Source organism: Chondrus crispus, genomic scaffold, assembly GCF_000350225.1.
Source record: "Chondrus crispus Stackhouse genomic scaffold, scaffold_94, whole genome shotgun sequence".
Lineage (NCBI taxonomy): Eukaryota > Rhodophyta > Florideophyceae > Gigartinales > Gigartinaceae > Chondrus > Chondrus crispus.
In genome coordinates, this window is record NW_005178845.1 from 114592 (window position 1) to 180868 (window position 66277).

Here is a 66277-nt window from a genome sequence, read left to right on the forward strand (position 1 = left end):
TCGTTGATGGTATTTTTTGTCTTAACCACGAAAATTGCAGATATCATTGAGATTGCGCGACGTGCATCACTTGATCTCACTAGAGGGGCAGTGTCTACAATGAAATCATCCAATCTGTAGCATAACCCCCTTGGGGGATCTGCTGGATTTACTTTAAATTAGATCAGAATTGATTTAGTTACTGTAGAGCCCGACGCTCTACAATACCACCGCGCGTGTCCACGTGTGCCCCACGGCACACGTGCACGCGTGCACCAGACGCGTACGAAGCGCGCACACACACGGGTACCACGTGTACTGTCAGCAGCGATGCTGACACCGTACAGTGCAGGCCGACCTGCACTACAGTAGACCACTGCAGTACCTCGGTACTATAGTGTTATTATAGAGGTTTGTATATTAAATATGAGGGGACCGACGGCGGAGGGAGACGACAAGCACGGGCTTGTCCAGAACCTACCACCTAGGTTCTGCAGGCTTATTCTAGACTACGCGAGCGACGTTTGCGTCAGCCTAGTACGGAGCCCCGCGGGTAGTGGTCGCGCGCGGCGAGTCAGATCCGCCTCTGCCCGTTGGTACTGGACTGTTACCCAGTACTGCGCCGGGGCGTCGAGGCGTCGATCCGCCTATACGCACGCGCGACCACCTCCGATCCCGCTCTACCACGCTACCCGGGCTCGCCCGGTTCCGATAGCCGGTGGTGCTTCCTTTCCCCGTCTTCCGCCGATCCGGAGTCTCCGTCGAGTTGTGAACAAACACCCTTCTCCGTGAGGGTGTTTATGCTACACAATATCAATAGCTCTTCTTCCGAATTACAGGTAATGCTTTGTATAACATCACCGGGAACCACTCTTACGACAGTTATCTTCTGCATGTCAGCCTTTCCGTATGTTACGACCCACCGTGCCTCTCTGCACTCGATAATCATGCACTCGTCTCTTTCAATATTCGACGTGGCGTTCGTATCAACATCTACGTATGTTTGCAGAAACTCCCTAGCGTGCTTGTGACAATCGATCGTATTTCAGCCTTTCTCGATACACTTCGACGGCTCCCAAGACTTACTTGAACATATTAAAGAGGACATCGCTTTCCTTCTAGTCCTTAAAACGTGTGAAACGGGTTCTGGGAATGCTGCTTGAACCTGATTTCTTAGGCTTTCATATATTGGGGAGCACCATTCCGAACGACCAAGTAGGCGGAGCACAGATCTTCAGGTTTCATTCGTCCAGTCGGAGCTACTCTTTTCGACGTCTTGCAATTCAATACGGAAGCGATTAGCCCGATCATTTGCAATCGCATGTTCCATTGCTTGGAGCTGTGACTTCTTGTAGTTGGAATTCAATATTCCGCGCTTCATGCCTTGATGAGCCTTTCCCAGCACAAGTTCTTGTATAAACTGTGCACTTCAAAATTCCGGTCACGTGAATGTGTAGAACTCCAACAAGTGATGGACATTACGCTTGTCCAACGCTTGTTTAGTTTAGTGCAATGTGCCTGGCAGGCCGCGAACACAGTCCGACGGTCAAACAAAAAGAAGAAAAACAGCAACAGAAACAACCACTGCCGATGGCACGCGCTACGGAGCGTTCGAGCCTCCCTTTCCCCTTGTGTGGGCTTGCGGCCCACAGTAGCTCAACTCCGACGGGGGGTAAGGAAAGATGCCCGGCCCCGGAGGATAATGGTGGTAGAGACTTGTGAAGACTTGAGTGCTCGGCGAGTGCGGGTTGGGCTTGTCTACGAGAATGTAACCGCGGTTCGCCGGGCTTTAAGGCCAATGCTCGACGAGCGTCTTTAGCACCTTGCGTATAACTCAAGGTCTTCGACGGGGGCTTGTTCAGAGCTATCCGACGGGATCTTAACCGTGTAGCAACGCTACTACCGACGTATTGCCCGATGGCTAAAAACACCGTCACCAGCGCGATCGCGATCGCGGTTGGTGGTACAAACTCTGTCTTATACAGTAAGACCTTCGACGGAGGCGTCGTTGCAACAGCCTTCCTACAGAACTTGAAACAGTAGCAGCGCCACACAACGTGTTGCCCGATGGCTAAAACACCTACACCGGATCGGTCGCAACCAATGCCGATGGCACCAACAGATAGAAAAGGATAGAGAATATAGATAGAAATAGGAATAGTAAAGGATAAGGAAAATGAATGGGACTCCGAGCAGTAGAGGATGCCGTCAGCAGCGTAGAAGTGAAGCGCGTCGCGTGAACGGAAGCGGTCTTCGACGAAGGCGAGATCTAACTCCGGCAACTCGGGTTACCTTACTGACTTGGTGGTCAGCGGGCTAAGGTATATATCGCCCAGCCGGAGCCGCTACAGTAGCTCGCGGCGCTAGATCCGAGATCTAATCTAATGTCAGCAAAATTAATACTGACTAATTAACTAAATAAAAGTAATAATTAAAATAAAAACTGTGCAAATATTCACACGTGTGTGCACCAATCCCGGACTACAGTATTCACATTCCAACTTAGTTTCTTTTCCCCTAACCCCCTTGTGCAACCCGTTATTGCACTACATTTAGCCTTCTGGGAGCTCCGACAAAGGGCTCCCAATTTCTCAACATACCCTATCGAACGTTTCTTGAGCGATTGAAGGATTTGCATTAGGCCTGATCCATTGTACTCATGCACAGCATTCTGTCCGTCGATGCATGCAACTGGATGAAACTGAGTTCGAGAGACAAATTCTTGGAAGTCCTGTAACAAATCGAGACATTGATTCACAACTTTGTCTTCAGGCTGTCCTGTCACATTGGTGGCACAGGACAACTTCCAGGCACTCTTGAATGCTTGAGGTGCGATGAAGAGGAAAGGGTACATCGCCGAGATGCTCATGCTGTGTACTTCCATTCTCTCGATATTCATGAGGCGGTTATGGTAAACTAGGCCTCCTGAAGCCAGGTCTTCCTCCGCAAACTTCTCTGCACCTATTCTCACTTGTACCGGTACGTGCCTCAATGTACAATTGATAATATCCTGAGCCAAGCCAAGAAATAAATGATCTGGAGCAATGATGCAGGACCGATAAGCATCAAATATGGAAGGAACTACAGGTATGCCTTCCGAAGAACGAGGGACTTGATTGCGTACTTCTTTAAGAGATACGCTCAGTTGATGTAACGCATTGTGGATAGCTTCAAAATCTTCCGAACTCTCCATACCCAAACCTCTTTGTTCCTCCTTAGATGTTTTCGTGTTACGGAGAACATGGAATCTCTCCTCATTGCGACAGAAGGCTGGATGATCACTAAGAACATCTGTCGTATATCCGTAGGAAGAACTGCCTCTGCCCGACTTGTCGTATCTTGCGAAGTAGCATAAGTGACATGGTACGTTCGACGTGTGGCCGAGAACGTCAGTTGTCTCCGATATCGCAGAATAGTCTGCAATGAACTCAACACAATCCAAGAACAAAACGATTTCTTTCCCATCTGAATCCTCAGTTACCAAACCTTCCACACTGCCTTTCACAATGTCTCCAATAAATGATGCCAGCACTGCATTCGTAGATACACCCGGTGGAGTCAGACCTAGCCTTCTTATAGCCCCAATCGTTGTTCATTCATCTGGGAATATACTCAGAGGCATCATATAGCAACCCCCCATACTTCCATTCTTCCCAACATGGGGAGTGAAGCCATCTGAGTACAGGAAGAACCTGTAAAAAAAGTACTTCCGGCCATCTGACAGACGACCTTCCGGAGGTGCTCGATTCCCATTCTGTTCTTCCTCGATCCCAACAAACAAGTGATCGGCTTCTGCAACCACTTCATGTACTAGCCCACGAATGAATTCTTTTCCGTGCGACCAGTTATCAGCTCTTTCCCCAGAACGGAGGAAGACTATACTAATACGGAAATCACAGTTCATTCCTAAGCTTTTTCTGTTCCATGCTCTGAACACCACGTATGGAATCTGCGATGAATCATTATCTCTTGTAAGCACGGAAACGGGTTCAACCCGAACTACAAGGTCTCCCACCCGAAAAGGGACGCTCTCCACATCACGAAGCATCTTCTTACTTCGTTTCTTCTTCTTCATCTTCAAACCTCTTGAGATCTCTTCAGGCCCATCTTCAGTGCTGTGTGCTTCAGAGTCCAAGTCCTTGTCTAGTAATGTTGCAACAAACATAGAATGGACTTTTCCACAAAACGAAATGACGCCTTCGTCTTCATCTGTTTCACCTTCAGGGCCATTTTGGCGAACACTTCTACGTATCGATGGGGAATTCTTTGCTTTCACTTTAAGCAAAAGTCCTTCCGCGATCGCCCATGAACCTCCCGATGTGTTGCGGATTCTGAAACGTTAGACAATAGCGCTCCTACACTTCACAATCGGTGCATCTTCTATAGTTCGGGAACATGGGAAGGGGCCGCCATCCAATTGGACGATTGCATCTCAGAGATGGAATTATCCAATTAGATGGCGGGAACCTAGGAGTCCTTGGTTCTCTTCGAATTCCGAGAAGCTTCTGCACAGAATGAGTAGCCAGATCCATCTTAGCGCAGTCGCCTGGCTTCACTATCATCACAGGAGCTCTTTCGTCGGACTGGAACTTTCCAATGCCCGACTTTCCACCACTCTTGCGAAAGTCTACTGGAAAAGTTCGAATCTACATCTTAACAAATGCATACGTGCGAGCAGAACGACGAATGTTTTTCTTAGTGGTGGACGTGCTGGATAGAGTTGAATCCTCAGACATCCAGTTCAAGAAAACGGAAAACGTGTCGTACGCTTCTTCCGAGAACGGCTCCGTTCTGGTCAGAGCTCGTAGAGATGTAACCGCAGTCCATTTCAGCGGGAGCAACCGTGCATCTCTCACTGCACTTTCGGACCCTTGCCCCGCCTCGGTGTCTTCGACGTCTTGCACAGCACTAATTATTTCTTCACCTGTCTCTTCGAAATTGACCAGAGCACTACCTCCTGAGGACCTAGAAGACATTACTACTGCACTATTCTCAACCCCATCGTGTAGCCCAGATGCATAAGGCTCGTGAAAGTGACCCTTGGTTCCAGCATCATGTGTTTCTGAAATGAGGGCTTCTTCCCTTTGCCCACTCGAACGAGGGGTTGGCATCTGGTAAAATGTGTCGTCGTTTCTAGGAGAACGAGCATCCTGCGTTGAACAAAGTTACTACTCCATCGTTTCCGCTTCATTTGAGCCCCTTTTCTTGCGACTTGAAAAAGCACCTGCTTGTAAAGAATACGTCTGTTCTGAGGCTTTCTTCGACCAGGACATACACAGGTGGTGGAGAACTACTCACATAAAACTATAAGAGGAAGCAAAAGGTTCCATAAAAGCGAAGACATGGTGTCTGTTTCTATTCGTCTGACAATAACGTTATATGGATGTGTACACGTGTCATTCCGACCGTTTCAGATGAATTTGATCATTTTTACGCACGGAAAGGATCTCAAATTTGAGATCCCTTTCGAACGAGATCTGAATGCCAGGGTGCGAGCAAAATTCCGCCCTGGAAAAATAACGTCAATTCATTATGAGCCGTTGAGGGCGAGGTTTAGCGCGGCTGGAGATACGAACATTTCGGATCAGATTCGGAACAAGATTGCGCGCGCAATGGAGTTTCAAAAGATCATGTCCAGCCCCATCTCATAAGCCCTTCGCCGTCTGTGCCAGTCCGCATGCAGATCCTCCACCAGATAAGTACGGGCGTTTCTCGCTCTCCTTCTCAGACTACCAGATTAATAACATCTTTGCCCTTCATTCCCCGTTTTGTTAATGAATAGGGAGCGCGCGTTGAATAAGTAGCCGAGTGCAGGTGAGCCATTCACAATAACTCCCAACGAGCGTGCTTGTGTAGCAACAAGTACTCTCCCAACCGCTATATCCTCACGCATATGACTGAGCTCTTCACCATACGGATCATGGCCGTGCTCTTCTCTAGAACGTCATCTGAAAGTAAGTTACTCACTGAGTCTGTCTACAGTCCAGAGAAAGGTATCTGCAACAACCAGTACTAACCAAATCGGCGTCCGTGTTCCTAAGTCCTTTCACTTCGTTCTACCGACTTTGCGATGATAGTCTGAAAGAAGGTGGTTAGTTGTAAGTGTCTTTAGCTGACGGAGGATATGTACAATGACTTCTTCGAGGAGCTCAAAGCAAATGACAACCTCACTGCAGGTGCAGTGGGCTGCAATGCAGCTCACTGCACTCGCACTGACAACGCCCACATTTCGTGCGATATGCCACCCTATGAGCACTGCCTATGGATACCCAGGTTCCGCCCACTGGCAGCATAGCCCTATACCGTTTTTCGCCCGTGGGCACTAATGTAGGCCCAATATCACTACCCAGTACTGCCATATCGGACAGGATCTTGTATTCTAATACAATGCCCAGACGGGACGCCATGGGAGCAAACAATAGGATGATATACCCGCACGCAGGCGAATTGTCATTGTACGTAAAAGCACCTATGGGCGCCACACATAGTACTCAAATTACAGCCCGTGGGCGTATTTTAGTCCAATCAAGTAATGCCTACGAGCGCAAAAAATAATTAACCAAAGATCGTCCAAAGGCAACTGTTTTGGGGCATATTTTGCGAGATAATCGCGAAATATGAAAAAATGACTAAAAATCACCCACAATCATTGTGGGTGATTTTTAGTCATTTCTTGAGCCCGTGGGCAGAAAAAATTGAACGGAAAAATTGCCTGAAATAGGCCATTTTGACCTTCCTGTGATGGTATTTTCAACAAGCGCCAGTGCCTATTGATAGAAATGTTTTGAGTCAACTCCCCCAATCTATTCTTGGGTGAAAATGACGGAACCTACTGGTAACTGATTTGCGTAGGTATCGATTACCTCTGCTCCATTAGTCTTAATCGAGCGGTACGGCAGCCGTTCTCGTTTGAACGCAAAACGTGGCGACGTAGTGTGCCCAGCTGCACTAACTTCAGGCATGATAGTCATGCGGTATTTGTTCGTGAATCGTCCAATGTTTGGTATCTACGGCCCCAGCTCTCGTCATATATACCTTGCTATGATCTCTTCTGTTAGCATCACAGCCCGGTGTAGCGCCCGTTTCGTCAAAATTTCAGATACGTTTGGCATCGATTTGATAATTGATTATCAGCTTTTCGATCGTGGCAAAATCAGCACTACTGCATTGCATGCCGGAACCGCTGTTGTTCTTGACCCAATGGTTTACCAGCCCGTAGGGATGATACGTGTCTCTTCGTAAATTTTCGAAGATAGCGAGGACCAAGAGTGTTGTTGGTAAAAGGCAAAAGAATTCGACGGCCAGGACTCATCCGCGAAATTACTAAAGATAATGTCTGCTGAAGGTGCTTGCAACGAAGAGGGATTCCTTGTTCCGCATACTGACAAAGCAGCGAAACTCGTGCCTATTCTTCAACTCTCGAATGCGCTGTTCTGCGGACAGAGCTGGTGGCCGACGTCCGAATTTTCGAGTTGTGAACGGTATTGCAGATGGCAGATTTAAGAACATGGAATTCCGGCGCAGCTGAACGATATGTCTGGCCTAAATGCACGGCATTGAAAGAAGTTTGATACAATGTCTTGTACGCATTTGACTTTTTCGATTTGTGCAGCCTTTGGCACGATGGTTCGAGGACCTTGTGACTATTTGGGACGAGATGGAAGGTTTTTGGACCGCTGGCCTTCGCGTGGAACAGCTTGGGATGCAAGCACTTGAGAATCTTTGACATGACGTCATAATGAAGTGGTTATGCCGGTTTGGCCGGACTGGGCTTCGATTTGAAAAATACGCGCTTTTTGCAAACAGGGCGGATTTTTTGAAGGGGCTACAGAGCAAAGTCCCTTTCCAGTGACAAAAGGGGTTCCATCAATTGGGGAGTTTTTGTCATTAGAGAGGGAATGTCACTGTATCGAGCACTCTCTGTAATGCTCATATAAGCAGTTCATGCACGCAGGACCTGATTTCGTCCCCAAACGTCAATTAATGTGGGCTCGTCGTAATAGGAAGAAAGGAGTTAGGTGGGAATCCATACCTCAGCGGCGTAGTGGCGGACAGAGCCGCTTCTTAGCGTTGAACGTGCCCAAATTGGACTGTACAAGAGCCGAAACTCACGCCAGAAAAAAATTCACCCAATACTTTTCGCGCAAAAAGTGTCAAAAATAAAGAAAAATCTAACACATGAACAGTTACAAGTCGAATATATTTGTCACTATATAGCGTTTGTCAGTGTAGGTGAGCGTGTCATGATTCTGGGTAAAGTCGGCCAAAGAGGGCCATTTGAGGAGGGGGTTCGCCTTGAAGCGACAAATCTGTCAAAACGACAGGGACTGTCACCGCTTGAGGCCGTCAGTCGAGAAAGAATTGATTCCGTATGGGCGGCATTCGCGCCAAAAATGTGAATGCGCAGATTTGTTTTTATATTTGTCCACGTGTTTGTCCATCACCATGTTTTGAAGTGCTGCAGTCTCTCATTCAGATTCATGTGGCCCAGCTCGCTGTAGTTTTTTAAAATTTATTGAAGTGTTCCTTCTTTTGGGGCACGTCCCAAACGATTGAGCACCCCCCTTTATGAACTGTTAAACTTTTCTTGGTGATGTCAGTGTAAGAATTATGAAGTGTAAGGCGTTTCCAGTGTAATCTAGAATTATCCGGAACTCTGGAGGACGTGTAAGCAACGGCGCTGTACTGCGCTGTACCTTGCTGTCAGCCCGCACGCGGGTTACAACCTTAATTCGCCAACGCATCCAGCGCACAGTATCCTTTCTGTAATGGTTACATTTAGTGTAACTACGGCCTAACACGTAGTTCTATTGGTAGTTGTGTATTTTGCTGAGGTGCATAGGTTTTCACCCCAGCTACTAAGCCACGGTTTCCTGTACCAGCTTAGATTTTAGAACTCTATAAAAGGCTGAGTTCGTGTGGGCTTGGAGGACTAGCCTCACCCATTACCAACCGAACATCAATGATTATCAACGAGAAGTATTTCCTCAGAACGAACTAGCCGATCTAGTGTTCACCTCGGACAGGCTGTCCCCCACGACCATCGGGGGGTGCCTTCGGACATCGGCAAGTAGGTGCCCAATCCGAGGTTCATTTTAAAGGGGTGCTCCCGACGAGCACCTATCAAGCTATCTAATCAGCTTTACATTGTAACAGCTGTGAGGCGGGGTTTTTGCCACATTGTGCAATCAAGCAAAATTCGATTAAGTTACTGTCTCTGTTGAAGTACCTGTGGGCTGGAGTGCCAGATACTAGTTGTCTGTTGAAGTACCTGTGGGCTAGAGTGCCAGGTACAATTTGCCTGTGTTCAATACCTGTGGGCTGGAGTGCCAGGTATCTGAACGTGCTTTGGCACTGAGGTATTACACTTCTACTGTGCGTTTCGTGTGTACCAAGATCTCTTGCTTGACTAGTCGCTCCCCCACCGATGGCTTTGAGGTGAATAACGGTGGTTCTCGAAAGAGTTGGTGGAGTGGCCAGGGCCTGAGGTGGACGGGAAGGGTGGCGAGCTAGGAGCACAAACGCACTTTCGCCTCACTGTTTTTCTGCTGATTGCTGTTGGCTTGGTAGCAAGTGGCGAACTGTCTTTAAGTCGCATTGTTTGGATCAGGGCCTTGCCAGTGGTAGTGAAGCTTTAAAACGGTGTCGTGCTTCGTTTCTGCGAGAGACCAGTATGATGTTAAAGGCTGTCGTGCACGTTTATGTATAGACTCTCTAAGGAAGTCTCGTAAGGATCAGAAACCGCTTTTCTCAGAGAACGCAGAGAAGGGTAGAACGCTGAAATCGTATCCTGACCCGGACGGTATCCGGGCGCCAGAGGTCGGACGTCAACCACCTGCAGGGGCTGCAGGCGTCGGGAGTCGGACTCCAAAGAACCTACCTGCAAGGGCTGCAGGCGCTAACGGTCGGACCGGAACAAGTAAACAAGGAAGTCGCAGATCGACTTCATACCACTGCTGATCTAACTTCATCGTCCAACCTGCTGTTCTCCGTCTATCACAGGATAGAAGCAAAATGGCTTCCCAGCCGCCGTCTTCTCCGTCGGATCGGGCCTTGACCTGCTACGCGGTGGACATGGCTTCTTTGACTTGAGCACAAGCGGGCTTTATCAACTCCGTCCGCATGCTCGACGATGAAATCAGATCTAGACCACTTTCTTCAGAGGAGCTTAAGGCTGCAGTGGCCGAGATGTTCCCTCCGGCCGTACTATTTGGTGATGAGATCAACGCTTTACCGTATGCTCACTGTGCTCTTCGAACCTGGCTTGACACCAATGGTGCCAACTTCACTCAGCACAGTAGCCGTCGGATTCCTCTCACCTTAGCAACAAGCCTCTATGACGAAGCTGAAGACCGGTACATCGCCGAAACATTTGCTCGTGAGCTTGTAGCAGCTGGAAATAAAAAGTGGACCAATGAGCCAGGAGTTGTCGCCCCCGTCTGCCGACGTCGTTCACACCACAAACGTCGATGCTGGTGTTGCTCATAAGATTGCAATGCGTTTCAAGGACGAGAGACAGAAGGTTTCAGGAGCAGTTGGAGAGTTCTTCAACGACTTTGTTGCGGATTACACACGTGCCGCTAGTGACTACGACCTATCTTGCACGGCGAAGCTTCAGTATATGCATAACCTATTCAATGGTGATGCAAAGCGCTTCTACAACAAGATCGAATCATACGCAGCGACGTTCCCGCAAGCAGTAGAGATGATTGAAAAAGAGTATAATTCTTGCGTCCACCAAGTTGGTGGACGCAAGAATTATCTCTCGTCTCTCCGTGTGACCAAGTTTGTCGCAGATGGACTTGAAACCTCTGCTGCCCTTGAGAAGACGTACAAGGTGATCACAAAGCTTGTTCCGCAGGTCCCGCAATCACATCGTGGCGAGGCTCACAAGGTGGAATTTCTTCGCGGAGCCGTTGTCGAATATGACTGGGCTACAGAACCACTTTCCCGTATCGCTAGACACAACACGTCTTTCCAAATATTATATGATGAGTTAGAATCTTCACGTCATCTCGCCAAGGAAGGACAGCTGGCGAGCGTTCGGGACTCAGTATTCGTCAAGACTGCGAAGAACGAAGACGACTTCTCTTGCAAAATGTACCAAAAGTCAAGGGTGATACCAGAACAGACACCAAGGTCTTAGGACTCGACCTTCTACGCAGGGTTATCACGCACAGCAACCAAAACAAACATTTGGCAGGAATGACCTACTTAAAGTTATGGGTTGTTTCAATTGCGGTGAACCTAATCACCGCAAAAGTGACCGTCCAAAAGCCATAAATGCTGCTGTTGCCGCAAAACGCCGACTAGAGTACTATGCTCAGAAGCGCCAGCAGACTCCTTCCGCTCACATGGTGCTCTATGAACTCTGCTCCCAGCTAGACTCCGGACACACGAATGATCCGGATGATCAGTACGACTTGGGGCAGGTCTTTGAGATTGACCAGAGCCACGGAAACGATGCTGGAGTGTTCGATCCTGAAGGTGAGGACGACACGGCTCGTGAGGAAACCGATATTGAACATTCGGATTTTCCTCTGAGGGACTGAGTAGTCGCCTTTCTCTCAATCAGAGACGATCCGATGACTCTAACACCACGGAATCAATCTATGCTTGCCATGCTCGTGAACTAGAAGAATTTTCAAGTTTACAAGCCGAAGAGTTTCATGGAGCCTGCATAGATACAGGAGCTCAAAAGAGTGTCATCGGAATGCCACAGCGAAAGGAATATTGTCGCTTCGTGAGTCAGGATCTGGTGCTTAGAGGTCAGGAAGGTGATCGAAATTTCATATCTGGCAAACAGTCGCATGTCAGTTTGGGTTTGTTCGAAATTCGTCGGTTATTTGCACGACCTAAAGCTCTCAGTTAACGTGGTCGGCATTAATGTCCCGTTACTGCTAGGGCTAGACATCATGTCGGAATATAGAATTGTCGTCGACGCTGCTGATGGATTGCTCTTCAGCAAAAGTTAAGGTTGGAAACTCCGCCTTGATCGGAAACTTGGGCATTTGTACCTAAACTGGAAGTCATCAGTTCTGTAGACGTCTTCGGAGTTGACGAAAATCCATCGTCATTTTTCCATGCCAATCCCGACAGATTTTTCGACTTAATGAAGGGAGCTGAGGACGCCGAAGCAACACCGCAGATTCACCGCGCTTTGAAAGACATCTCTCAGACTTGTGCTATATGTCAGGGGCTTGCTAAAGTACATAGCCGTTTCAGAGTTGCTCTACCAAATGAGGACGTGATATTCAACAGAACTGCGTACATGGACTTGATGAAACTTGATGGAAAATCGACTTTGCATATCATCGATAAAGAGACCCTCTTTAGTGCTTCCGCATTCCTCAGCGAAGGAGAAACAGCAGATGATGTCTGGAATGTCTACATGCGCTCCTGGGTCATTCCTTATGTCGGTTTTTCTGAAATTGTCCATTGTGATCAAGGTCCTCAGTTCACGTCAGAACGATGAAAGAGTTTGCTCTTTAAGGCTGGAAATACGTCAAGATGAATCCGGAGTCGAGAGCCATAATGCACTAGGCGCTGGAGAAAGGTATCACTCCTTCCACCTCCAAATCTATCGTTAGGTCCGTGCTGAGCATCCCAACCTAGCTCATGACTATGCTCTCTCTCTTTCGGTGAAGTCCATGAACGAAATAGCCGGGCCAAATGGAGTCTGCCCTATGCTCCTCGTTTTAGGCGTACTTCCGCGGATGCCTCTAGCAACAAAAAACTTACTGGAACAACTCGAACGCATGAATGCGATGAAGACCGCAAGGTCGGAAATGATTAAGCACGTTCCGAGAGCTCTTCTGTCTACGGCACGGGGAAGTAATGTACCTGGAGCAGCTAATTCGGAATTCGAAGCAGGATGTGATGTACTTGTAGATCGTGAACGTCCGGATGAATGGCGGGGACAGTTTCGGGTGTTGAGTTGCGACGGGAAACAAGTGGTACTCCATGTTAACGGTCGTCACAGCACTTTTTCTGTTGACAAGGTCAACCCGCACAGGATACCTTCTGTTAGTTCTGAACAACCGTCGCCACCGGATTCAACTCAGATCCAGGCTCCAAATGTGCCCGACTATGGTGCAAACATCGGTGGTGCTTCTATTAATGATCCAGCCGTGATTGCCGCGAATACGTTCTTTACGGGGATTCATGGTAACTTCCAGGATCTCAAGCATCATGGTGATATTTCTGAGCCGTGGAACGAAGTTCTGCCAACTTATCTGACTGAAGTCTTGAAGATAGGTGATCGAAGAGAAGATACCGAGCCATTCCTTCCTGGGAAACATAAGTAAGTGGATGGTCTGACGTCGAGAGGCACTTTCATGAAAGTAAAGCAGTGGGACGTTCCGAAAGATGCAAACATTCTCGGCGTGAGGTTTGTCTGCACTTTGAAAAACAAAGGAACTGACAAGGAAAAGGTCAAGGTCGCTACGTTACTCAAGGATACAGGGACAAAGAAAAGACCTTTATTGTCCATAATGTCACAACATTGGGCCAGAGCTCGGTCAAGATCCTAGTTTCCACTTGTGCAGCTCCAAACTTTCGCATTTTCTCTCATGACGTTACTCAGGCATATCTCCAGAGCGATGAGAAGTTGACAAGGGAGATTTACCTCAAGCCGAAGAAGCAGGATCAAAAGTTCTTTGGGGTCACTGACCAGGAACTGCTTCGGCTTGTGAGAGCTCTATATAGTATCACTGACGCAGGAGACTACTGGAGTGTCACTTTAGACACTCACGTCAAGTCCGATTTGCAGATGGTTCCGCTCGAGACTGATCCGTCGCTCTACATGAAGAACGGTACTAATTGCGTCGAAGGACTTTTCGGTGCATACATAGCTGACTGCTTACTTGGCGGAGATGAGCGTTTTCAAGACCCGACTAAGGACATGCTGTTGAAGTTTGACTCTAGACCCAGGGAATGGGACAGTGTCGAGTTCTTAGGCACTCAAATTCGGACTTCATGGATGCATGCTAACGGACGCAAAGCTCGAATGTTCTATGTAGGGCAGCCAGACCATCTCTCTAAGGTTTGCAAGATTCTGACAGACGTCAGCTTCGAAAAATTCATATCAGTTCGCGCATCTTTCGCCTGGCTAGCTCACAGCAGACTCGATGTCTGCTGCGCGATCAATCTATCAGGCCAAGTCACTGAAGAAACGTTCTCCAAGCGGCATGTTGAAGAGATGAACTGTGCTATACACCGAGTTAGATCATCGCTGGACCTGTTCCTAACCTACAGTCCGCTTGATCTTGGAACTCTTCACCTTACAGCATACACGGATGCCTCTTTCGCCACCAACGACGGCCATTCGTCGCAACTTGGATATGTTGTCTTGCTATGTGATGCCTCGGATAAGTGTCACGTCTTGGACTTCGCCAGTCGTAAATGCAAACGTGTCGTAAGGTCAATCATGGCAGGGGAGATCTACGCGTTCGCCGAAGGGTTCGATGATGTGTTTGCCATTCGACACACATTGGAGAAACTCTACAAGCGAAAGATCCCTATTAAGATGCTTACCGATTCCAAGCAGATGTTCGACGTGATAACTAAGGCCTCCCACACAGAAGAGAAGCGCTTGATGATCGATATAGCCGCATCTCGAGAAGCATACAACAAGCATGAGATATCGAACGTGGGATTGGTATTGTCAGAGCACAATATCGCTGCCGGATTAACAAAGGTCAATAGATGTAAGGCCTTGGAGGAAGTTGTGAAAACTGGCTTTGACAAGAATCCAGTTCAACAATGGATCTTCCGTCGTATTGAATGAGTATGAAGACTACGTATTTGGGTTTTAAGGGGTGGCAGTGTAAGAATTATGAACAACTCAGCAATTCGTTTCCATCTAGAATTATCCGGAACTCTGGAGGACGTGTAAGCAACGGCGCTGTACTGCGCTGTACCTTGCTGTCAGCCCGCACGCGGGTTACAACCTTAATTCGCCAACGCATCCAGCGCACAGTATCCTTTCTGTAATGGTTACATTTAGTGTAACTACGGCCTAACACGTAGTTCTATTGGTAGTTGTGTATTTTGCTGAGGTGCATAGGTTTTCACCCCAGCTACTAAGCCACGGTTTCCTGTACCAGCTTAGATTTTAGAACTCTATAAAAGGCTGAGTTCGTGTGGGCTTGGAGGACTAGCCTCACCCATTACCAACCGAACATCAATGATTATCAACGAGAAGTATTTCCTCAGAACGAACTAGCCGATCTAGTGTTCACCTCGGACAGGCTGTCCCCCACGACCATCGGGGGGTGCCTTCGGACATCGGCAAGTAGGTGCCCAATCCGAGGTTCATTTTAAAGGGGTGCTCCCGACGAGCACCTATCAAGCTATCTAATCAGCTTTACATTGTAACCGCTGTGAGGCGGAGTTTTTGCCACAATCAGAGCATCACCACCGGTAGAATCAAATAACCAAATAACCAAAATTTGATGATTTGATGTGGATTGACATCCCCACCGGTCCGACGAAATCATGAAATTTTTGGTTCCGAACCAATATCAAGAATTTCCCTTCCCAGGCAGGGTAATAAGGAACAAACTATGATTTTTATTGGACAACGTTAAGAAATATTTGTCTCTTTTGGCAACAAAACCCACCGTTGCAGAGGCTGAGATCAGCTTTACACGAGTGTCACAAAAATATCTGAACGTGTTTGACATCACGGGTGAAAAGTCCAATTTGTTATGGCCGGACCCAGAACACTGATCGAGGCCCGAAACGGGTAATTTGGAACAAATGCCGTTCCAAAATGAGTCATGTACTACATCTCCTTGGCGTGTAACCCAATCATTGCCAGTGCCGCTTGCCGACTGGCATGTAGGTCGGGCTTTTCCGATTTTTTGCCTGTAGTTTTGCGATTCTTTGTGCACCTCAATGCATTCGCCGCCTGTCGTTCACGCTTCTTGGAGGCAACTGCCTCAGCTGTCGCAGCTTTGGCTTTTATGGCGTCTTTGGCTTTCTGTTTTCTCTGAACAGTCTTTTGAGCCTTTTCTCTGGCCTTAGCTGCAAGTGTCTCCTGCCGTAAACGTTCTTTTTCTCTCTTTTCTAATTCCTTTCTTAATTTCTTCGTAGCAGCCATGTTCTGTTTTTCGCGTCTCTGCGCTATAATATCGTTATGCGTGAGGTAAATGGCAGGAGTACCACACTGCAAGGATGTATTTGTCTTTCCTATTTGCACACGACTCCTCCCAAGCTTGGTCATGGCTACAGGACGAGCCACGGAGAGCAAAATGCTGTTAACAATTTGGTTCTATTTCAGAATGCAGGACATTTTAGCAATTGCTTTTGATGGCTGCTCTACGGACTCGATTACGTTCTCTAATTTCTTGAGAGTGCCGGCACCAGTTCTTCGTTGAATAACAGACGGTAGCCGAGCACCAGGCCCGGCCCTCTCGCACTTTACCGAATTATTTTTATCCTCGTCTCTGTGAACCTTGCCTGTCTCAAAACGTTTTAGAAAACGATAGTCCATTGGCCGAAGACCGGTGGACACAAATAAGGACGGCACCACATCACGTGACAGCTCCCAGTACCCTGCAACGCCAACCATCAGCTTGACACGTATTGATCTCGTGTCAATCAGAGCCTTTTTGCACAAATGGTCTCGTGTTTTTCGTACATGAGATTTAAAGCACTTGTTAATATTTGCATCGCAAGGCTGCAAGAAGTGAGAGGTGTCGGCAGGACTTTGTATTAACTTGCAGCCCTTGCTCAAGCACAGTTCTAGCCACTCGTACCCATTTCTCGACGCATGCCGGTCAAGACAAAGTGCAAACGTTTTGCCTGGAGGCACAAATTTCCGCACATTCCTATCGATATGTTCCATTAAAAAAGGCATCAGGCCCATCTCCAAGGACCCATTTTGGGATATAAAAATAGCAGCATCCCTTAGAAACCATCTGTTTGGAGCCAACCAGTGCGGATGTCCTTGAGAATCTTTAAATATTTCGTGGGGAGCTGGTCAAACCAGGAAGACATAATGTTTTTTCCGGCAAAAACAAAGAAAAGTGGAAAACATTTTCCACTCGCAGAAGTCACGACCACAGCTGTCAAATGTTTACCAGTCCCAATACTGGGGGAGGAGGACCGGAAACCACCATGAGGTGTGTCGGAGGAGCCGAATGCTATAACACGCTGCCCAAATTCGGCATCTACGGCGGTCTCGTCCATATTCCACAGCCTGTCTCCATCTGTGAAAATGCCTGAGTTGGCTGCTTCAACCTGCTACAGTGCCGTGGCATACGTTTCACGTGATAGTAGTTCTCTCCCCTGAGCTTTGCTCGCTCCTTGTTCTCAGCATTTCTGAAAGTAATATCCCGGTTGCGTGCTCTGAAAGCTCTGACGACTTCAGCAGAAGGCAGAACATTTTCAAATCCTCTTCAGCCGTCCGTGGCTATTTCTGCAATGACACTGCGAAGTTTTCTGGCATCCATGACGAAGCCTCGTGAGGCAATGAATTTCATGCGATCTTTGATTAGTTGCTCTTCTTCTATACTGAGAACCAGCTGTCTACCTGCTCTATATGCTCTTGGATCCAGAAAATTTCCAGCACTGCCGTGTATTCTGACGCAACAGCTTTCTTAATGCGTATGGCTGTTACAGCCGATAGAGAGCAGGCAGACATAACCTCTCTGAGCTTGTGTTGTTTTCGCAGTAGCTCAACCGCCTTGAGGCGATTCTCCCGTACCTTCGCGTCTCGTGCAGTCCTTATCTGTGCCTCTCGAGTTTGCTTACGCATCGAGAGAGTCACCATTGTGGCATATGGCTGAAAAAACGCTCGGAGAAGTCTCAGTGAGGAACAGGGGTGTCCAAATACGACTATCAGTGTTATGTCGGTACCCAACACGTACGTTACCCTTCCTGCCATGTTTGCGATTTGAAATGCGCGCAAACCGTATCCTCATACGATCGTCCGATGATTATCGGACACTTGTACACAAGGGAATTGTTTATCTGTCTTTCAGTGTACTGATTGTCGGTCTGCTAGAATGTTTTCGAGCTTCTTCCAAATTACCTTTTTTTCCAAATTACCCTGCCGGGGAGGGGTAGGTTCTGTTTCTTCGTAATTTGATACCCTGGACAATCTAGTTGTTCAAGGCTCATTGGTCACACGAAAGGGCTTCCCTCCAAACCCCCAGGACGAAGCGTACTATACAGTATTTGGTTCTCACTGGTGGCACTGTTCTTTTTGAGATATCAAATTACCAAATAGCCAAACCACCAAATTCCCACCAGTGAGTTCTAGAAAAAACGTGCCAAGTGTTGTTGTTTGGTCATTTGATCACCTACCGGTGGTGATGCTCTCACGAAAGCTGTCTGGGACGGTGGTAGATCTACGAATTTTTTTCACTTCATAAAAGTGAAATAAAAATGTCACTTTATGAGCACCGGGCTAAGTAGCCGAGGTGGCGACAGGCAGAGCGAGACGGTGAAGCTCGGTTGACGCCAAGTGTTCAACGGCCACTCGCTATTTCCCGTGCCAGCTTCACCCGCGTATACAACGTGTACGAGGAGATCCGCATCCAAAAATGTGTAGGAGAAACATAAAATCAAGCACGGAGATTGGCGGGAAAACCATTATCAACTACATTTCGTTTGGAGCCGTCGTTGCCGACACTCAAGTCCTTGTCCTATGCAACTACACCTAGCGTTTGGCACTGCGGCAGCTCTCACAGAGCGAGCGCCCTCCAAGCAAATTGCATACCCACTCTTGGTTTCCTTCTGAAGGTCCGCCAATTCGCGCAATACACCTGCAGAGGTCTCCGGCGCAGGCCGAAACTTATTCCTAGTCGCACTCGCCCAAACGAAACATGTCTTCTCCGTCTTCATCTTTGTTCGTGCGGGAGCTGAAAACAGGGACGCTTACCGTCAAACGACCGCTCACTTTCTACGTCAGTTTGAATAAGGCTGGCAAATATGCGACGACCAAGTTAATCAAGGCGCACGGCGGTGAGGTCGTCACGCATTCCGGCGAGGAGGGCTCAGCTATAATCCCACTTGTCGACCCTCTTGCTAAGGCGAGGCCGGATGGCCGCACGGCGTATTCGGTGGACTACATTGAGGCTTGCATTCAACGTAACAAACTGCTCGACATGGAAGAGTTTCGTCTCATCCCGGTAAAGAATTCCGGACCGAAAACTTTTTATAATAGACGGAGAAGCAATTCTCGTGTACCTGGGGATGCCGTAGAGAGGATAGAAAAGAGTGGCACTCTTGGTGCTGGGCAGATTTCGACAAACGGCGCAGCACCAAATCTAGCAGCGGGTATGTCTGTTCCTTTAGGGAACCAAGTCTCTGAGAAGCCGGGGGAGGAAGTCATTCTAGGCGAAGATGGGGGCCAATTGTGCCGCACTCCGAGACAAGACGCAGCCGACCTCCCCCTTGGACAAACGGAGCTCCGACACAACGGCATTCTGGGGCCGGACAACTTCAAGAAGAGCTCGAGGATTAAACGCAGCCAGCGCTGGACTGCGGAACAGGACAAGACGCTTTTAGGTTTGTACCAGGATGCGGTAGCGGACTTAAGAAAAAATGGGGGAGATGTTTCATCTGCAGAGTCAATAGAATGTTGGGATTTGTTGAAGACCACTGGATTCTTACCAGTGACACAGAGTGCACAGGACTGTTTGAGTCGATTGCTATCACTTAAAAAGTCGCATGGAAGCAGGAATAACAGACGGAAGGCGGACCCAGGCAAGGAACAAGATTCAAATCGCTCAAAAACAGCGGACGTTACCATGGGGAGTATGGCGGAGAAGCCAACTCCCCCTAAGAAACGGAAGCTGCGTCATTCCGGCTCTACATGCATATCACCGAATCGGTCAGCGCAGGAAATTTCATCTGACAGCGCGCCGAGGGTTACAGCCGAAAAGCCAGACGGCTCATCACCGACTCAAAACAACGAACAGAAGTTGTCGTCAAAGAAAGGGGGCAGTGAGCCAGATGAAAGACGTGATGATACTGCGGAAGAGCCCCTGCCTCCAAATTCAACATCGAGACCAGACGGGCAGTCAGCGGAAACAGGCGTAGTACAATCTCGCATTGAAGGCTCAACGGCGGAAATTTACGACAGGACTACAGACGGGGAGACGGCCCAGGCAACGACTACTGCAATGCGGAACGGGGAGGCACACCCGGGATTATCGTTGCAGAGGAGTGAAGAGAAGACGTCTGAGGAGACAACCAATCGTATTTGCTGGATTGTAAGGCAAATTGCTACACGGGGCAAGGTCTCAGACAGGACTGCCTTCAGAGCCTTCCGATCACACAATGCAAACTGGAGAAAAGCTTTAGAATCAATCCATGTGAGCAGGGAGCGTCGGAAAAGATCCTACTAGGCGGGCATCACCTTTAGCTTCGAGTAGAACCAGGAGCCAAGACGAGCTAAATTGCATATCCCGGAAGTAGTGGAAAAGGACCTGTTGTGGGGAGGGGATAGACATGCGTCTTTTTTCCTGCACATTCAAAAACATCTTAGAGACACTGCTATGTGCCGTTGCTGGTCTACTTCTTGTCAGGGGCGGTACTTCGGTCTTCTTCAAGCTTCTGACGAATTTTGCTAGCATTGGAATTGAAAAATCTCGGCCGTCTCGTCGAAGAAAGACCAGATGTTGTTGTGGAACTGAAGGACTTCCCATGGGACAGTGGAACTTCTGGGGCATCCGTTGTATCCGCGAGGGAAGGGAATGCGCTACTGGGGATTGCCGCAGCAGGTGCCGCTGTCTCTTCGGCTTCTTCAGCTGGTGGAACGAGCATCACGTAGAAATACAGAGTCAGTTTCTTAAATCATGGCAGTATAGGTTGCCACGCGAATGAATCGTGTCCAAGCGCAGGATGAAACTTACCTGTAGGTTCCGATGATTCCTTGATCCATCCTGTAAACTTTTCAGTTGGCTCATTTCCGTCAATCTGATTGTCGTTTTCCTCGACGCCCCTGTGGATTCGGATCGCATGAAACACATTTGGTATTAGCGGATCGCATTGCAATTGACTCGAGGTGTTTTTGACGGTGATGTTAGGGAATGGATAAATGCCGCGCACCTCTTGAACTCGACGACTGTCCGTCCGCCAGTGTTGACTTTGGCACCCTTCGGATCCTCGATCTCAATCCAGCCATCATCCTGCTGTTTGGGGGAAGGCTCTGCTATACTGGGTTCAGTCTCAGGCTCTTGCTCTTTGCGCTGCACCACTCCAGCAGATGAGCGTGCGCCCGCTTTTTTCTTTTTGCGGTCCTTCTTCGCGAAGAAATCATTGAGGTCCGACATGTTGTTTTGTGGTGGTGACGACGGGTCTTTGGATATACGAAACAGATGTGCACACTGGAAACGGCTCCCTGAAGTGCTTTTTCAAGCACAGCTCCACACGTAGCTCTTCAGTTGCGTAGGATGGGCTTGACGTTGTGGGAAGAGGTTCGAGGACTCAGAGACTTTGTTAGACGCCCGTTTGGCGTGGCGGCCTCCGACGTACAGCGAGAGCGGTTTAACTGGAAGGTTTGTCAGAGATGAGGTAATTACTTGATGAATGTGGATTCAGATGCCACTAACGGTGGGTGGCATAATTAATTGACCAAGTCTCGGTGTAATTGGTGTGTAATTTCAAAGATCAAAGAGACCCAGTTTTTTCAGTCTCAGGATTCAGGTTTTGTTGTGAAGGTTAAGTCTGGTGGTGTGGAGTAGCACGGATTTGAAGCACATGCCAAACCGTATTATGCAGCTCTGCGAGAGCTCTGGAACGTGACCAGTGCATCGAGTGGTGCTTCACAAAATAAGAGAAACGCGACGGATGGAGATGGTAAGGCCCAAACCGAACGCGGTGTGTCGAGCTCTACACGGACAGAGCCCGCGACAGTGAGGTCCTTGGACTCAAGGCAGTTCAACGTAGGACACGCCAGATAGGTGTGAACGCCTATCTGGTTTGTGGAAGGGTCAAAGTAGGATACGCGAAATAAGTGTGAGTGCTTTTTTCGCTTGTCGAAGTTCAAAGTAGGGCACACCAAATATGTGTGAGCGCCTATTTCGCTTGTCCTACTTTGAACTGCTTGCTTGTGGAGTTCAAGAGTGGGACGATGAGGATGTGCATGTTTTGCAGATGGTTTACATAGATAAAGAGAGTTGTTCAGAATATGCGACCGGCTTCTTCGGAGCTTGACAAGATCATTAAACCTTGTTGCAACACATAGGTGCGTCCATTTGGGCTCAAATTACTGAGATGCGACCGGAAAGCTAGGACGGCGCTGTCGACAGCGAATCGAGCCGAGTTTTCAGAATCGAAACCTTGACTCCAATCCATGAGCGGATGGGAATGGACGCCGCTTCCAATATTTCCAACCGGCATTTGCAAATTCAGCGCGTGATTTCCCGTCCCAAAATTGAGCCCTGTCCCATCCGCCATGGATGAATTCCCCCGCAGACCTCGCCCTTGGTCCCCAAATCCAAGAGATTGGCCCACATCCGGTCGACCTCCGAAAACTGCCGAGCCAGGCGCACCAAGCGGTATTCGTGCGGCATCCCCTGTACCATCCTGTCCCATCGCCCGTCGATCGAGTTCTGGAGGGAGTCGCTGTTCTGCGTTTTCCACTAATCGCCCGCCAGTGTTGTCCCGCGCATTTTTTAGCGTTTGAGACGACGTTGGACTCTTTCCATCGGGCTCAATAGTCTTCTTCTTCTGTTCCTTGAGCCGGCTTCGTCGCTTCCTCTGACGATCTCTCGCGAGTCTTCGTTTCCGGTCTTCGGCAGTTTCAAACGGCACAGGCACCTCCTTAACCTCGCCATCATTCCCACCGATCCTGTCCACGTTCCCTACCACCGCGCCTGAACCGAGTGATCCACTCACTCCACCAACCCCCAATGTATGCGCACTGAATCCTCCTCGGCTCGCTCCATTTACGAGATCCTCCTGGCCTCCTGCAACCCCTGGTACATGGAGTTGTTGCAAACCTGACTGCATTCCAGCGTTTGGTCCTAGCGAACCTGGTTCAAAATGTGCAGCTACTCCAGAGCCTTGGATTTGTCCTTGTCCATGAGCTTGCATGGCATGCCCACCCATTCCCACAGATGACGCTGGTATAGTACCTCCACCAGCCAACAACCTGCTATTTGGGTCACTAGAACGCGGCGACGAATCTGCTTCTGTTTTCCCCTCGCGTTCCCCTTTCAGCCGCTGTCGCCTGCGACGCTGTCGGTCTCGCGCCAATCTTCGCTTGCGATCCTCTGCTGACTCATTCGGATTTCGAGAAAGTGAGTCCCCCGCAACAGATGCATGCGGTGCCTGGCCTTGATGCTGCTGCTGCTGGCTTTGTGCCGGCAGCTGCCCGGGCTGGGTATGCTGTAAATTAGCTGTCGTATTCGCACCTATTGCCGCCGGGTACCGTGCCCCTTGGGCGTTTGGTAATCCAAGGACTCCGGCAGGTGTGCTCTTCACTGGCGATGCTTCCGCTGTGTGCATTCGATTCACGGCATCCGGTAGTGCAGTGAGCCCAGCGGCGGCGGCGGCTGCATCGGCAGGGTCATCGAGCACAGACGCTCGTTGCTCCGACCGTTGCTGGATCTGGGAACCAAGCCCTTGATATGCTGTGGAGCGTAGAGGGACATTCTGCTGCTGGAAGTATTGTCGTTGCGCATCTGCCACAAAACGAGTTGGCGAAGCTACGGGGTTGACGTTAGCGGTTCTGGTAGAAAAGCCTTGAGAAGAAAAGCTGAAGGCCTGTTGTTCGCCATGGAGTGTCGCTTGGGCGTTTGCTTGCGAGGCGTTAAGCGGTTGCGTGCCGGCTGTGAAGCCGGAGGCGGACCCGAAAGTTGGTTGAGCTTGTGCCTGGGTGAAAAGGTTGTCGCTGTACTGCCTTTGCTGTTGCTGTTGGCGCTGCTGTTCTCGGTGGAGTTGGTGCAGTTGCTGTTGATGCTGTCGCTGAGCGCGCTGCTGCTGCTGCTGCTGCTGTTGCTGACTTTGGCGCTGTTGCTGTTGCTGCTGCGGTTGTTGTGGATGCTTCGGAGTCTGTTGCTGCTGTCCTTGGTGCTGCTGCTGCTGGCGCTGCTTGAGCTGAAGATGCTGCCTCTGCTGGTCACCGGTGTGGGTCTGGAGGTGGCGATGGCGTGGGCCTGCAGAAGGGGTATCTTGCTGTTGTTGTGCTGCTCTGACCTGACTCTGTTGAGTGTGTAATTGGCGATGTTGCAAGGTGGTTGGATCCGGCGCAGCTCGTTCCTTTTGGGAGGATTTCAACCTGGCGGCCGCGACTGCATCTTCAGGAGTCTGGTGTACAGACGGAGCTTGTTGTTGCTGAGGGTGCTGGTGGACATGTTGGGCTTGGACTCTGGCTTGAGCTCGAGCAAGCTCTATAGCCCTGCGAAAGTTGGCATGGTTGGCCGGGTCGACGTGTGAAGGTTCCTGATGGGCATGTGGAGGATTTGAGGGTTGCGGGAGTCTGTTGGACCTGCGAACGGATTGGGGCTGAGGGTGCGGGTGTTGTGGGGGTCTTCGGTCGGTCTTGGCGGGGGGCTGGACGACCCTTGGGATAGGCGGGGGTCGGGGGACTGGAGTGGTAGCGGGATCTGACGGGTGTTCCCTTCTGAGCTTTTGCCTATGTCTGCGTTGACGTTCCCGAGCGAGACGACGCTTGCGGTCAGCGGTGGTCTCGCCGAGGACTGCGGCATCGACGGAGGTGGCGGCGGACCGCTTCATGGAGGAGGAAAAGGGGGTGCGGAAGTTGTTGAGGTACACAACTGGTGACGTAACTTTGCGGTGATCGCCCGTGACTCGGTCACACCACGGGTTCGCGACTGCCGGCGGACGCAGCGCACCTCGTGGCCTCCGCCTTTTTTTTTTTTTTTGGGCGTTTCGCGAAAACCGCGCCCACCGACACGACCCGCCCAAACCCGCCCCACACCCCATCCGCCCGGCCCCCGCCCCCCCCCACTCCCTCCTGTGACGCCGCGCCCGCCTTACCATTTCGTATTTCTCTGCATTTCCGCTGGTTTCCTCCCCTTAATTTTCGGTAATTTTTTTCTGTCACAGGCCCGAACGGAGCACTTTGCGGGACCCCCCATCTCCCCGATTCCTCACTTCTCTCCTCCGTCACCCGCTCCGCTCACTTCACGTGGGCCATAGATGATTTTCCTGCATTTCACGCTTGTCGGTAAGAGTTGCCCAAATCCTACAGGACAGCCTAAACCTGCGGACGTAGGGGATCATTGTGTTTGGCCCCACTACGGTATGAACACAATTTATTCGCAAGCATTTGGGGCATGCATGCATTGCCGGTCCGCTTAACATGCCACAAGTGCTTTTGAACACGGAACTGCTTTTCAAGCCTCTGTTCCGTGTCCTTCTTCATGCCTGTCTTGTTCAGGCATCTCTCGACAACGGGAGCAGCATGTGCCCACTCCACATCAATTAGTAATGGAAACAATTACTCTTGGCGCAGTTCATTGCCGGCATACACTGCACACAATTACTTCCTCCTTGCTCAACAAATTCAACTTTTACCCACATTTTCGACCAAACTTGACCAAATTCCTCTCATTCCGCCTTTGAGCTCGAGGCGTAACCTTTGTGCCCACCAAAACGCTTCATGCAGAGCCTCTTCAACTTTCCCAACCCCTACCACGCAACCCCGAGATCATCCGTCTCCGCCCCACCCCGCTCCATCACCTACGTCTCACAAACAAGGGCCCAGCCGAGCGCGCCCCCCCCCCCCCCCCCCCCTGCGTTCGGCATCGTGTCACCCCCGTCGCCCACCCCCTTCCCCCGCGATCCCCACCGTGCCCGCCGCCCCAACCATGTTCGCCTTCGTCTCCCCTACGCCTCCAACACCGTCATCCAGGCTCACCTATTCGGCCTTCACGAGCACCGCACCGCGACCGTCGGCCCGTCCTCGAATTTCTTGCGTCTCCAATTTCCGCTCGCGCCTGCTGCGAGTGCGCGCGACCGCCACGGGCGCGGACGGCCACCATCCGTCGCAGAGCCTTCCGACGGATGTGGGTGACGCTTCTGCTGCCGCCTCCGCCGCCGCCGCGCCGGAGAAGACCCAGAAGCTGGCCCTGGTCGGCGTACTGTTCCTGGCGATAACCTACTTCTGGTCCATTATCCTCTTCATCCCCATGGCCCTCGCGCACCCGTTTGTCATGTGGCGGGACAAGGCCACGCGCCGGTTTCACGACTTCATCGCCATGGCCTGGATGAAGTGCTCCTTCGGCAGCGTGCTCGTGCACCCGAACATCGTCAATGCCCACAACCTCCCGCCAAAGGGCACGCCCGTCGTGTACGTCGCCAACCACTCGTCCTACCTGGACATCTTCTCGTTTGCCTACCTGCGCCGCCGTATCAAGTACGTGTCCAAGGCAGAGATCTTCAAGCTGCCCATCGTGGGCTGGGCGATGGAAATGGCGGGCAACATCGCCCTGCGACGCATGAACCGACGCGGACAGATGGAGGCGTACCGTAAGATGGTGGCCGTTGTGAAGAATGGCCTCTCGCTCGTCATCTTCCCGGAGGGCACCCGCAGCGCGTCGGGCAAGATGAGAAAGTTTCAGTCCGGCGGGTTTCGCGCAGCCAAGAAACAGAATGCACCAATTGTGCCCGTGACGATACTGGGGACGAGGGAAGTTATGCCGGCGCATGCGTGGGTGCCTCTAAGATACCCGACGAAACCAATATCACTCGTCGTTCATCCACCACTTGATACGGCAAACCGGTCCGTTCACGAGTTGCAAGATTGTGCGTATGAGGCGATTGACTCGGCTCTACCACCAGAAGCTCAGACTAGACCACTAATTAAGCATGCAAAGAATGCAAGGCGCAATTTTTAACAATGACTATATATGATAAAAGCACAACAATGATGACTTGAAGAATTTTAAGCGTGGGGGATGCTGTGTGCTGCGAGGTGCGAAGCTTCATGGGAGGTTCTGCAAGAGGAGAAAATTTGAAGGATGGCGGGGACGGGCAGGGATGTTGTCAAGTTGTTGCACATACATTTACACGATTCCCCCATCCCTTGCGACAGAAAAGGGTTGCTCCCGACTTGCGCATGCAGATGATGAAGTGAAGACATTTTGAAATATTTAGGAGACTTTCGTCAATATATTTAGATTTTGGAAAGAGCTCATGGCGACACTTGCATGCCGGGGGCCCGTTGTGTGGTTGGCTTTTTCTTCTCCGCGTGCGCCTCTCGACTGCAGCTTCGGTGCAAACCAAACCAGATCGCTGTGAGCGTCATCACCATCCGGATACAGACTGCGTTAACAAATCCCAAACGGATTGCTGCCCTTAACCTTGCTCACACCCCCCCCACATCGCTCCCCCTCCCCTCCCCCCCCCCCCCCTCCCACCGCCACACCGGCGCCGCCCCCCTTCGGGCCCCGCGATGGTATACATCATGGGCCCGACAGACCGCAAGCCGTGGACGAGTGCCGAAACCCGCTCCCTCATCGCCCTGCGCGAAGAGATGAAAGCCAAGTTCGACGCCATGAAGCGCAACCGCTCGCTCTGGGTCGAGCTATCCGACAAGCTCAAAAACCATTTCGGCCACACCCGCACCCCAGCCCAATGCGCCGTGCGCTGGAAGAACATCCTCGCCGCCTACAAGGAGTCGCGCCAGGGCATCAAGAACGCCGCCCCGCCAACGCTCCCGCGCATCTGCGCGTTTTTCAAAGAAGTCGAAGCCGTCGTTGGCGACGAGCCGATCCCTATCACAGCGCTCAACCCCAGCGGAGAAGCCGTCCGTCTCGACGACAGCGGCGTCTCGCACGCCGTAGCTGCCGCCGCTGCACATGCCGCAGCGTCAGCGTCTGCGGGCACGTCAACCGTGCCGCCCGTGTCATTCGCGTCTCACACGCCCACGCGCCGCTCACGGAGCGGGATGGACCATGCGGCCGTCATGCACGCGTTGTCGGATCTCAGGGCGGTGGTCGACGCGCACGGTCGGGCACTGTTGCGTATCGAGAAGCTTTTGACCAAGGAGGGGGGAAGACGGGCGGCAGATGCAGTGTACGACGCGGAGCTGCTTGCGCCGGGAGGGGGGGCCGTGGTCGAGATGCAGGAGGCTGTCGCGGCGGAGGCGGCGGCTCATGCGGCGGCGGCGGCGGCGGTAGTGGCGGCGACGGAGGCGGCCGCCGCACAGAATGTCATCCACACCGTCCCGTCGGAGCAGGAGGTCAGGCAGGAGGGTGTGCAGGACACGGACCAGGATGTGAATCTAGTGGCGGGTCAACAAGAGCATGCTGAGGAACCCGTGGATGCGGAACAGGATGTTGAGGAGCAGGGACAGGAGCAGGATTCCGGGCCGGCGATGAAGAAGGCAAGGCTTGACAGCAGTGTAGATGGAAGGTTTGCGACAGTGTCGTGAAGAAAGAATTGTATGTGTAGGGAGTGGAAATGCTTATTATATTTGTTATCGGTTGTAATAAATAGGTACGAGGTACGAGCCCTTTTTTGTTTCAGACTGGTAGTGGGCGACGAAGACGCATGCGCGCGCGACACTAGTCTTGTGAGATGGTGTCTTGCTTTTGCCTCTTTCCATGATTGGGTTCCGTCCATCGTTTGCAAATGAATACAGCACCTTCCTGCCACTCCTTCATGCTCGAGTCGTGCTGTTGCGTGTTTTGTAGCATGCTTTCAACACCCTTTGATGTTGGCTCGATCAGGCACGAGCCGGCGTCTTTCCTTGTACAGATCCTGGACGATACGTGTACCGTGGATAGCTTGTACTGCAGCACCCTGAGGGTACAGTGCACGCATCTTCTTGCCGTGTGCACTGCAAACCTATTGAACCGAGAAAGCCCCCAAGTGGGGTCTGTCAGTCCTTTAATTACAGTGGCCAACGAGCCGAGATCAAGTCGTACACAACAGCACCACCGCCTCGGCGGGACATCGGTCGGGAGATACACATTCTCTGCCGTCCCTACTCCTCTCGCCACTAACACTTCCTCCTCTCCACCGACAATTCCCCGACACCCTCCTCCCGATCGCACCATGAACGCCCCTGCCTTTGTCCTTGCCGCGGCCTCCCCGCGCGCAGTCCTCACGACTCGCCCCTGGCTGTGCGGCACGCGCGTCGCCACGTCCCCGTGCCTCCCGACGCGTCCCTACCTCCCCGCCCGCATCTTCGCCTGCACGCCCGCGCCAGCCGAGGAGGCGGCCGCCCCCGCCGAGGATGCCCCCGCCGAGAGTGCCCCCGCCGAGAGTGCCCCCGCCGAGGATGCCCCCGCAGAGGTTGCCCCCGCAGAGGATGCCCCCGCCGAGACCGCAACGCCCCAAGCGAGCGAGGAACCTGCAGCGGAAGTCGTCGCCGAGGCGCCTGCACAGCCAAGTGCTGATGGTGTCGAGGCTGCTGCCGAGAGTGCGGGCGATGCTACGCATAGGGCAGAGGATGCCGATGCCGAAGACCAGAAGAAGAGGAAGCGTCGCCGCTCGCGGAAGAAGGAGGTTACCCTGCCGTTGGAGGACATTGTCGTGGGGCAGGAGCTGGAGGGTGTGGTTAAGAGCGTCACTGATTATGGTGCCTTTGTTGGAGATATGGGCACGCCAACAGATGGCTTGCTTCATGTGTCGCAACTGGCGGCTGGCTTTGTAGAGAAGGTGACGGATATCGTCAATGTCGGGGATAAGGTCACCGTTCGGGTTATGGGGGTCGATACGGTCAAGGGCAACTTTTCGCTCACCATGAAGACGGCTCAGGAGATGGAGGAAAGGCGATCGGGCGGTGGCGAAGGGAGAGGAAAGGGCAGGAGGGAGGATCAGAAGGAGAAGTGGGACCAGTTTAAGTTCGACCAGACGGAGTATGTTGACGCGAAGGTTACGTCAGTAACCGACTTTGGCGCCTTTTGCCAGTTTATGAATGCCGACGGCCAGCCGCTTCAATCTGCACCGACAGAGGGTTTGATTCATATTTCTGAAATCAGCCAAAATCGTGTCAACAATGTCTCCGATGTTCTATCAGTTGGACAGAACGTGAAGGTCCGTGTGTTGGCCACAGATCGTAAGAGGAATCGTATTTCCATGTCACTCAAGGAGTATTCCGAAGACGCAGATGATAGCAGGACTGATTTCACTGCGGATATGGAGAAGGCTGCAAGCTCCCAGCCGACGTTCAAAACGTCGTTTGAGATGGCGTTTGAGAAGGCGAATACTTCAGAAACTCAGTGATTTCGTGGGCGAAAAAGCGGCTCGGCTATTTTGTGGGGAATGCATTGCGTAAACCGACGCTGTGGTCAATCAACGGTGGGGTTGAAATTTTCACTATCAGCATTCACTCTGGGTCGCTTTCTTCTTATCCACCCAACGAATAATGCGCACTGGTGATGGAGCTACCTCGATAACAAGGTTTCGAACGAGTTCTCTACAGCGCATGGCTGTGATTCTACGACGAATAAAAAAAGTTTAATGAGTAGATCAAGGCTGCGGAAAGCCATCCCTTTGTATCGAGGAGAAAGGCAAGACTGTCGACAAGTTGTGCGACGATTCGGTTGCACCCACCGCTCTTTATCACTGACGCGCTGTTCCCTCCCTGTGCATGCATAGATACATAGATTCTGCACTACAGCTCAATGCTAGAGCCCTATCTCTCTCTTTGCGTCCGGCCAACAGGCCGTTCAAGTCGCTACCCAGGCAGATTCAAAGCACGCTGCTGGGGTTTCGCTGTCTCCGTCTACGAAATCTCTGATCTCAGCTTCCGATGAAAATACAGATTGCAAAACGGCGTCTTGCTTCGGGGGCGTTTGTCGCCTCTTGGGCTTTTTGGCCTTGAGTGGCTTTTCTCGCGGTGGGGGATTGAAACCCCCCTTGGAGCTCTGGTATCCTTTCACAGCCAAAATAATGTTTTCTGATGTCTTGGGCAGCCTGGAACCGCAGAATCCACTTGCAGTGACCTCTGCAATTCCACGGACAGCTGGGTGAAAGTGGGCCATCAGGCATGATAATTCCCAAGATACACTTCTTTCTGCACTAACGATTTCTGGGTCATCAGTATCCATATCGAAGTCTTGGACTAAACCAGAGTCAATGCCTAGGACATTTTCATTGGCCTTGTCTGCCTTCTGAGGGTACAATGGAGACACAAGGGCCGGTTGCAGCATCAACTGGGCAACGCGCAAGAGTCCAATTGTGCAGGTATGAGTAGGAGCAGATGATGCCGCCAAAACAGATAAGCGTCTCCCTATCGCTGTGCATCGGACCATGGGTACTTCGCGGAAATTGATGCAGGACAGTATTGCCTCCATCGCATCAAACGTAATATATTCATGATCCTTGGCCGGCGTATCCGTTCCGTACAAATTGCCTATCGATGTGTATAATGACGTGTCCAGAGCCCTAGTATCACCTGTGAACGAGTCGGGGTCTGCTTGCACTGTTCGGGAGTGCATACCAAGAATTGCGTAAGCTGCGGAAAGACACCTGAAGCGAATCATAAGAGGTAGTCGTCCAGTTTCAAGCAGGGGGCTAAGAGCCCCAAGGATGGCTTCAATGATGTCAGTATTGATAAAGCTCGAGACCCTTAGCAAGCCTTTCAGGGCAGGCGTCAAGGCCAGAGGAGGTTTCCTTCTCTTCGTCCCACCGTGTTTTGAACCCTCTTGCTTCTCGGCATTATGTGATGCGGCTTTGATGACGTTGAAGTAACAGTGACATACAAAATCAAGGAGCTTTTTCTTCGCTGAGTACACCTCTTCGGGTGTAGCCTCTGCGTCTGCTTCTCTCAAATCACGTTCAATTTCTGTTTCGTCGACGACGGTTTCTTCCTTCTCCGGCTTCCTCCGACGCTTCTTTATGAAACGCTTCGACTTCTTCGGGGCATTCTTAGCTTTCGATGACGTAGGAAGCTTGGCGAAGCGCGCAAATTGGATCTCAGCGAGCGGCTCTACGACTTCAGCAGGTGTGATATGTACTTTTGTGATGGCAACCAAGGCCAACTGCTTGGCGATAAGAACGCATATGTTCAATGTTGGTCCCGAAGCTCTGTGGGCATCTCCGAGCACAATTTTGAGAGCGTCAGCGCTCTGTCGTCTGACACTCTCTTCCCTGTCCGCCACCAAATTACAAACGCTCGTTGCAATAGTGTCTGCTTCGTTAAAGTGCGGAAGAGCTTGAATAAGTTGCGCAAGAGCTCTGCAAGCGGCCAGTCTAACTTTTCCCATATTTCGAGTTGCCTCTGTTTCCCTCGCACCGCCACTTCGCCATCGAGAAAGAGTGGCACAAGATTGCACAAAGCGCTTGTATCCAGAGAGTAGTGCCTGTTCATACGCCCTGAGTTTGGCGACTTCTTTTGATACCTTGACTTGGGCCTCCTTATCGGTAATGGGTCGTATCTTGTAGGCGGGGATGATATCCTTAAAGATCTGCGACTCTGCAAGAATCACAAGGGCAGCTGATTGCCCCTTGAGTCCGTGGAAGAGCTTGCGAAGTTCTTTCAACAAGGAGACATTTTCTTCAGGCTTTGCGAGAATCGTTGATGCGATGGAAGCAATATTCGTCTTCAAGGTCTCAAAGTTTTCAAACTTTTTCGCGTAATCCTCGAGAGAGGGTTCCAGTTTCTTCCTCTTGCGCGACTGCTTCGGAGCCTTGGAAGCGCCAGCCGCGACCCCCGTCGACGGTACGGCTTCTGAGGTGGACTCTTCCTCGTTGGCAGCACTCTGATGCGGAGCCTTTCTCTTTTTTTGAGTTTTCGCCTTGAATTTCGGGTGGTGGGCTTGAGCACGCTTCACGCTGCCATCCTTTTGAATTACTGGGAGGGCCTTCTTCTCCGCCTCGTCTTGCGTGAAAGAGCGAGCGCGCTCCCAGGCGGGCGCTTTATCAGGCTTCTTAGACTTTCTTTTCTTTCTTGAAGGTTCTTGTGCAGCTTCAATGGTGCCCATCGTGCGAGGCTGTGGAGGGTGTTCCCAAGATGTGAGTGCCGTACGACGAGGCGCGGCGAGGGCGGATGACGACGAGGTTTTGAGCTAGGCGGGTGTTGATCACGCGCAGTCGCCGCCACCGCCGATGCGAAACGGAGAAATCCTATTGCAGACCTTCAGAGCACGTTTCGTAATGTTTTCGAAAATAAGGAAAATGGATGTTACACGTGTCCACTTGTAATGGTTGCACGACTGCCCGTCGGATCTCGGTACTGTGTAAAAAATTTCCCCCCGTAGATACTGTACAGAATTCCCAGACGCTCTCGAGGTTTCGAAAGAGCAGCTCGCAGCTTGGAGTTTGTTGCACGACTTGCTCGCACTCAGTCCCTTGACGATATCAAATTTAAAGAGGTGGAGACTAGAACCTTAAAAGTACAGTACGGTAGAAGAAACATTTGAATGATTCCTTGAATACAAACACAAGAAGCCTTCGCAGTTCTTCGATGTCGGTAATTTTTATGTGGCGTCCCTCTCGCTGGTAGCTAACCGGTTACACCACAAGTTCAGTGATATTCCTATGGAGATACGACACCTCGACCTCGCGCTCCTCTCCTTGAGCAAACAGACGAAAGACCCCGCTTTCTGTCGCATTGCATATGTATCTTGCCGGATACGGATGTCAGATACCACCCTCGGCGTAGCATCTGCCTGCCGTAATTTAGGTTGGCACGGGAAAGCAGCACTGCGCCATGACAACAGCAGCCAATTCGGGCTGTGATTGGCCGCTATTATACCTCGTAAATCCTAAAATTGCATCCCTCAAAGTCTCTTCGCTCTCCGATTGGCCCCCACGCAAGCGCCTCCCACCTCTCATACTCTGCACCTTCCTAACATACCTTCCCGCATCGAGCTCGCCTGACCGTGAATCCCTCCCGCCTCACCGGCGGCAAGTCCTCATCTACCTCGCCTCCTCTCCCCCACCTCGCCTCCCCCCTCGCCACCGCCCACGTCCCTCCCTTCCGCCGTGCATCCACCATACCGGCTCCAGGCCCATCCATGGCTTTTCTGCCGCCTCCGCTCTCCGCCCCCACTGACCGTTCCTCTCACCACAATGCCCTTCTCCACCCGCGCCTCCCAACCGCACCTCATCTCCCCAGTCGCCGCCGCTTTCTCAATCCAATTGCAAGAGCTGCCCCAACCAATGAGCCCTCTCACGCATTATCAGCCCCTGTTCCACGATCCTCCCGTCGCGTCAAGCGCCGTCAGAGGCAGTCCTCCCCCTCTCCTTCCCCTTTCTTCCAACCGGACGCTGCCAAGTCCTCCACCACCCCAATTCAACCCTCCCAAAAGGAAAGAAAGTATGAGAAGCGCCGTGTCATTCGCGCAACATTTGAGCGCGCACGTCTAGAGGAGCGCAACGGCAATGTCCCCATCGCCCGTGCCCTGTACCGCGACTGTCTCGCCCTCGACCGCGGTGATGCTCACTCTTGGCTCGCACTCGCTCGCTTGGAAGCTCGAGTCGGTGGTGTCAACCTCCGTGTCGGCAGCGACGCCAAGGAAATCACAGAGAAGCAGTCGCACGCCGAGGGCGCCAAAGAGGCAAAGCGTCTCTTTGAAGAGGGGCTTCGCGAGTGCCCCGATTCAGTCCATTTGCTCCAGGCTTGGGCCGTTTTGGAGCATCGCTGCGGGGACCGGGATGCCGCCAGAAGGCTCTTTCGCAGAGGTGCGGAGCTCGAGCCCGGAAACCCTTACGTGTGTCATGCATGGGCCCTGCTGGAGCAGCGTGAGGGGAACACGGAGCAGGCCCGTGAGTTGTTCAAGAAGACCTTGCAAGTAGGCGCGCACCCTGAGGTTTGTGGCGCATGGGCTGTATTGGAAGCTCGAGAGGGGAATATGCAGCACGCTCGGCTTCTTTTTGAGAAAGGGTTGAAGAATTGTAGGAGCTCAGAAGGGTCGTCCGCGTCCAACTTATGGCGAAACTGGGCTGAGATGGAGGAGCGGATAGGTGATCTCCCTCGAGCGAGGGAGTTGTTGTCGAAGGCCATTACTTCGCAACCTCATTTTACTGAGTCGTATGTAGCGTTGGCAAAGCTGGAGGCACGGCGCAGTTGCACTACCCGAGCGCTGGAACTTATCGCCACAGCCGCGGGGCTGTCTGCGAAGCCGCCCCCGGCTGTTTTCAATGCGTGGGCGCAGATCGAATGGGCGTATCGCGGGAAAGTTGACGAAGCCAGGTCTATTTTGCAGAGGGGTCACATGATGCACCCCAAGGATCCTGCACTGCTGCAGAGCTTGGGGATTTTGGAGGATAAGTGTGGCAAGACCGAAGTGGCGCGGAAACTCTTTTACAAGAGCGTTTGCGTAAAGCCCGCCGGCCCTGCGTTTGTTGCTTGGGCGCTACTCGAAGATCGCGAAGGAAATTATGAGGAAGCTAATCGGCTTTTCGAGGAGTGCCTCACTATTGATCCTTTGCATGGTGCGGCGTACAACGCGTACGGGATGATGGAAGCTCGACGCGGGAACCTTGACAAGGCGCGAAGCGTGTATGGTAGAGGATTGAAGGCTTGCGCATCATCTTCGGTTTGGCATGGATATGGTCAGCTCGAGCTGAAATTGGGTGGTGACCCCGCTCGAGCGAGAGAACTGTTCCGAAAGGGCACTGAAAAGACTCGTGGGGACACATCATTCATTTGGCACTCCTGGGGAATGTTGGAGCTGACTGAGAAAAGGGTCATAGAAGCACGTCAGTTGTTCAAGAACGCCTTAAAGCGTTATCCAAGAAATTCGAGGGTCTTAGTCGGGGCCGCCCTTGCAGAGGCAGCTTCATGCCCGCAGTACATCGCAGACAAAAACTCTGCTCGTGACTTCTTTAAACGAGCCGTAGCCGCGGATCCGACCCATGCACACGCTTGGCAGGCCTGGGGAGTTTTTGAGCTCCGCAGCGGTAGAGAAGATGCCGCTAGAGCTTTGTTCAGGAGAGGGTTGCGATTGTGCCCATCTCATGGTGCCCTTTGGCAAGCATGGGGCGTCTTGGAAGCCGCCAAAGGTGACTTTGGGAAGGCGCGAAAGTTGTTCACCAAAGGCACCGAGACTAGTCCCGCGCATGTGCACTTGTTTCAGGCCTGGGCATGTATGGAAGTCAGGGCTGGCAACATAAAGAGGGCTCGAGAGTTATTGGACCGTGCACTGGAGTTTGATGTATACCATGGACCGGTCTGGAATGCTTACGGACTGCTCGAGGCGCGCCACGGCACAGTTGCAAGTGCTCGCCAAGCTTTTGTCACCGGCATAAGGAGGGCTCCTGGTCATGCACCTCTTTATCGCACTTTTGGACAAACTGAAGCGAGAGCGGGAAACTACAAAAAGGCCCGCGAGTTGTTTCGGAAAGGCTTGACGGTTGATCCTCGACATGCTCCGTTGTACCATGCGCTTGCCAAATTCGAAGCCATGTTCGGGGATGTCACAGCCCTAGCAGAGCTGAAAGTGCAAGCCGAACTGTACTTTGGTTCTGAAGCGGAAGCAGATCGAGCATTGCAAAATGGCGAGGAGAGGAACATACCGCACCGAGGTGTCAGTGAAGGTGAAGAAGAGGAATATGGTTCGGTGCCAAATCCAATGGAGCTAGCTCTTGAAGGCGAGGCATTTGATGTGTAGAAATCAACAGCGAACTTATCCACGCTTGTTGAACAAGAGAACTTCCTTACGCACTTGGTCTCGGTCTACACGCAGATGATTCATTCAAGAATAGAAATACGGTATTGTAATCCCATGTGAAACTGGGACGATACATGTTTGTTTCCGAATCGTTTTTGGTCAGCTTAACATTTGGTTGCCCACATAAACATAAACATCCCACGTTAATCTACTTCTTGGCGGCATGCTGTGGTCATGTATGAGCAAAATACAGTATTATTCAAATTCGCCCCATGTCTTTCTCTCCACGACGATGAGTTATGAACACCCATTTTCCGCACACGACAGTTCATCGGAGCTTCTTACGGCGATGAAAGGATTTCTACAATGCGCCGTAAGGTTACTTGACAATATTTCTCGTTGTCGAAAAGGATTTTGTGCCCTGAGCTGTAATGTGCAAAAATGACGTTGATAATCATGACAGCACACCCGGTTGATTTGCTATTGCTGCGGAAGATCTGAGGAGCGTCGGACCACACAGGCTGGCGTGGAAAGTTCTTCCCCTCAAAGCCACTCAATAACAATGTCACCTAGTGGAGAAGAAAAAAATAAACTGTTGACTTGGACGAAGCTGCAGATGCTACCACAAACAGGTTTTGTGTTGGAGGCTCGAAGGCACAGAGGTAAGAAAAGAAAATTAGCACAGGCGGTAGTGCATTTAGATAGAACTGTTTTCTCCTTTGCTTATTTCTGATGCAAGGTTAGAATACTGCCAAACGAAACAGTGCCCTGATAGAGTGCTTTTTCAAGAAACACAGCCTCTATCCTAACCAACGAAACACATGTGGACAGTTCTTGCGGATATGCGTACCAAGTCGCATGTGCGACGAAAACAACGGAAATTACCCTGGGGTTGACAAGGACCGACAGCATGTGAACATAAGTGCATGCATGTACTTATACGTTATTGTGTGTGTTTCATGCTTGGCCCAGGATAGGCTGGTTATGCATGGGACGAATTGAAGACTTAAATATGCACCAGGAGGAGAACTTCTGAAAAATGCGGAACGGGAGACAGCACGAAGTATTCAAGGATCGCAAAGTGAGTACATTTGTAACTAAACATGCCAAATGTAGCCTCTCTCCAGTGTGTCGCGCGAGTTTGATTCCGGACCATTGTGAGCAAACTTTCCAAGCTGGCCTGAGGTTCGCTATTACTGAAATTGTTTTTTGTTATTCTTCTTAGATTGTTCTATTTTCAGAAAGGTATTAGAAGTCTTTCAGGTCTTCACAATGGGCTTGGTACGAGTTTTATACATACTTTGCACCGGTGATTATCTAGTCTCTATACTTCAACCAAAAGGGATGCGAAAACTACACCCCATAAGCGTTAACCGCTTTTACAGCCGGAAGTTGTTCTTTCTTTCTCTCAAGACTCCCATGACTTCTGCAGCGGAAGCATTTCTCAAATCGAGACCTTCGGCAAGCTCCGGGCGACTTGTTCTCATGAAGGGGTTGGACATCTTTTCATCACCAATAGTCGATGGGACAGTAGGTTGGTGGTTTGCAACTTGTTCCTTTGCCCAAGCAAGCTTCTCTTTGACACGGGGGTTAGAGGGATCGACAGACTGTGCGAATGACAGATTTGTAACGGTGTACTCATGGCCGCAAAACACAAGAGCTTGGTCTGGGAGTTGCGCGAGGGTTTTGTTGAGTGAGACTTCCATATCAGCGGCGTCACCTTCGAAAAACTTTCCGCAGCCCGCCACCATGAGGGTGTCGCCAGAGAAAACGGCTGGCTGCTCGGTCTGAAAGTAGAAGCAGATGTGCCCCATTGTATGGCAAGGGGTCTTCAAAGCCGTGTACGACAGGTCAGAGTCTTTTATCGCTCGCGATGTGCCTGTTTCCATCTTGACATTTACAGCTTCGGCATCTTCGTAAGCGGAGCCGACAATTTCGATGCCGGGTACGAGGGCGGCGAGCTCGCTATTGCCACCGGCATGATCCCAGTGGTGGTGGGTAACAAGGGCTGTTGTGAGGTTGACATTGAGGGAATTGGCAAGGGAAAGTAGCCTGCGGGGATCTGCTGGGTCAATGACAGCGGCGACGTTCGATTTCTTGTCGTGAATTAAATAGGAGAAGTTGTCGGAGAGAATGGGAACGATGTGGACGTCGACGGATTTGTTGAGGGGGACCGGGGCTATGGAGGCAGTGAAACGGGCAGGGTTCGACGTAGTAGCATGCCTTACGGCTTTGGACGCTCTTAGAGCGAGGGGCGAAGGTGCGTGTGTGATGAAGGCGCTGAGCATGGCGTGGCAGTGTGTAGCGGTAATAACTCTTGGATACCGAAGCGGCGTGGGGAGATCGTATCGAACGGATCAAAGTGTTGACAGGGCCAATGATGTCATCATGACCAGCCACTTTGTGTCAGCAGTGGATGTGCGGAATTGGGGCTGGAGGAGCAGCTACCCTTGTGTAGAGGAGCAGCTGGAGGACAGCAAAAAATTGACCTCAAAAAACCACTCCGGCCCAACTCCCTACTTCCTTACACCTTCAGAGCCTCATCGTACACTCTTAAACAGACGTCTGTGACCCGCCCGCCGCCTAGACAGTTTAGAGTCGGTCGTCGTCATCAACTCGCCTCATCCTTTCCCAATCCCCCTCGACGCCAGTAGTGCGACTTTCGACTTTTGTCCTGAGACAAGGGCATCTCAATTTCGTACAATTATTCTCTGCCTATTGCCTCAACTTCAGCAATCACCTGACAACTCTCGCGGCGCCCCCGTCGGCCTCTCCCTGCCCTCGCAGCATGGGGAACCGCAGCAAGCCCTACCGCTCCAAGACTCAATTGCTAGTCGCGGCCTCTGCGATCACCCGCGCCTGCAGCTCGGCAGATCCCTCTCGAATCACAGTTCTGCGCTTGCTCGGCGACGCCCTGCATGCATTCGAGGAGTCGCAGTTGGTAGTCAACGAGATCAAGGCCCGCACCCTTGCCTACACCGCGCGCGACCGAACCTCTGCGGCCACCCGCGGCCAGCTCGATGCCGACACCCGCGTCCGTTCCTCGCACGAACAAGGTGCGCGTGCCCTCTTTTCAGCCGTTGCCAGTGCCCTCGTCAAGCTGCCGACCAGGGCTGGCCCTCTTCGTCGTCGCGCCGTCGACTTGCTCACAGCCACGGGGAGGGCCGCAGGCCCGGCCGTTGTCATGCAGGCTGCCAGCAATGTCCGCTCGCACATATCAGCGCTGAAGAGGCTCACTTGGTCTGATTCGGACCACGGCGATTTTGAAGTGGTCTGCGCCATTATGACCTTGGCCGACATTTCCAACAGCGCTATCGCTGGAAGAGACGTGGCGAAAGACTCGGTCGTTTTTTTGCTGGGTACTCGCGTCCGACAAAAATGCAAGCGCACTGATCTTGCCTATGCTATTGTCCAAATTGTCCAGTCCTTTCCGATGCATGCCCCGCCAGACGATAGGTTGGTGGACAACCTGCTTTCCTTTGCCCTGCAACCGCCTACGTCGAAGCAAGGGTGCGCTGGTGTGGGATGCGCCCTTTTGGCCGCCGTGGCAGCTCCGCATCTAGTTTCGAGAGGCGCCAAACCAGCCGATGACGTGGTAAGTGCGTGTGGACGCAGTTTGAGAACTGCCTCAACATCGACAGAGCGTGCAATGTGGGCTGTGGCCATGGCTCGCGCTTCAGTCACAGCTCGGCGGTCACCGAAGTACCAACTTCTCAAATACGGAAACTTTGAGGCGGGGACAAAGTTTCCAAATAATCAGAAGGCAAACGGCCAACAAACTCACAACACTGACATGACAATGGATGAGGAAAACGTAAGCGTGTGGGTATCTGACGAGATATTTGAAGATGCGTTGGTCCAAATAGCGAAAACCGCAGGGCTGCAGCAGGGTCGTGTGGACGCTTCAATAGCCGTTGCGAGCTTGCTGCGAATGTGGCGAATGGCATTACCGAGCAGTGTTGCAAGGATTGTACCGCGAACTTTTGCCAGGTTGCTACCAGAACTGTCATCAGTGTCTGGTGTTTCGGCCTTGGTAGACGCAATTTGGCTAGGTTTACTAAAGGACTTGGAGCCATCATTGTCGTCTTCAATCTTAGAAAAGCTTCTTCCTGCTCTCTCCGAAGAACACGACTGGCGCCTCTCCGCTGCCCTGCATGTGTGCAGCACATTGCTGCTCAAGTACGGCCGTCAGAGCATGAAAGAAAATGGACTATCGCGGCAATACGGTTCTGTGTCGTCAACTCTTATGAAACGGGCTCACGATGTGTTGGATGTCTCTTCGCAGTTTGTTCGTATGGGCGGCGTGAGAACTATGTCGGCCATAGTGACGGCACTACCGAGATATTGCTCTCCGCTTTTAACGGCTGTTTTGCAGGAACTGCGAATAGCAGATTTAACAATGGCTACAAAACACTCTGAGGAAGCTGTTTCACGAACGTTTGCGGGTTTGAAGTCTGTTGAAAAGGAGCTGTCTTCGATTTTGGGAAACTCTGCCGCCCTTTCCGTTCTTATTGGGAAAGTATCGTCCGGTGAGTGCAATGTTCCGGATGCACTATGGCGTCAGTGTACAATAGATAGCCTGGTGTTGCTACGGCCTCATCTTGCAACTCAGAAGCCTGCTTCTCGTGATACAATTTCGGATTGCATTCGACGGCGAGCTGGATGGGGCTTAGTTGCGGCCCAGGCTAGCTCAAAACAGAAGAAGCTGTTTCATGGAAGCTCTCTTGAGGAGTTGATATCTCTTTGGAAGGAAGAACTAGGGTTGGCCGGGGGAAGAGGGTCCAAAAATGGCCTCACCGCAACTGCACCTTCACACAGAGCAGGGGCAGCAGGAAGCACAGTTCCAAGCACGTCTTCGCTCGATGAAATTCGAGCACAGTCGTCAGTCAGGTCCGCAGCATTGTATGCATTGTCGTGTGCTCTCCGGAACGCATCCTCCACTGATTTAGTGAGATGCGGAGAAGTACTTCTTGGGGCTTGTGCCGCCCGAATTATTGCAAAGCAACACGCTTACGGGTTATCCATGATGTCGCCAAGCAGTTCAATTAGCGGTAACAGTCCAGGTCTTGGACCTGAACTAGCAAATATTTCCGATCCGACTCAAAGACGACAGACTGTACTGAGCTTATCAAAAGTCCTCATGATGGAAAGTTTCTATCTTGTTCAATGCATGAATTTCATCTCGCCTCGTGGGGATGGTTCAGAGCTGTGTTACTATATTGCTGTCTGCATTGGAGAAGAAGCCCAAAGAATAGTTGGAGAAAGCGAGTCTACCAGCATGTCAGATCTGAGTGCGACACACGGATCTTCTGGGTCTTTAGACAAAGCTTATTTGTTCGATACCGCAATGTCCAATCATATGCAATCTCTAAACCGTCCATCACATTTGTACGAGGATGATTGCACGGGGCTTCACGAAGAACATGATTGTGATGTCAGGACATTGGGAGAAGACAAAAATCCCTGCAGTGCTGATTTGAAGCTTTGGCCTTTCAGCAAGCAAGGCTTCGAGGCTCTGAACGCCGAGGAAGTGCTTGCCTCTTGTGCCGTTGGGATAGCAACTTTAGTGTGTGAAGATCTAAAAGCTTCAGGTTCTATAGTCGAGTCACTTTCCTCTGGGAAACTAGGACCCTCAATGAGTGCACTAATAGCCCTCGAGTTGTCACGAAGATTATCCTTTTCCGACTTGGCAGAAATCAACCGTGCTCTTGCAGTCCTACAGGTACTGGCGAAGCGATCTTTGGCGGTCACTGGAGGCACGCGTCGGGGAGCTTTGTCGGAAAGCAAAACAGGCAAATTGTATATACCTCATACAAAGGGAGACGGAAACAACCTAAAGCCCCAGGATGTACCCGGTACTGCCTTTGAACGACATACTAAAGCGCATAGCTGGTGGAAATGGGCGCAATCTTTTTCTGACGAAGGCCGAATTGCTAAAGCTCCATTTCACGACTTTCATACTCGGGCGCTTGGGATTATGCACAGTACCAGACTGGTTGCGGCTGAAGCTCACCGGGAATTGGGCAATACAGGAGGAGCGACTTTGTGGATTGGACTAATGGGAAGAGTTCTCTCTGTTATCAAGGATAACTTGAACTGTGATGGTACATCGCAGTGCGTTCTACTGGCAAATGGCTTTGCCAGTCTAAGGGCACTGCTCGAGGTAGTGCCAAACACAGAACAGACCTTCTCTAAAAAGCCGCCTTGTCAATCTGATATGGCACCGGGCGTCTCAGATATTGATGCCATCTGCGGAGAGGCAGAGAGAGTTTTTCTTGACGCGATCGAGAACGGAAATGTAGACGCCCAGTCCGCAGCAGCTCTCGCTCTGAGCCATAGCTCTCTCCGTGTAGCTGCGTCATCTGAGACTCTTCTGAATGCATTATTGAAGGGTTGGGCATGCGATAGAGGGCAGTTTAGTGCTATGGGCCAAGTTTGCAGGTCTGTCAGTGAGGCAGACGTCTGGACAAGTTGCTTTTCACGCATTTGGCGAGACATGGGAGTTAAGGTCTCAGACACTTCGCTGCGTTTTTTTTCGGCAGACTCTTCTGGAATTGGGAGTAACTCGCCGTGCCTCACAGCCGGGGCTGCAGCTGTTTTGTCGTCATGCAGATTACATTGCTGGGCTCTAACCGAGTCAGGTTACCATGCTGCAATGGAGATGTCGACAGAAATTTTACAATGGACAGGCAACTCTTCTAGGAAAGCCAGAGCGGCTGGGTTGTACGCCATGACCGCATTATGGGCCTCAAGGATCGATGAGGCACGAGTCCATCGAATATCACAGACAAATTATGACCTTGCGACTAGATCATCTCTTGCTACCCGATCGCATCCTCATGGGAAGGTATCGGCATTGTTACCCATTGAATCGTTTTCTTTGAAGGAATCATCTAAGATCAGCAGCGCTGTGGGGCCGTTTCTCGATGAAGTATTGTATGAGGCCCTGGCTCCATACGCGGCTGTGGCGCATATGGATGAACTTCAGAGTGCAGCCATCGCTGCAGTGACGGAAATGATAAGAGGTGCTGGAGTAGAAGAAACTTGTAACAACTTACCACGAATACCTGAGACTTTATTCGCAGCTGTCGAAAACAGGTCAACAGCGGCCAGAAGACTGCTTCATGTTATGGCTGCGGCTGATGCACAGTCAAGACCGAAATACTGGTTTGGACTTTGTCGAGCCGTCTGTATGGATGGTGTTCGCCTGAATCATGGACCATCGAAAGCGGTATGGGATGTCACTCACCAAACGAAGGTCTTTTCAACGAAGATTGCCGTCGAGGCAGTAGATTGTTCTCTTGGGGCCTGCGCATGCACCCAACGTGAAAAGGAAATAGATCCATCAAACTCTATCGTGCACACATGCGCGTACGATTTTCTGCCGAAGGTAGCGGATTTTGCATGTGAAGTATGTAAGAAAGATTCCTTTGATTTTGAAGAATGTGTCGAGGGGTGTAACCTGATTCAGAGAATAGCCACACGAATTGCCTCCACTGCTGAAGCATGGAAGGCTGATGACCAGACCTTCCGAGACTATCGCACTATTTGGGATACGTGCCTTTCGACTCTTGAGCAACTACTACAAGACAATGTGCCGCACGTAGTTCTGAACAGTGCTGGCTCAGCATTATGTGAACTTCTTATTTCTTTCCTCAGGCTGCGGGAAATGGAATGTTTTGCCTCAGCACCTCGCAAGGTTTCCTCGTTCTTGGAGAAGTTATTACGACAGGATTTTCGGCAGCGACTTTTGTACTCTGACCAAGAAGAAGTGGTTGGGATTAAGGCTACTCTTGAGACAGTCGCACGATTGGCGAAAATTGTGACTACATGGTGCGCGACTTCCCACGTGGCTGCTATACCAACCACAGAGGAAACGACTGCCACTCAGTCCGTCAACGTTTTGTTTCGCGCTGTTGTTGGGGATTTCATTTCAATACTTACTGAGAGTGGACTTGACATGGTTGCAGAGTCTGGTGGTGCCTTGACATCAGCGTTAGATGCAAAGGAGGGATTGCGGAAAGCATACCTTCTTTCCATAGAGCCTGTAGTGCTCGGTGCGATTGCTTGTATGGGGGCTTCTTGCGGTGCCAACTTCGAGCGCGACGGGTACTCCTGGGCAAACCCTGCCTCCGCCGGGACAAGATTAGTTGAAGCCGGTAGTCAGTTTTGCAATGTGTCGGTTTCTTGCTACGTTTGGTTGGTAACTCGTTATGAAGAGGGCACAGACTTGCTTCAGCCGAGTGCATCGTTTTGTGCTCAGCATCAGGAAGCACTTTTTAGCTTTTGCAATGCTTGTAGAGAGAGCAATGTGATTGCGAAAGAAATTTTCGTGAGCTTCGCGCAATGGAACAGGTCTGCTTACTTCCAATTTGCTTCTGAACTTGCAGATTTTGGGAATCTCGATAGCGCCTTGCTTACAATTGTCGCCGATGTCTATCTTGGTGCCTTGCTGCAAGCAATGCAGGGTAAAGGTTCCGGATTCCTTAATGGAGTTGACGGGAATTGCACCATGTCTGGCGCGATTTCGGGTGTCACAAAGATGATTCATCACTTGGCTGAGTCGGACATCAAGTCTGCACGGCATTTAGCGCAACGTGCTTTGGATTGTTTGTTTCGGATGATTGGGAGCGAGGCGCTTGAAGTTGTGTCGATGTACAATGATGTGGAATTTCAAAAGGCAGTGTGCAACTGCACGTCTCGATGTATAAACTATGCAACAGACCCCAGTCGGGCAGCACGCAGTTGTATTTCAAGGGTCATGGAAATATTTCAGTGCGCATATAGAGAAGAATCGCTCGCACTCCTTAAGCTTGCCATGGCGATGGGGACCACTCTTTGTGGGATCGTTAACGAGAGGAAAACAGAGGACAAACTAGTGGAAATGCTGCAAACCCCAATCGCAAATGAAAAAGAAGAAGATTCTCCTGCTGAGTTAACGTTGGGATGGACACTGCGATGCCATGGTACTCAGCAATTCATTGTTGACATGATGAAACGGGGATTACAGAAGAATTCTGGCGGGTCTGGGAACGCGAAGGCATTAGTATACCAACTTGGTGTCCTCGGGCTTTCTACTCGTCACTGTTGCATACCAACGTGCTTGCGGGTTGCTATTTCCGCGATTACTTTAGATGCGGGGCGCGAGTGCGCAATTAATCGCGTTGGTCTACTTCTTTTCTCGATCTATTTATCGAAAATTGTGCTCTCCCTGCCGTCCAAATCCGCGAGTACCACAAGTAAGGCGAGCCAGTCAACGGAGGCTGCTTCGTTCTTGGTCGAAATCGCAGCAAACGATAAGGCATCGCTTCGAAATGTTGTATCCTTACTCGGGGATGTCGAGAGGAATACCGTTAAATTATTCTTGCTGGCTTCAGAAGTTGAAAGCAAGAAACTAACACGCAAAAACAGCTAACACTCTAACTAAAGAAATCGAAACGATCGCAAATTCTCGCTGCTTTACCATGTACAAATCTCTGTAACTTGGAGTCACTCGCTTCTTCTGTCAGTGCCGCTCGTTTCTCTTTGCCGATCGATAGAAGTATCTGTACTCCATAGCGCAGTAGATCGCGCTCAGTCACAGCCTGACAGAAGCAAACCGTCTCCGCATCGGCCGTTGAAGAGAAACACAAGGACCAGGGCTTCGAGGCGATTAAATCGTACTGGGGTAAAGCATGACGCGAACGCCCTTTCCGATGGAATTCGGTGGCAAGTTCTTGCGGAACTTCGCGCGTACGTGACCGTTGTTTCCGTGAGGGGCAATGATACGGCCCCACATGACGCGATATTTGCTCGAGGCGCCGCTCGGAGTCCTCTTCTCGACTAGACCCTTGTAGACGTAAGCGACTCGCTTACCCATGTAGAACTGGGCATCCTTGCGATCCTTGACGCCTTCGATTTGAAGGCGCGATTGGCCACAGTGCTGGTTACGTCGATTGCGCTTGTAACCAAGATGGATTCCCTTGGAATGTAACCTTGCGGTGTTCGTCATTGCGGTAGTTGAGATGGGCGAAATGAACTACCGACGGATTCAAGTCTGAGAATAGAAAGCGATGTGCCGGCACGACTAACGCTGGTAAGAAAGTGACCCGCAATGGATGGGTTCGCGTCGGCGATTTACGGCAATGGAATTAGGGCAACGTGGTGGGGATGGCCCATTCCCTAAAATTTGAAATATTTTGGTGTCCACGCATGGCTAGTTTGGGTTGTATTTCTTTTATTTTTGGGCAGTCGCCGGCGGCGCGCACGAAACCTATGAACCAATCAAAAGCTTCCTATGACTTGATCGCATATATTGTTCCCCCGCCGGCTACTTACGCTAGAAACCAGAGCGCCATTTGCACGCTCGGTTTATCGGCAACAGCATCGTTTCTCAACACTCGAAGTGATCACCCCTTCTGACTACGAGCAAGTACAAGATGCCACCGAAACTAAGGACAGAGGTGGAGGCTATCAAGCTCGGCCCGACCCTTCGTGAGGGCGAGAACTGTTTTGGCGTGTGCCATCTCTTCGCATCGTTCAACGACACATTCATTCATGTCACTGATCTATCCGGTCGTGAGACCCTCGTCCGCCGTACGGGTGGTATGGAAGTGAAGGCCGATCGCGATGAAAGCTCACCTTACGCTGCTATGATGGCGGCTCAGAAGGTCGCTGAGCGCCTCAAGGAGCTCGGTGTCACAGCCATCCACATTAAGCTTCGCGCCACTGGTGGAAACACCACCAAGACCCCGGGACCGGGCGCCCAGTCTGCGATGCGTGCGCTCGCTCGTTCCGGACTCAAGATTGGCCGTATTGAGGATGTCACGCCCATTCCCACCGATTCCACAAGGAAGAAGGGTGGTCGCCGTGGTCGCCGTTTGTAATCTGCCCGCCTGGCCTCTCTTTGGCATTCGCTTTTTTATCGCATGACTGGCGCTTGTTCTTTCAAGTGCGATTTTAGCGAGTGTTCTCGATATAAACAATAAATTCGCAGAGGCTGGCCTCTTCAGGTTACTTCGAGCTTTCCGTATCCAATCCCAGTGAGCGAGAGAATTGCGTGTTATCGGCTGCTTCAAAGCGTGTATGATTTCAGGTCGACGGAAGGTAAAACCAGGGCCTTTTCAAAGTACTAGTGCGTGTTAGAATTAAGGCGGACAAAAACCTGTGCCAAGGACCATAGCAGGTTGTGTCCGTATCAATACGTTTGGCGAGCAAAGGATTTTGGCTTGATGCATTCGTCGTGAAGGTCTTGCTGTAGATGTCTTTAGAGTAGGGATCTCTAGCTAGAAAAGTGTGAATAGTAAGCTTGAGTCTCTCGGTGGCTTCTCTCCTGCGCCAGTGTTCTACTCCTCGTACCCTTGCGGTAATGAATGGCATTCGATCTTGCTATGAAGTTTTATAATGTTGGACTCATGGAGACTCGATCGCGTGAAAGAAACGAACAAGAACTATGAGAGTACTGGTCTGTCTACGCCACTAAATAGCAAGCAACCTCCGCAATATCCAGACGAGAGACCGGTGCGCAAAACGCGCATCGAAATTCGTCTCCTCCGAACGAGGATCGCTAACAGGAGTAGCGAGGAATCGCAACGCATCGTGAGGGGCATAAATTGTGGCGAACGACACGTGCATAAAAGCATGTAATCCCGCATTGGAGAGCCGCGATCCTATCTACGCACATCGCACAAACATCCAGCATGGTGCAAAAGTAAACCGTCCTTTACACCGTATGTGACATAACGCTTTGACAGTTTAGAGACCTGCGAAAATCTTCTTGCCGTCCGCTGAAGGCGCTGCACGATCAAGTTTCAGAACGGCAAAACGCTTCGTCTTCGAGGTTGGGCGGTTCTGTCCGATTGTAACCTGGTCGCCTTCGCGCAAGCGGAAGCAGGGGGAGGCGTGAGCGGGGATGTTGCGGTGACGCTTTTCGAATCGCTTGTACTTCCGGATCCAATGCAGGTAATCCCTGCGCACGATGACAGTCTTCTTCATCTTGGTGGAAACAACGACACCACGAAACAGACGTCCGCGAATAGATACATTCCCGGTGAATGGGCACTTCTTGTCAACGTAAGTGCCTTCGATCGCCTCGCGAGGGGTCTTGATGCCGAGACCGACGTTGCGGAACCACCTGCCGTTCTTGCGACCAACGCGACCAACTAGTGATACGGCACCCTGCTTGGGGAAGGCCTTCTCGTGAAGAATATCCGCCATGGTAGTTGGAGTGGCAGAAGGGAGCAAGAGAGTGAAGGGCTGTGGGAAGGGCAAAGAAGGAGTTGGGCGCAGGGGAGCGATCTGTGAAAAGAGGCAGACGGCGGCCGTCGATGATCAACGACACGTGTAAAGGATTACTCTCTGCACTGGGAACGTGTTGAGCGTGGCAGAGTAGTGCGTAAATAGATTTGTGATCCGAAGTGGTGATCTAAAACTCGAAGACCTTTCACGAAGAAACCACTACACTGTAATGCTCAGCTGGAAAATACTGTTTGCGTGCAGATCCGATGATGCACTTCATCGCCAGGTTCAGCGGGCTCCCAACAATGGATCGATGGCTTACAAAAGGCAGCCAGCTTCCCAATTGGGCTCTGCCAACGCACCACCGTTTATTCCCTTCTCATATTATTCATAGGGCCAATGGTAGAGAGCCATACACGAAATCCGCAGTCAATATGCTAGAGTGGCCAATAGATGTACCTACTGGTTGAGACTCCACGTCGGGCCGATCGGGGACTCTCATTTGCGACGGCGGTAAATACTCTCCTGGAACCCCACCGGAAGACCCGGAAAACAATGCCACACGCATCAAGCGGCATCGGTTCAGGGATCCAAGATGGAGTGCTTTCGGCTGCCGCCGTCGTCCGGTCAATTCCGGTTGCCAGGGCCCATTCCCGTTAGCGTGTTAAGTTTTGTCATTTTGTCATTTTTGAGAAAATAATCAATTTTATGGATCAAAATTTCGTTGATTTGTCGGCGGCTGGCCTGCAGTCGTCGTCCTATTACTCTTTTCTGGAACGTGCTAATACTTCGACTTTTTTCTTTATTTTTTACAAATTTCTCGCATCGATTTCGCCGGTTCGACACAGCGATTCTTTGTTAATATACCGTCCGCCGCCGGCCGCCGTCAACAGTCTTCCCCCCTCCCCCCCCCCCCCCCCCCCCCTCTCATCGCAGTGAGAAACTAACCGACTCGAGAACCTTTTCCGATTCCTCCACCTCAAACAAATCACAATGACTGAAGGAAAGAAGCATGTCTCCATTGTCATTTGCGGCCATGTCGACGCTGGCAAATCCACCACCACTGGCCGATTGATCTTCGAGCTTGGAGGCATCTCCGAGCGTGAAATGCAGAAGTTGAAGGATGAGGCCAAGGCCCTCGGGAAGGATTCCTTCGCATTTGCCTTCTACATGGACAAGTCCAAGGAGGAGCGTGCCCGCGGTGTCACTATCGCGTGCACTACCAAGGAATTCTTCACGGACTCTTACCATTACACGATCATTGATGCCCCGGGCCATCGCGATTTCATCAAGAACATGATTACTGGTGCCTCCCAGGCCGACGTTGGACTTCTCATGGTTCCCGCCGATGGAAACTTTATTACTTCTATTGCCAAGGGCGATCACAAGGCCGGTCAGGTCCAGGGACAGACCCGCCAGCATGCTCGTCTTCTCAACCTTTTGGGCGTCAAGCAGCTAATTGTCGGTGTGAACAAGATGGATTGCGACCTCGCCAAGTACGGCAACGAGCGATTCACTGAGATCAAGAATGAGGTTACGAGCATGCTTGTCAAGGTTGGGTGGAAGAAGGACTTCGTGGCCAAGAGCGTGCCGGTCATCCCGATCTCTGGATGGATGGGCGATAACTTGATCACCAAGTCTGCCAAGATGGGTTGGTGGAAGGGCTGTGACGTCCTTGTCGGTAAGGAGAAGGCCCATATCGACACTTTGTCCGATGCTCTCGAGAAGATGGTCAGGATTCCCGATCGTCCGACCAACGCCAAGCTCCGCATGCCAGTATCTGGTGTGTACAAGATCAAGGGTGTCGGTGATGTGATCACCGGCCGTGTCGAGCAGGGTGTCATCAAGCCTGAGGACCAGGTTCTCTTCCTGCCGACTCACACTACCTCCACGCCCTGTTCTGGAAAGGTTTTCTCCGTCGAAATGCATCACAAGTCAGTGCCGGAGGCTGGTCCCGGAGACAATGTCGGACTTAATGTCAAGGGTGTCGAGAAGCTTAACATGCCTCGCGTCGGTGATGTGATGATTCTCACCAAGGATGACTCCCTCAAGCGTTGCGCCACGTTCACGGCCCAGGTTCAGATCCTCGACCATCCAGGGCAGCTCAAGATTGGCTACGCCCCAGTGGCATTCGTCCGCACTGGCCGATCTGCCTGCCGAATCAAATGCATCAACTGGAAGATGGGCAAGGAGACCGGAGGTGCCAAGGTCGAGAACCCCGATTACATCAAGGCTAACGAAGTCGCTGAAATTGTTTTCGCTCCGCAGCAACCATTCGTTGTCGAAGGATTCAAGAAGTGCGAGGGCCTTGGGCGTGTTGCCATTATGGAGGGTAACACAGTGGTCATGCTCGGCAAGGCCATCAAGGTCGAGTTCTCCGACGCGTAGTAGGACATAAACGGTTTTGCGTCGAATAGTAGCTTTTTACGTTGCTCACCGTCGGCCATTCGTAGGGTCATATTCGGTTTGCTCGTTGACCTAGCGTATCCTCATTCGTTATTGCGATTTTGCTTACTCTACAGTCGCTCTAACTTTGATACAGATCTTATCTTACGATCGCTAACGTCAAAGTCGGGATCCCAGAGTGCGGACGAAGCCTTTTTTTGCAGTCTGCACATGGCGAGTAAACAAAAATTTGAATTGTTGTGCAATTGCTGCCACTGCTGCATGTAAGTGGGGCACCGTCTTAGACCCAGACTGGATGATGCTGCACCGCCTGACGCTGTTGCGCTGAACGCTCACTAGCATCTGATAGTGAATAGAATATCCGGTGGAGCGACAGTTGTCGAAGACTTGATTAGGGCACTGAATCTCGACGTGAATCCGCCGTTCCCGTGATGGAAGCTCAGCAAGGTGTGGTGCACAATGGTAGGTCCTCGTGGTTTCGCTCGCTGCCAAAGCCCTTTTTGTTCAGGAAAAGTGCACGTCCAAGTCAGAGACTCCGCAGTACACCATGTGCCCACCCCCCAGAATATATTTACCAGGAAGACGAATCTCATAGTTGCGGCCTTTGCTGTTGTCCCAATGTGAGCCGCCATCATTGAATGCACACACGATCCCTCTCGGAGCCTCAATTCTCTGAAACCAGGACCCATTAGCATCCGTCCTCATGTCCATGGGCAACTTGTGCCAAACCTTATTGTCTTGCCCATCGATCGCGTACGAAACGAAACAGCTCCGCCATGCGAGACTGGATTGAAAAGACAGTTCTACAAAACGGTCCATGGGGCGTGACGCGCGCAAACAATCTGCTATTTGAGCGTCTGCTACGCGACGGCAGCCGCTGCCGCTTTCCACGACGTAGCGACCGGGCTTGGAGATGATGTAATTCCGGCCGACGTTGGAGTCGATGACTTCAGCTTTCTCATTGGCGAGACGGAACTCAAGACGCTTCGCTTTAATACGGAAGACACGGAAGCCTGGTTTTACATGGTCGGCCTCAATGAGCTAATGATGAACAAGAGGGAGTACATGAGAGGTCAGAACCAGCAGGATACTCGGGGCAGAGAGAGAGAGGTTGAAAAGAGGGGGGGGCGGAGAGAGAGAGAGAGAGGTTGAAAACGGACTGGGAAGGTCGTACTTGATACTTGCCAAATGGTATCCAGCGACCGTCGTTCTTTCGGTAGGATATCTGGGAAACGGTCCAGCTAGGACGCGAATGGTAGAGCTCGATCCAAAGGTCCTCTGAGGTGGTGCCTCTGAAGGCTGAGTTTGCGGTGTCATGGAAAGGGTAGAGCGCGACCATGGGTGCAATGGGCTCTGGGACAGGGGTGAAGCTGCTGCCAAAGGCCGTCCACGTGAATTGGGTGCCGGAGCGATGTCACAAAGCGCTGCTCGCCTTTCTCAAGAATGCGATTATACTGTTGGTGGGAAATGAGAGGAGGGGAGATTCTTTAACGAGAGCTTGCATGTCTTGGAGAGAGAGAGAGCTTTCAATACTGCAAACGAAGGAAATATCTGAAGTGGGCCACGGCCAATAGGGCGAGTGGGTTTGTGGGCGATTCGCAGGCGACCTTGTCATCTAGCTAGGGGAAATGACGAACGCAGGCAATGGACTTGGGCCTCCGCACAAAGGATTCTGTTGTTCCTGTGGTTCCATCCGGATTACGTAGTAAATATATACCAAACATTTTTCGACAACATATTTGCACACATGTCCTGGCACGAGAGCGTCATCCTCATGGTCTCACTCGATAAACTCCGAGACGTCTTTGCGGAATGGCGCGTATGCGACCTGCCAGACGTCCACCATTTGGGCAAGCGTACCTGAGGGTCAAGCACCTTGACTTTCACACTCATAACCTCGAATAAGCGTAGATCAAAAGTCGCACCGTGAGAGACCTCCGCCGTGAACTCCCGGCGCAGACTCGCGCGCAGGTTTGCCCGCTGTCGCGCGTAATGCCTAGCCTTAGCTATAAAGGGGCCCAATGGTAGGTTGCGATAGGACTGTTCGACGAATATGAAGCCCTCGGACTCTCGGTCATCGGTTAATGATGTTGTGCTGAATGGTACAACATCTAGGCCCTCTGACACTTCGAGCATACGTCCCATAAGCACATTCCCGTCCTTAATTGGATCAGGGCTTAACGAGCTATCCCACCCGTGCATGCCCACGTGCCTTATGTTCCTGTTTTCATAATCCAGTGATAACCTGACGCACGCATCTTCAGGGTTCTGACACTTACCAGTGTTACGGAAGTCATCAAACACTTTACGGATCGCATAGTCGAAATCGTCACCTATTTCGAGCGAGAAGAAAGACCGTAATAAGTGATTGTTTTTCCCCCCAGGCCACATAGAGGAACCGCTTAAACCTTCCTTCTGTCTCAGTATGCCCTCATTTGGTGAGCTCGACCTGGTGACCGCAAACTTCAGGGCATAGTAAGTCATCAGAAGGCTTAGACAGAGAGTGGACACTGCCGCAAAGATGACCAGTGTTCGCGTAGACACGTATGTTAGAGCAACAAGCTCTCCAGTCGACACAGGCTCTAACGTCACGTTGGTACTAGAGATGACGCCACCGCTGAGGATTCTTGCTAAGTATGTCGCAGACACATCAGAGAGTTCCTGAAGACGGAAATAACCAGGCCTCCCACCGTAGGTAGCCCGCATCTTGTTCCCTGCCAGCACAGACAGCTCTTGCACCCTTGTGATCGCAACACCACGAGAGAGACCTCATATGTCAGTTTGTCTAATAATCTTCAGTACATCGCCTATATACATAATAGGTGACGCCCAAATTAGCCTCCTAGAGCCGGAGTCAGGTTCCACTCGGTCATACTCCACACTCCCAACGTCGTCCTGCCCGCTAGCTAAATACGCAACTATGCCTATGTAACCCCCCAGGTCTTCGTTTACACGGAGACATACGATAGTGTCGCCCTCCTCTAGCGGAGGAAAACAAAACCCATTCTCGATGAGGTAAGACCTGTCGAACTTGGGCCGGCATGTAGCGTTATACTGTCCCTCGTCAGCAGGGTGTACACACTTCGAACTACATTCGTCCCAATTGGAATAGGTTTTAGTTCCCACCTCAACAAAGTCGGGCCGCTGAATCAGTTCGAGCTTTCTCCCAACCGAGAAGTCATTTTTGACTACTCGACTGGCATCAAGAGCTGTGAAATCATCACCTTTTAAGCTAGTGATTTCCATCTGGACCTCTTTTGTGCGCACAGCGGTGCAGGCTTCAAGCTCTGAGTTGCTATTAATACAATAGTCCATGCGGAAGAAAGCGCGTTGCCGTACCAGGGCCTGACCATCACGACCATCAGCACCAGCAGCTGTGGACATGTTGATCGCCCAGTTGTAGAATACATCCAATCCTCTGCCGAACTGCAATACCACATCCTCACTAGCGCCGCGATTACGTTTTAGCCAAGCGCGAGCCTCAGACATACTTTCGTCATAACTAGCCTTGGGAAAGTCTGGCTCAAAGATCGGAGACGAGCGCAATTCTGAGACGGGGTCTGTCCTACGAGTCAGTCTAATGTTATCAAACAGAATACCTTCCCTGCGAAGCATCTCGTCTCGAAACACCTTCTCGCAGCCAAATTTTGCTACCCATTGGGGTCCCTGCTCCTCAGTACTTGCCCCAATTTAGACTTGTGAGCTTCACCGAAAGTAACACCGTATTCCATGACAAACACGAGCGCGTTTGCAACGAGTGATACTAGCAGAACGAGAAACCAACTTTTCCTGCTGAAGTACTTGGAGTGCAAATACAGAGCCCCAGCTCTGCATTCTTTCCAATATACAGAGCCACCTTGCATCACTGCGTATGCGGCCCACCTGCGGTTCAAGAAAGCAAAAGTTCCCTCAACAACGGGCAGCAACCCCCAGTTTATTAATATGAATTTGAAGACATTAGCCAGGCCGGCACTGATAGGTATTTCCAAAGACATGACTTCCTTACTTCTTGCAGGGCGTCTTGCTATGGGCTTCTGGTATCCCCTCGGGTGTTACAAAATAAAGCCACCGCCGGCTGCCGGAAGAGTCGGTAGAGGGGGCCATCGGTGCTCTTGGCATCGCAGTTCCCGCACTGTGATTCGGTATCGTACAGCACGGAAGCATGCCGTACCTTCGAAGGTACAACACGGCAGCATACAGCACGGTGGCTGGGGCCGAAAGCCGTGGTTCAGATTGAACAGGTTTGGTTGTATTGATCATTGCTCCGGTCGGAGCGAGGTGGAGTAGTCTCGAGTTCCTGAGTACAGGAGTACTGTCGTGGGCACTGTACAGCGAGGACAGCGCTAGCCCTAAGCGACTGGCAGTGTCCGCGGCGGTGCGCCGCCGGTCCCAAAATTACAAAGGGGAATTTTACCGGGTACTTAAATCAAGGGGAAATTAAAGGGACTAGAAATCCGGGGGATACTCACGCACTCACGAGACAAGACCCCCGGTGGCTTTTGTGGCCTTTCGCTTCGCCTCGCTCGATCACCTCCGTTCTGCTCCCTCCGCTGCGCACGTTCAGGGAAACCGAGCCTCAGCTTCCGCTCGAGACTAACATTCCTACCACAGTTATGGGCCCAGGGAGTGGTTCGGCCCGCGATCGCGAGAGCCGTTTAGACCCTCCCTTCTTCTATCCGGATGGAGATCTTCAGGATTGGCGGCGGAAAATCGCTCGCTGGGTAGACCTTATAAAGTCTGCCGCTGAGCGTGGCACGGATCGCGTGTACGCCACGGTGTACGCCACCCTTGGGCGCCAGCTCTATGAGCGTGGCTTGCCCAGTGCTCAACAGTCAATTGTTGACGAAGCACAGGCAGCAAGAACGATCGATTTTAAACAAAACGATCAAGTCGCAGCCGTTCGAGACATTGTGAATCTCATCGCCATTGACCCCCCGATTGCTATGGTATCAAGGCTGATAAACTCGTTTCACAAGGTATCAACCTGCCGCCGGAAGAAGAACGAAGATCTCTCTGTTTTCGTGTCACGGTTCCGAGGACTGGCTGCGGAGCATCTTATGCATTCCAACGCCTCGACGTCTTCCCAGATTGGTGAAGTCCTGGCAATCACTTTGTTGAACAATGCCAACCTCGAAGAGGGCACTCTGACTAATGCCAAGCTGCAGTTAATTTCGTTGGCTGAAGCTCGGGCTGTCGAAGTGAATCCGCCAACAACGAGGTCGTTCTCCACCAAAGATCTCGACGAATTCAAGTCTGTTATTGAGAGCGCAGGAGAGCTCCAAGGTCCGTTGTACTTCCGTACAGACGATGAAAATGGTCTACGGAATGCCCTCCGTAAGTACCGCTCTCAAGCACGAGGGACAGGAAAGAAAATCCAGGACGCATTTCAGAAACTGTACACCAATCCGCAGGAAGATGAAACGCCTAATAATTCCGTAGCGGGTATCATCTTGTCAAAGGCGAAGCCTTGCAAGCTTCACTTAGATGACGCCGTTTCTGTCCTTGGAAACTTGACCCTCACGTCAACACAAGGTCCCTCGATGAGCATGAAGGACGTTGAAAGCCTCGTGCAGCGCAACGTTCGACAAGCACTTCTCGCCGCAGGGCATAAGGCTTCTGGAGCTGGATCCGACAACTTCGCCTATAATGACGTCGTACGCAATGGAGCTCGTGGACGTAGTCGGAACCCGCCCAGAGGAAGACGCAAGCGCCCTCACGAAGAAGTAGGAACCCGCTCCTACACGACCACCTGTGCAGAGTGTGGTGAGCAGGGACACCTCCGTGGTGATCTGCGCTGCTCAGCGTCCGACCATCACGCGAAAAGACGAAGAACCACTGGGAACGACCGTTTCCGGAACACTGGGAACGAGTACAAATCTCCTGCTTTTTTTCGTCCAGGCTCCCGTCTGGGACGCAGAGACAACTAAGTCTCGTTTCCAGGCGGGGAGCCAAGTCCGACGTCTTCTCCTCACGTGAGGACCCCAATCCAATTTTAGACGTTGGCTGTCCGAGGAGTGTCGGCGGCATCCAATCCGCGGCTACACTCTGCGTGAAAATGGGAATCAAGCTACCCATTCGTCCGCTCGATTGCAAACCATTCTATCACGGATATGGAATGGAGTGTAGCGAAGCCGAGCTTGTGGTTGCCATATGGGATATGCCTGTTACGGACATGTACGGGACAAACATAACAATTCCGTTCTACGTCACAAAGGGAATTGGCTTCCTCCTTCTCGGCAACGAAGTGCTCCACAAGTCAAGATTGCTGGGACCATAAAACGCCCTTGTCATACCACCTGGAGTGTGCGGCCTCTCACAGAAAGAGGTCGTGCTTCAGACATATAGTGAACAAATCTCCCCGGAAGATAAAGACGCCAAGAGAACGTACTTGTTCGTGGTACCTTCAAAGACTTCGTCTTTCGAAACGTACTTCGCATCTTTGCGCTCCCTCATGTCGAGGCAAATGGGGCATCGTTTCGGAAGAACCAAGTTTATGGACGGAAAGGTGGCAAAGAGGTTTGCGCTCAAGCTTCATGGCTCTTCCCACTTGCCCCTTGACGATATGCTCGAGTTATGCAAACGAGGATCTATCCTCTCCTCAGTTCTTAGGCAAGCCCTCACCACTGTTGCATCGAAATGTACGTCTTGCAAGAGCACCGGAAGACCTTCCAACTCGAGAAAGGTCTCTTTCGGAAAGCTCCTCTCATCTTTCAACGACCACGTTCAGCTAGACTACATGTACATCACAGAGCTGAGTAATCAGCCCATACTCCACATCGTCGACGTACACACCGGGCTTTCCGTTACCTCACTCATGAATACACGAGAGATGGACGAGGCATCCCGTGTGTTCGATAACAAGTGGTGTGATGTACACGGTCCTCCAGCTGTTGTATCATCTGACCCTGAGTTCAATAACTCCGTGTTCAAGGGCTTTTTGCAGTATGCAGGGGTCAAATTCCAGCCCCGTCCTGCTCGAAGACACAACAAGCTTGGGGTGGTTGAGTGCAAGAATGCAGTGGTCCGGTTGATAGCCCAAAGGATGACCAAAGATGCACAGTTCTTCATGCAGACTCGCAACGTGGAAGTGGAGAAGTCCGACGTTCTTTCCCGTGCAACATATGTGAGCAACATACTGTACGGTAGCAAGAGAATGAGCAGCTTTGAACTCGCTAGGGGCTATACTCCTTCCATCGCTGGACTCCCAAAAAGTGTTGTGACCGACCAAATAATCGCTGCTCACGAAGAGCAAGTTGCCCGTCGGGCCCTCTTGATGCTTGACAAGGGCCGGTCACCCAACACCGTCCTTCCCGAAGACCTTCGACGTGGCGTCCTCGTCTACTACTTCAAACGCAACGTCAAGTTTGGCAAATGGGAATCCGGGTATGTACGTGCAGTCGAGCCGCACATGGTTATTGTCTCAAATAACCCGGAACATCGTGGAAAGCCAATTCGGGCTGCGTATGAAGATGTGCGCATAGCTCCACGGTCACCCTTGCTGTTGGATCTGAACCAGATTGGTTACGTTTTCCCCCGGTCGTACGCCGTCGTTGATACGGATGACACTGAGGTAGCGATGAACCAGCATCAAACTGACAACGCCGAGTCCCGGAGTCAAGTTTTGCCGACCGAGGATGATCTCCCAGCAAGCTTTCCGTGGGAAGAGGGAAACGACGCCCACCCTCCTCTACACGAGGACATTCTTGAGATCAGAAAAGACGGAGAGGACTCAAGAGTACATGCTGATGAAGATGTCGCAAGGTACTTCGAAGAACAGCCTGCATTCTTTGCGAATACTAAGAAATCTCCAAGCTCACGCAACCTTGAGAGACCCCTGCAGGAAGAAGTCACTCCCTCAGATCCGGCAAGGCAACAGGGCACTCTCAACAAACCGTTTGACCCACCTCGTCCCGAGAAAGACATCGGTGAGGTGAGAGTCACGCCTCCCCCGGAGCTGCCGTTTGAACTTCAGTCCATGGAGCAGGACGTCCTGCGACAAGTAAAAGGGATCATCGGAGATAAAACCGCTTCGGAATTTCAACTGCAGTTCGTGCCCCGATGGCTGCTTGACAAAGCCATAGCTGCAGAGAAGAATAACTACGACGGTGCCTTTGAAGAAGTCAGATTGAGTTCCATCCCTAGAGGTGCCAACATTATATCATCGCATCATTTCTTCCAAGTGAAGACCGATGGGGAAGAGGACAAACTCCGGCTGAAGTGTCGAATGGTGCCTCACGGCAACCGCGACAAAGATAAGGAGAGTGTCCCGAAGGATTCTGCAACTGCACAATTCCCAGTGATCCGACTGGTGTTGTCCATCGTCGCCGTCTTGAACATGGTCATAGCCACAATCGACATTAAGGGTGCGTACCTGCAGGGAGGTTACCTTTCTCGAGACATCTATGTTCGACCACCAAAAGGTTGGGCGGCCCGAGGGATTTTGTGGCGACTTCTCAAGCCCGCCTATGGAATCGTCGAGTCTGGAAGACTCTGGCAGCTGACCATAGAAGGTTGGATGTCTCGGCAAGACATTGTACCCCTCCCTGGTATGCCACAACTCTTCATGAAGTTCGGCGATGGAGGTAATATTTCTCTTGCTATTTGCAAGGTCGTGGATGATTTCCTGGTAGTCGGTTCACCAAGAGAAGTCAACGACTTCCATGCTGTCCTTGCAAAACGATTTGAAGTTGGCCGGTTCGTCGTTGACCGCCCGCTGATCTTCAATCGCCTCCACATTTCGCAAGGCCCTGATGGTACAGTGCACATCGATATGAAAGAGTACATGGAGAAAATCGAGTTTCCGGCGCTGTCTCGGGAACGGAAAAAGCAGTTCCACGAAAGAGCCACCCCGGAAGAACTGACGTCGTACCTTGGCTTGGCAGGATCACTCAACTTCCTTGGTCATGGTGTCCTCCCGCAGGCTTCTTTTGCAGCAAGCTACCTCCAGCAAGCTGTAGGCAACCTAAGAGTCTCTGACTTGGTTAACGGCAGTAAGGTTCTGAACGAACTGCGGGGCTTGACTCCACAGCTGAAGTACTGTGCTCCCCCGATGCTAGACAAGGACCCTTCGTATTTGTGCTTCTCCGATGCTAGCCATGGTTCCATTTCATATGGGCAGACCGGATACCTCTCCGGGATATACCTGCCTGCGGGGGGTGCCGGTGTGTACCATGTCCTTGATTGGCATAGCTGCAAGCAATCCCGAGTGGCGTTTTCGTCAATTGGAGCTGAAATACTTGCCGCAGCAACGTCAACAGACCGTGGATCGCTAATGGCCGAGAGCCTCAAACGAGTGTACGGATCGGACGTCCCGCTTCCGTTTATCCTCACGGTTGACTCGCACGGCTTGCACTCAACAGTGACGACGCTCCACGAAGGGACAGATTACCGTCTCCGACCCACAGTAGCACGAATGCGAGACTCCTTCGAAAACGGAGAGATCCCTACGATGCAGTGGATTGCCGGCAAACTGAACCTTGCCGACGCCTTGACGAAGAGAAACTTGGAAATGTTTCGAAAGCTGAACAAGGTCATGCTGAATGGAGTGCTGGACCCTTGCATGTTCGATAAGGCCAAGCGGATCCAGTTTAATTAGCATCTACGGCTCATCGATTACCATCCTCCTCCTTGTCTGAGAGGAACCAGTGGTAAAGGGCTTCTTCTTTCGCGAAACATCCTTTCGCTTACGTTGAACTTCGGTGGATATTTTCCTACCACCACCATGACGCTTGCGCTTCCCAACTGGCTGTTTGGTGAGGCGACGAAGCTCCGGAATGCCGAGTAGGTCGACCCCATCACCAAGACAAGCGCTCAAGGTTCTCTTGCCCATCTGTAGTGCAAAACGCTCTGTGCAATCATACACGAGCTGCCTTTTGGCATCCAGAACGACGACATGGTCGATTTCTTCTCCTGAACTGTCCATTCCCCCTAACCTGGACAAGAAGATCCCATCACTTTGGGAAGCCAACCACTCTTCTTCGTCAACACGCTTCGGAATCGAAACCTTTTCCAGGCGGTAAGAGCCCAACCGCTGTTCGAGCCACGCTCCAGCTTGGGCGACGCTCACGGCTGGCATCGGATGGATATTCATCATGGCTAGTGCAGCCACTTCTCCAGCCAGCGCGTATAGTCCATTCCCGATCGCGGCTCGGAGACACTGGCCACGTGGAGAGAACACGAAGCTGGGAACGTTCGTACGGCGGTGGAGCGTTGCAGCCGAATCCCCGCGAGCACCGGGGCATCGAAGTCTGAAGAAGTGGTCCATCCGGCGAGTGCAAGCTCGTTGCAGATTATCCAAATATCGCGCCTCGGCGTGAGCATCAAAAACTATCTCCACTTGCAAGCCGCTCCCGTTTTCCTTCACCTCCAAGTCAGACTCGACCTCACTGCTCAACTCCATCATCTGCTCCAAGCTACCCACGGCCCTGTGCGACTTCATGGTGTAGAAGTCGATGGGCCAGAAGGAGCGATGTCCCCCGCGGTCGTCTGCTGAGGCAAGGAACCCCCGCTTGCCAAACCGTATGTCCTTCCCGGACGAAAACACAATACGCCGGATAGTGTAGTCCGTTTGGTCAGCCCCGGGGTCCATCAGCCGAGAACCCCAAAGGCTCAAGAACCCGAGTTCCTCGAGCATTCTTTCGGTGAAAAAGCGACCACGGCGCAACGACAGCCAATCCCAGAGCTCGCCACAAACTTCGCGGGGCAATCGCACACTCCTCATCAGTGCCTCCTTTGTCACTGACACCACCCGAGAGCCACTGTGTAGCTGAACGCGGCACTCGCCATCTAGCATCTCCATTCCGGAAAGCGGTGCGCGTTTAGCTTCCATCGAGACCCACCGCACGTCAGGCATCGTGTAGGCTCACGCTCACCCCTCCGTACCGTGGCCCGCGGGCGCTTTTATCGGTTTCGGTCAGGGCAGGCGCGAGGCGGAGGATGACGAGACGAAACGGAGGATGACGCCTGTGTCAGTCGACGCCGAGACGAAGGGCGGAGCCCGCGGCAGCTGCAATGGATGAGGCCCCAGTAGGGGAGATTGAGAATGTGATGCTTGGCGCGGTGGTGCGGTGGCACGGTGGTGTGGCGGCGCGGCGAGGCAGATTGTGACCACGGAGCTCAAACGGATCGCGAGATGCGCGGCGGGCCCAAGGAGAGGAGCCGGAAATGCAGCGCGATTTAAGAAGCGGGTGCGCGGACGCGCGAAATGGGGGACCGATCGCAGGTAGGGAATGCGGTGTAAGGCAGGCGCCCGAAGGAAAAGGGAAGAAAGGGATAACTCCGTGGAGGAGCACGCGGTGCATAAGGAGAGCCCGCTGACTGGGGTCTGCCAGAGAGTCGGACCACGTTCCCAACGGATATACTCCGCCGTCGGCGTGCGCATGTAGTCGGCCGCCGCTGGCCGCCGTCGAACGTGGCCCGACGGGGGGTGTGTCGTGGGCACTGTACAGCGAGGACAGCGCTAGCCCTAAGCGACTGGCAGTGTCCGCGGCGGTGCGCCGCCGGTCCCAAAATTACAAAGGGGAATTTTACCGGGTACTTAAATCAAGGGGAAATTAAAGGGACTAGAAATCCGGGGGATACTCACGCACTCACGAGACAAGACCCCCGGTGGCTTTTGTGGCCTTTCGCTTCGCCTCGCTCGATCACCTCCGTTCTGCTCCCTCCGCTGCGCACGTTCAGGGAAACCGAGCCTCAGCTTCCGCTCGAGACTAACATTCCTACCACAAGTACATACACCTGTATGTCCATGCTGTCTTAAAGGAGAGGTGGTTCCAGCCAGCAGCCGCGCCGACTGTAAACCACTACCTATCATATTCTTTCACAGTAGCATACCTTCGAAGGTACCCTATCCTCGTTTGCCCACAGCACAATGACCTGCGACCTTCCACGCCTCTCGCGCAAATTGGAAGCGGATCTTCAGCATGTCAGTCGAGACATGTTCGGCTACGACAAGAAACGCTTTGCTTGTGTGTCTACCACTGATAAGCGACCCTTCGTCAATCCCCACGCGTTCCGCACCGCCTTGAACAAGACCAGCTTTCACGCTCCCTGCTCTATTATTCCTACCCTCGATAAGGACACTGTCCTCGTTTGCGCACAGCACAATGACCTGCTCCGTATTGCCCGCCATTGGGAAGTCTATCGAAAGAGCGTTCCGATCTCTCCCTCCCTCCTCCGATCACCGTCTCCGCTCCCTTCGATCTCGACGCATCCCATTCCTTGAGCGCTATCCACAAAATCTTCCTTCCACTCCGTGCCGAAATTGCTCGACTGGAGGACCCTGATTGCCTCTGGCGCCCTGCACGACACTATGCCGCCGTCATGCGCAAGGCCGAAGCTTCCCTCCAGCACAAGCTCAATGACCCCGATCTCCCACCCTTACCACCCGCGCCTGGATCTTCCGCTCCCGCAACGCCCCCCTCACGTCCCCACAAGCGCCCTCGTGATCCGGCAGCACCTGACGTGGACCCCCATCGTGGCACGCGCTCCACCGCTTCCCCGGAGATCGCGCCTGCTCCTGATCCGCACGACCAGGCTGCCGACATTCCGGTACCCATTGAGATCGACACAAACGACAATGACGTTCCTCCCCCAGCCCTTTGATGCCCACTCCCACCCGTCAATCGTGCCCTCCCCCGTCTCTTCTCTTCAGTGCCCCTATACCAACCTTGAAGCATCTTCCCGCTGGGTTGCATGCCCAGTTTCATGAAATAATGTATAAGCTGTTTCTCTGCGCCAACACTGCCAGGTCTACTACTGCTCAAATCGAGTCAATCTCCCGCGTTTTCGCTGTCTGGAAGCTCGTCTTCCGGAAACACGGACGAGGCGAACCCCGTAATCGCCATCGTCCCTCCTCCGTCGCCAAATTGCGGCGGCGTATGGACCTGTGGACCGCTAACACTCTTCCCGCCCTTCTCGACGACGCCCTCGACGCGTTCGGCGCCCTCCCGTCTACCAAACCGCGCTCGCCCCATAATCCCATACGTAGGTGTCGCCAGCTCATGCAAGACCAAGCCATCACCAAAGCTGCCGCCGCCTTGTGTTCCAAGGTCCAACCTGTCCCCGCTAATGCCGACACTCAGCAGGTCTTCGCTCGCCTGCACCCTTGCCCCACCATACCTGTTGTAGCGACCAGCCGTGACGCCCTTCCTTCCGCGCTGCAGTTCACGGAAGGCGACGTCCAGCGCGCTATCCGCGAGTTACCCTACCATAGCGCTCCTGGTCCTAATGGCCTACGCCCCTCCCTACTGAATATACTTCTAAAGTCTCCCGGTGGGGTGGTCCCCGGCCGTTCTGCGCTTGCCGAGCTCACCAAATTCCTCAACCGCCGTGCTGACGGACACGTTCCCGTTCAAATTGCGGAGGTTGACGTGGAAGCCTCTGCGGGGACCATGGACTTGTAGAAACTGGAGTAAAAGCGACGCAGTGCGCAGGGGAAGGATAGCATTAATGTCATCCGCAAAAGAGGCCAGCAGCTTAATATCTGGGAAGTGAGTGGCGATTTGGCAGAGTAGTGGGTGCAGCGCTAAGGTGAATAATATCATGCAAAGGGGATCTTCTTGTTGAGCGCCAGTCTGGCTCTGCAGTTCATACCGGCCAAACAATAAACGGGGTGCGGAGCCATACAGCATGTGAACAAACCGGGCAATGCTTGGGACATGCTTGACGACCTCGTCCAGAATGACTTGACGTTCGATAGCATTGAAGGCATTCGTGGCGTCGATCTTTAAAAGTACCATATCGTCTCTTTCCAAGCCGTCCACGGCCAGGCGGGTGGCATGAATGATGGCCTCTGTGCCACATTTGGTACGATAGCAAGCTGGTGAGGCAAGAAGTGACGATGGACAGACGAATCCTGCCAGGTGCGATGGGCGAGGAGGCGGCCAATGAGGCGTCGAAGAACGATCCCCATGGCGATGGGACGTACTTTGGTGCCCGCAGTGTCGCGAAGACCAATGAGCAAGGCGCTGGAAAACCAGGCGCGTATTTGAACGGGAACGTGTCCGTCAGCACAGCGGTTGAAGAATTTGGTGAGCTCGGCAAGCGCAGAACGGCCGGGGACCACCCCACCGGGAGACTTTAGAAGTATATTCAGTAGGGAGGGGCGTAGGCCATTAGGACCAGGAGCGCTATGGTAGGGTAACTCGCGGATAGCGCGCTGGACGTCGCCTTCCGTGAACTGCAGCGCGGAAGGAAGGGCGTCACGGCTGGTCGCTACAACAGGTATGGTGGGGCAAGGGTGCAGGCGAGCGAAGACCTGCTGAGTGTCGGCATTAGCGGGGACAGGTTGGACCTTGGAACACAAGGCGGCGGCAGCTTTGGTGATGGCTTGGTCTTGCATGAGCTGGCGACACCTACGTATGGGATTATGGGGCGAGCGCGGTTTGGTAGACGGGAGGGCGCCGAACGCGTCGAGGGCGTCGTCGAGAAGGGCGGGAAGAGTGTTAGCGGTCCACAGGTCCATACGCCGCCGCAATTTGGCGACGGAGGAGGGACGATGGCGATTACGGGGTTCGCCTCGTCCGTGTTTCCGGAAGACGAGCTTCCAGACAGCGAAAACGCGGGAGATTGACTCGATTTGAGCAGTAGTAGACCTGGCAGTGTTGGCGCAGAGAAACAGCTTATACATTATTTCATGAAACTGGGCATGCAACCCAGCGGGAAGATGCTTCAAGGTTGGTATAGGGGCACTGAAGAGAAGAGACGGGGGAGGGCACGATTGACGGGTGGGAGTGGGCATCAAAGGGCTGGGGGAGGAACGTCATTGTCGTTTGTGTCGATCTCAATGGGTACCGGAATGTCGGCAGCCTGGTCGTGCGGATCAGGAGCAGGCGCGATCTCCGGGGAAGCGGTGGAGCGCGTGCCACGATGGGGGTCCACGTCAGGTGCTGCCGGATCACGAGGGCGCTTGTGGGGACGTGAGGGGGGCGTTGCGGGAGCGGAAGATCCAGGCGCGGGTGGTAAGGGTGGGAGATCGGGGTCATTGAGCTTGTGCTGGAGGGAAGCTTCGGCCTTGCGCATGACGGCGGCATAGTGTCGTGCAGGGCGCCAGAGGCAATCAGGGTCCTCCAGTCGAGCAATTTCGGCACGGAGTGGAAGGAAGATTTTGTGGATAGCGCTCAAGGAATGGGATGCGTCGAGATCGAAGGGAGCGGAGACGGTGATCGGAGGAGGGAGGG

The 66277-nt window shown here is 51.9% G+C and overlaps 19 protein-coding genes; 9 read left to right on the forward strand and 10 right to left on the reverse strand.

The window, feature by feature from the left end:
• The first annotated feature begins 19097 nt into the window (after positions 1 to 19097).
• Positions 19098 to 20483, forward strand: CHC_T00008102001 (hypothetical protein). XM_005712032.1 is given in 2 exon segments: positions 19098 to 20342; positions 20343 to 20483. 1 exon segment carries the CDS (start codon positions 19098 to 19100, stop codon positions 20340 to 20342), a length of 1245 nt encoding a protein of 414 aa, XP_005712089.1. The 3' UTR covers positions 20343 to 20483.
• A 25-nt stretch (positions 20484 to 20508) lies between these two features.
• Positions 20509 to 21468, reverse strand: CHC_T00008103001 (hypothetical protein). XM_005712033.1 is given in 4 exon segments: positions 20509 to 20744; positions 20850 to 20938; positions 21046 to 21269; positions 21270 to 21468. 3 exon segments carry the CDS (start codon positions 21267 to 21269, stop codon positions 20509 to 20511), a joined length of 549 nt encoding a protein of 182 aa, XP_005712090.1. The 5' UTR covers positions 21270 to 21468.
• Positions 21469 to 22067: 599 nt separating this feature from the next.
• On the reverse strand, positions 22068 to 24678 carry CHC_T00008104001 (hypothetical protein). XM_005712034.1 is given in 2 exon segments: positions 22068 to 22119; positions 22120 to 24678. 1 exon segment carries the CDS (start codon positions 24676 to 24678, stop codon positions 22120 to 22122), a length of 2559 nt encoding a protein of 852 aa, XP_005712091.1. The 3' UTR covers positions 22068 to 22119.
• Positions 24679 to 26096: 1418 nt separating this feature from the next.
• Positions 26097 to 26804, forward strand: CHC_T00009396001 (1-acyl-sn-glycerol-3-phosphate acyltransferase). Its single transcript, XM_005712035.1, has one exon. It carries the CDS (start codon positions 26097 to 26099, stop codon positions 26802 to 26804), a length of 708 nt encoding a protein of 235 aa, XP_005712092.1.
• A 1226-nt stretch (positions 26805 to 28030) lies between these two features.
• Positions 28031 to 28436, forward strand: CHC_T00008105001 (hypothetical protein). XM_005712036.1 is given in 2 exon segments: positions 28031 to 28342; positions 28343 to 28436. The coding sequence occupies 1 exon segment, from the start codon at positions 28031 to 28033 to the stop codon at positions 28340 to 28342; it is 312 nt and encodes a 103-aa protein (XP_005712093.1). The 3' UTR covers positions 28343 to 28436.
• Positions 28437 to 28968: 532 nt separating this feature from the next.
• On the forward strand, positions 28969 to 30382 carry CHC_T00008106001 (hypothetical protein). XM_005712037.1 is given in 2 exon segments: positions 28969 to 30141; positions 30142 to 30382. 1 exon segment carries the CDS (start codon positions 28969 to 28971, stop codon positions 30139 to 30141), a length of 1173 nt encoding a protein of 390 aa, XP_005712094.1. The 3' UTR covers positions 30142 to 30382.
• A 205-nt stretch (positions 30383 to 30587) lies between these two features.
• On the reverse strand, positions 30588 to 32843 carry CHC_T00008107001 (hypothetical protein). Its single transcript, XM_005712038.1, has one exon. It carries the CDS (start codon positions 32841 to 32843, stop codon positions 30588 to 30590), a length of 2256 nt encoding a protein of 751 aa, XP_005712095.1.
• Positions 32844 to 33878: 1035 nt separating this feature from the next.
• CHC_T00008568001 (TPR repeat-containing protein) lies at positions 33879 to 36724 on the forward strand. XM_005712039.1 is given in 2 exon segments: positions 33879 to 36476; positions 36477 to 36724. The coding sequence occupies 1 exon segment, from the start codon at positions 33879 to 33881 to the stop codon at positions 36474 to 36476; it is 2598 nt and encodes an 865-aa protein (XP_005712096.1). The 3' UTR covers positions 36477 to 36724.
• Positions 36725 to 37855: 1131 nt separating this feature from the next.
• CHC_T00008108001 (hypothetical protein) lies at positions 37856 to 38764 on the reverse strand. Its single transcript, XM_005712040.1, has one exon. It carries the CDS (start codon positions 38762 to 38764, stop codon positions 37856 to 37858), a length of 909 nt encoding a protein of 302 aa, XP_005712097.1.
• A 1511-nt stretch (positions 38765 to 40275) lies between these two features.
• CHC_T00008109001 (hypothetical protein) lies at positions 40276 to 45891 on the forward strand. The gene has a single exon (XM_005712041.1). It carries the CDS (start codon positions 40276 to 40278, stop codon positions 45889 to 45891), a length of 5616 nt encoding a protein of 1871 aa, XP_005712098.1.
• Positions 45892 to 45900: 9 nt separating this feature from the next.
• On the reverse strand, positions 45901 to 46467 carry CHC_T00008110001 (hypothetical protein). XM_005712042.1 is given in 2 exon segments: positions 45901 to 46128; positions 46129 to 46467. 1 exon segment carries the CDS (start codon positions 46465 to 46467, stop codon positions 46129 to 46131), a length of 339 nt encoding a protein of 112 aa, XP_005712099.1. The 3' UTR covers positions 45901 to 46128.
• A 427-nt stretch (positions 46468 to 46894) lies between these two features.
• Positions 46895 to 47492, forward strand: CHC_T00008111001 (hypothetical protein). XM_005712043.1 is given in 2 exon segments: positions 46895 to 47341; positions 47342 to 47492. The coding sequence occupies 1 exon segment, from the start codon at positions 46895 to 46897 to the stop codon at positions 47339 to 47341; it is 447 nt and encodes a 148-aa protein (XP_005712100.1). The 3' UTR covers positions 47342 to 47492.
• A 341-nt stretch (positions 47493 to 47833) lies between these two features.
• On the reverse strand, positions 47834 to 48671 carry CHC_T00010298001 (40S ribosomal protein S11). XM_005712044.1 is given in 2 exon segments: positions 47834 to 48209; positions 48210 to 48671. The coding sequence occupies 1 exon segment, from the start codon at positions 48669 to 48671 to the stop codon at positions 48210 to 48212; it is 462 nt and encodes a 153-aa protein (XP_005712101.1). The 3' UTR covers positions 47834 to 48209.
• Positions 48672 to 49685: 1014 nt separating this feature from the next.
• Positions 49686 to 51340, forward strand: CHC_T00009511001 (Translation elongation factor eEF1, subunit alpha). XM_005712045.1 is given in 2 exon segments: positions 49686 to 51080; positions 51081 to 51340. The coding sequence occupies 1 exon segment, from the start codon at positions 49686 to 49688 to the stop codon at positions 51078 to 51080; it is 1395 nt and encodes a 464-aa protein (XP_005712102.1). The 3' UTR covers positions 51081 to 51340.
• A 93-nt stretch (positions 51341 to 51433) lies between these two features.
• CHC_T00008113001 (hypothetical protein) lies at positions 51434 to 51793 on the reverse strand. Its single transcript, XM_005712046.1, has one exon. It carries the CDS (start codon positions 51791 to 51793, stop codon positions 51434 to 51436), a length of 360 nt encoding a protein of 119 aa, XP_005712103.1.
• An 8-nt stretch (positions 51794 to 51801) lies between these two features.
• Positions 51802 to 51891, forward strand: CHC_T00008114001 (hypothetical protein). The gene has a single exon (XM_005712047.1). It carries the CDS (start codon positions 51802 to 51804, stop codon positions 51889 to 51891), a length of 90 nt encoding a protein of 29 aa, XP_005712104.1.
• A 3-nt stretch (positions 51892 to 51894) lies between these two features.
• CHC_T00008115001 (hypothetical protein) lies at positions 51895 to 53804 on the reverse strand. XM_005712048.1 is given in 2 exon segments: positions 51895 to 52796; positions 52797 to 53804. 1 exon segment carries the CDS (start codon positions 53802 to 53804, stop codon positions 52797 to 52799), a length of 1008 nt encoding a protein of 335 aa, XP_005712105.1. The 3' UTR covers positions 51895 to 52796.
• A 63-nt stretch (positions 53805 to 53867) lies between these two features.
• On the reverse strand, positions 53868 to 54713 carry CHC_T00008116001 (hypothetical protein). The gene has a single exon (XM_005712049.1). The coding sequence runs from the start codon at positions 54711 to 54713 to the stop codon at positions 53868 to 53870; it is 846 nt and encodes a 281-aa protein (XP_005712106.1).
• A 35-nt stretch (positions 54714 to 54748) lies between these two features.
• CHC_T00008117001 (hypothetical protein) lies at positions 54749 to 55093 on the reverse strand. Its single transcript, XM_005712050.1, has one exon. It carries the CDS (start codon positions 55091 to 55093, stop codon positions 54749 to 54751), a length of 345 nt encoding a protein of 114 aa, XP_005712107.1.
• Positions 55094 to 66277: the final 11184 nt, after the last annotated feature.

Coding starts and splice junctions, on each gene's coding strand:
- CHC_T00008108001 (XM_005712040.1), bottom strand. CDS start 38,764: ATGCTCAGCGCCTTCATCACACACGCACCTTCGCCCCTCGCTCTAAGA.
- CHC_T00008568001 (XM_005712039.1), top strand. CDS start 33,879: ATGGCTTTTCTGCCGCCTCCGCTCTCCGCCCCCACTGACCGTTCCTCT.
- CHC_T00008110001 (XM_005712042.1), bottom strand. CDS start 46,467: ATGACGAACACCGCAAGGTTACATTCCAAGGGAATCCATCTTGGTTAC.
- CHC_T00008106001 (XM_005712037.1), top strand. CDS start 28,969: ATGAACGCCCCTGCCTTTGTCCTTGCCGCGGCCTCCCCGCGCGCAGTC.
- CHC_T00008111001 (XM_005712043.1), top strand. CDS start 46,895: ATGCCACCGAAACTAAGGACAGAGGTGGAGGCTATCAAGCTCGGCCCG.
- CHC_T00010298001 (XM_005712044.1), bottom strand. CDS start 48,671: ATGGCGGATATTCTTCACGAGAAGGCCTTCCCCAAGCAGGGTGCCGTA.
- CHC_T00009511001 (XM_005712045.1), top strand. CDS start 49,686: ATGACTGAAGGAAAGAAGCATGTCTCCATTGTCATTTGCGGCCATGTC.
- CHC_T00008115001 (XM_005712048.1), bottom strand. CDS start 53,804: ATGCGGGCTACCTACGGTGGGAGGCCTGGTTATTTCCGTCTTCAGGAA.
- CHC_T00008114001 (XM_005712047.1), top strand. CDS start 51,802: ATGTCCATGGGCAACTTGTGCCAAACCTTATTGTCTTGCCCATCGATC.
- CHC_T00008103001 (XM_005712033.1), bottom strand. CDS start 21,269: ATGTCGGACCTCAATGATTTCTTCGCGAAGAAGGACCGCAAAAAGAAA. Junction 20,939..21,045: donor ACAGTCGTCGAGTTCAAGAG/GTGCGCGGCATT, acceptor CCGAATCCACAG/GGGCGTCGAGGAAAACGACA. Junction 20,745..20,849: donor GGAATCATCGGAACCTACAG/GTAAGTTTCATC, acceptor TCGTTCCACCAG/CTGAAGAAGCCGAAGAGACA.
- CHC_T00008104001 (XM_005712034.1), bottom strand. CDS start 24,678: ATGAAGCGGTCCGCCGCCACCTCCGTCGATGCCGCAGTCCTCGGCGAG.
- CHC_T00008109001 (XM_005712041.1), top strand. CDS start 40,276: ATGGATGAGGAAAACGTAAGCGTGTGGGTATCTGACGAGATATTTGAA.
- CHC_T00008113001 (XM_005712046.1), bottom strand. CDS start 51,793: ATGCTAATGGGTCCTGGTTTCAGAGAATTGAGGCTCCGAGAGGGATCG.
- CHC_T00008117001 (XM_005712050.1), bottom strand. CDS start 55,093: ATGTCTTTGGAAATACCTATCAGTGCCGGCCTGGCTAATGTCTTCAAA.
- CHC_T00008102001 (XM_005712032.1), top strand. CDS start 19,098: ATGGAAGAGTTTCGTCTCATCCCGGTAAAGAATTCCGGACCGAAAACT.
- CHC_T00008107001 (XM_005712038.1), bottom strand. CDS start 32,843: ATGGGCACCATTGAAGCTGCACAAGAACCTTCAAGAAAGAAAAGAAAG.
- CHC_T00008116001 (XM_005712049.1), bottom strand. CDS start 54,713: ATGCTTCGCAGGGAAGGTATTCTGTTTGATAACATTAGACTGACTCGT.
- CHC_T00009396001 (XM_005712035.1), top strand. CDS start 26,097: ATGGCCCTCGCGCACCCGTTTGTCATGTGGCGGGACAAGGCCACGCGC.
- CHC_T00008105001 (XM_005712036.1), top strand. CDS start 28,031: ATGCAGGAGGCTGTCGCGGCGGAGGCGGCGGCTCATGCGGCGGCGGCG.